General features: G+C 33.9%; 2 long non-coding RNA genes across 11 annotated transcripts; one reads left to right on the top strand and one right to left on the bottom strand.

The window, feature by feature from the left end:
• The first annotated feature begins 29,703 nt into the window (after positions 1–29,703).
• LOC114167596 lies at positions 29,704–37,152 on the top strand. Of its 5 annotated transcripts, XR_003600278.1 has the most exons (6): positions 29,704–29,955; positions 30,060–30,310; positions 30,404–30,554; positions 30,854–31,021; positions 31,313–31,339; positions 31,422–37,152. It is a non-coding gene; the product is annotated as an uncharacterized LOC114167596 (long non-coding RNA). The 5 variants fall into 5 exon arrangements; XR_003600275.1 differs by having other exon boundaries at positions 31,313–37,152; XR_003600276.1 differs by having other exon boundaries at positions 30,854–31,339.
• A 2,941-nt stretch (positions 37,153–40,093) lies between these two features.
• Positions 40,094–54,919, bottom strand: LOC114166821. Of its 6 annotated transcripts, XR_003600026.1 has the most exons (6): positions 54,264–54,919; positions 53,376–53,791; positions 47,310–47,726; positions 46,245–47,057; positions 43,311–43,378; positions 40,094–40,452 (listed from the first exon to the last, which is right to left on the bottom strand). It is a non-coding gene; the product is annotated as an uncharacterized LOC114166821 (long non-coding RNA). The 6 variants fall into 6 exon arrangements; XR_003600028.1 differs by lacking the exon at positions 43,311–43,378; XR_003600027.1 differs by lacking the exons at positions 40,094–40,452; positions 43,311–43,378 and adding an exon at positions 45,638–45,945.
• Between the last annotated feature and the right edge of the window lie 17,170 nt (positions 54,920–72,089).

The raw sequence follows: 72,089 nt of genomic DNA, 5'->3' as shown, positions 1-72,089 counted from the left end.
CGCCTGTCGGCGCGGGGGTAGAGCCAAGTGAAAATACTGTTGTTCTTTGCTTTCTTAGTGTGTTGTTTTAATTAACGAAGATGCTTTGCTTGGATTGGGAGATGTTGTGCCATGAGCGGGTAGGTTCATGGATGGTGGATAACATGTGATGATATGAGCGGGGAGGTTCATATCCAGTTACTCTCACGTGGGGATACGAGCGAGGTAGTTTCATATGTTCCGTACTCACGTTGGGAGATGCCACGTGCGGGGAGGTACGGGGGCTGGTGGATCACATGTGTTGGACTACGGGCGGGCAGGTCCATAGAGCAGGACTACGAGCGGGGAGGTTCGTAGAGCAGGACTACGAGCGGGAAGGTTCGTAGAGGCAGGACCACGAGCGGGTAGGTTCGTGTGAGCATCATATTCCCGAGTCCAAGGCTAACCAGTTGTGTGATTTGAAGGCTATAAAGCCTTGGGGTTAAGGTCTTGGCCAAGAATTATGTAGAATGAATAAGATGGATGTATGCCTTATTTTGCATATTGTATATCTCTTATTTTATTTTTCTCAGCTCACCCTTTCTTGTTTGTGTGTTTGTGTATGGCGATGATCGTGTGATTCGTTACACGGGAGCAGATGTTGGCACAGGTGATGTTAAGGATGTCCAAGCGACGGAGTGAGGGCTAGCAGTGGGATTAGAGCTAGGATGTTACTCACGTGTATTTTATGCTTTAAATACAAATTTTGGGAACTTGTAACATTTTATGGATTTAGTTATGAGTTTTGGCGCACTCTTTTAATGAATTTAAATTTTTTTCCCGCGTTGGGATTTTTATCGAGATGACTTTTAATATAATTATTTCTTTTATTATTTATTTTTAAGTAATATTCCCTAGGGATGTTACACTGGGTCGGATAAACTGCTTTGCCATCAGTTCCTCTATCTGTTTCTTAAGTTCAACCAGCTCTGTTGGAGCCATGCGGTATGGAGCCATCGACACCGGACCCGTCCCCGGCACTAGATCAATAGAGAACTCCACTTCTCTGTGAGGAGGTAGCCCCGACACTTCCTCTGGGAATACATCCTCAAACTCTTGCACTACTGGTATGGCGGACTCCATCTTTCCTCCTTCCACCTCTAGATGCGTGAAGATCACAAAGCACTGTGCACCCCTCGCAGTTCCTTCAGAACCCCTTAGGATGATAACAACTCAGGCTCCTCCGAGTCTGGGAATAACAACTCAGGCTCCTCCGAGTCTGGGAATAACAATCTCTTCTCTCGACAATCGATAACAATGCGATTGACAGAGAGCCAATCTATCCCTAGGATTACCTCCAACTCGTATAGAGGTAGGCAGATTAGGTTCACTTTGTACCTGCATCCCTCTACCTCCACTAGACACCTCGCACACAAGGATGACGTCCTGACCAAACCCGATGTCGGGGTAGACACCGTGAGCTCACACTGTGGCTCGCACACCAGCAGACCCAACCGTTCCACACATGCATTTGACACAAAAGAGTGTGTCGCTCCAGAATCATATAGCACACAACAAGCTTTCCTAGCTATCAAACAATGGCCTATAACAAGGTTACTTGAGCTTGCAGCCTCCGCTCCGGTCATGGCGTACACTCTGCCGGTCGCTTGAGGCCTGTTGCCTCTGTGCCTCTGTTGGTTCTGTGCAGGAGCTTGTATTGGAGGTCGCGTCACTGTTCTAGCAAGGGTGAGGCAGTCCCTCCCAAAGTGGCCCTCCTTGCCACAGTTGTTGCACTTCTTGAAGCTTACAAGCTGGGGGCAGACATTCCTCTTGTGTAGTCCCCCACACTGGTAGCATTGAATCCTGTTCTGTTGGGAAGAAGACTCCCTAGACCCCTGAGACTGGAAATGGGGCCTAGTGTAGGGCTTCCTCCTCTCCTCGTGCTTGTGCCTGGACCCAGATGGTCCTCCCAGTGCTCAGCCTCACCCGTGAGCATATACACCGTGAATGCCAGTCTACTCTCCTCTGGGCACATCTTGGTATCAAATATCCTCTCCAGGTCTTTCAACCACTGGTTTGCTGCGTCTGGACTGGTCTTGCCTCCAAACTTCACGGGGTGGTGTTTCAGAAAGTCCTCCAAACTCCACTCCCGGACTGTAGGTCGTGGCTCCGGGCCAAAAGCAGGGGCAGCTACCCTGTTCTCCTTCAACTAGCGGAGGGCCTCGATATGCTGCCTGTGAGCGTCCTCAACAGCCGCCCCAGCAGCCTCAATCTGCTGCATCACTAGCTGTTGCTGCTCAAGCGCTGCCGCTTGCCGTTGCATTGATGCTTCGTGTTGTTGCATCATTGCCGTACTTTGCTGTGTCATAACAGCTACCATTGCTACAATCGCTCTGGCGATATCTGGCGCATCGTCCTGAGAAGATTGCGGAGTCCTACGAGATGGTGCCATAGTTCACTGGCATCGAAAAGTCACTTGGTTAGGCTCGATAAAACAGGGATTAGCTAAGAATATTCAGAAAACACAAAGAAAACTAAGCGGACACCCAAGTCCACAGACCTAAGGAACGACCGCTCTGATACCATCAATGTAACGTCCCAAAAACTGAATAACCTCAATTAATAAAACATCACATACATGAACATTCAGAGAGTACGGGGTTTAGGGAAAGAAGGTGTACAAGACGTTCAATATACCCGGATTACAAGAAAAGGGCCCCACATGGCCCAACTAGAAATGTACAGAAAATAACACAGATACAAATACTAGGTCTTGTTCGGACAAGAAAACATAAATAATAAAATCCTCCAGTAATGGGCCCCACAGTGGGCCCAACACCTGTCCAATCTGTCAAGCTGTACCATTCCTATTACCATCACCACTGCCAGGGGTTCTCACATCTGCTCACATCAACCAAGTTAATGATCATTGCAAAGGAAGAGACCACGCATAACACACAAGCAAACAATACGGTAAGCTAGCGAAAAGTCATCATACAGGCACTCAACATACCATTCATATGCAAACTTACATAACAGACACCCGATGTGAAACACCCATCCATATAAAACCCTAAGATTTAACTATCCGGATACGTAACTGAGGCACCACCACGTGGCAGTGGAATTAGGTCCTAGCAATGAGGCGTCACCGCAAGGCCTTCACGGAATTATACCCTTACGAGAGGCACCACCACGTGGCCTTCGTGGAATTATGCCATGGCCCTGAGGCACCACCACGACCCCCGTGGAATTACGTCCTTTTTGTCAAGGCACCACCAGGGACTCCCCCTTAAGAGGGTCCATGGAATTACGTCCAACCGATGAGGCGCCACCAAGATCTCTCACTACAAGAGTCATGGAATTATGCCCTACCCATACTTTAATCATGTCCCATCCACCAATCAAGAATTCCTCATAACATGCATATCATGTAAAATCAACAATTCATACAACTCATGCTTTTCAATTCATACCCAATCAACCAACATGCCATTTTCATTTCAAATATAACATATTAATCATGCCATCATCACGCAACCCTTCTAGTAAAGCATTTGGGTCAGATAACAAACCACACTTCAGTGAACCACTCAATAGCAACAGCAAAACCTGCCCGCTGCCTCGCCCAAGCTAACATGGCACGCTCAGGCAAAGGGGACCCTCTCGCTCAGGCGGATCCCATCTCGCCTAGGCGAGAGCGCGACAAGGGAACATGTGACTCAGCGAGGTCTCACTCAAGCGAGTCCCTTCTCGCCTAGGCGAGGGCCCACCTCGCTCTAAAAGAACGCAAGTCGCCTAGGCGACAATTCGAGTGACAAAGTCATGGGCGAGCCTCTGATAGTCTCGATTAGGCGAGACTAGCTCGCTTGGGCGAGAAAACCAGCACCCGCCACTGCTTTCTCATGCAACAGCCACCCACACACATCCAAACAGTTCAAATATGCATTCTCAAACACTCATATTCTCACACAGACCATAAAATCATCAAGAGCTCGTAAAATAGGCAGACCCCACGGGAAATATAGTAAGGTCTAGCTTCCCTTACCTGAAAGAGCTAAGCGGAAAAACCCCCAATATGAACACAGCGAGCACGACTGTCCTAAGGTGGCCAAAGAGCTGAAAATAAACGGTTAGACAGAATAAGCACGAGTTACTACCAAACCCTAACGGTAAAAGTTTGCCCAGTGGTGACGTACGAGTTCGAAGTTGACTTACGTGGGTGGAAATCTGGCTTGAGCTAGCTCGAAGACTGTTGGCGACAAAACCCTAGCAGAGCGTCGTAGCTGCTCAATGAGGCAAAGAGGCACTATTTCTGAAAGTGAGGGAAATAGTAACGTTAGGGCAGATGGGATCTGTTTTTACTCCTTGGGCTAGCTCTTAGACCCATTAGGCTAAGGGCAACCCTTAAAACATTAAGGCAGAAAACTTGGCCTTACAAGAGTATATTTGAACAATTTAAAATATAGGAAGATATTTTTTGTTTTCTATGTAATGTTAAAAAATAAAGTTACTAGAATGTAAATTTTTTGAAAGAAAAATGTTTAAACCTTGAAAAATCTTTAAAATATGATAATTTGTTGGATAAACATAGATTTGATTTATTTTCATAATTAAATATCTTAAGAGAAATTATAAGTTTGTAATTGATAAACCAACTGATATTTTTAATTAAATAAAAAGATTAGATTTTTTTTTTCAAATGCATATATGACTAGTGAAATAATGTTAATAATTCCAACAATGTCTCACAAGAAAAATTATGTAAGACCCCCTTTTTATTTCTGCCCTAAAGTTAGTGGGCTACCCTTGTAAGTGGGCCTAAGGGCCGGCCCAACATATAAGATCCTACTATGTTGCCCTAATCCCCCACTCACTTTCACTCTTTCAGAATCGTAGCCGTCACCTTCCTTAGTGCGCCAAAAGTACGTTCTGCTAGGGTTAGGCACTTGCCGTTGTCGAGCTAGTTCGAAGTTGTCTCCTACTCCATGTAAGTACTATGCTAGCCATTCTCGTCTTCATTGTTCCTTTTCGTTCCTTTCCGTTAGGGCTTCCAAGTAACCCATATCGTGCTTCTGTTTCACTATCCTTTCAGTTCTTCCATTCGCTCCTTGAGCTGTTGTGCTCGTGCGTTCGGTGTCGAGGGAGTGTTGGGTCGTTTGCTAGCTTATTCCAGGTACGGGAAGCTAGAATCCTCTGTTCGTTTAGTGCGAGTATGCTGTTTTGTGTGCTTGGTGATTCTCTTTTGTGTTTACCTGTTGATTTAGATGTATGATACGGTGGGATTGTTGCTTGCGGTATGTCTTTGCGTCTGTTGCAGGTGAAAACAGTGGCGGGCACTGATACACTCGCCCAAGCGAGCTAGTCTCGCCTAGGCGAGATTAACAGAGGCTCGCCTAAGCCTTTTTCTCCACGAATGGTCGCCCAGGCGACCTGCTGTGACTTTTGAGCGAGCAGGCAACTCGCTCAGGCGAGAGGGATCTCGCTTAAGCGAGATCCCGCGTTGCTCATGCTCTTGTTCTTGCGCCCTCGCCTAGGCGAAGGGGGTGGCTCGCTTGAGCGAGACCCCTCAGCCTGAGCGAGGTGCTGGGCGAGACAGTGCTGCGATTGGATGTCTGTTTGTTCCTGAATGATCTATTTTGGTTGAGTATGATTGTATGATGAGTGATATGTATATAATGGAATATGAGGTATGTTTGGCATGATTCATGAATTGCGTATGACGGGTTGGGTATGATATTGGCATGTGAAATGAATGAGTGGTTTGGAACTAAAGGGACACGTGTTTAATATGAGATGAGGCCCTAGATTCATGGGGTGGTGATGATCAGAGGTATGGATTCGAAATATGATGCGTATGAGGAATTAATCTCAAGGGTTGGTATGGAAATGTAAATACGATTTTATGTTCGTTTATTGCTGAGCTATGAATGTTGGTCCGTGTCAGCGTATAAATTCCTTGGGGTCTCTAGGTGAGACCTCTGGGGTTGCGCTTCAGTGGTCGGGACGTAATTCCATGGCCCCTGTTAGTGGGTGTCCATGGTGGTGCCCCATCTGTATAACTAGGTAAGGATTCAAGGTAAGGACTGCATCCTGACACTCTAAGGGGCCAGTTAGTCTCACTTAGAGCGGACTGACCCCTGTGGTGAGAGTAGCAGGAGGCCTAAAATTCATCAAGGGCTAACCTTGTGGTGAGGGAGATTTGATTCATCGTAACACTTGTAACATATAGCTCGGGGTGAGCAGCTCAGGGTCGAGCAGAGGTATCCACCACAAGTGCAAGCATCCGCTGAATCCGACTAAGTTATACGTATCCGGATGAGTCGAGTCGAGTCGTAGTGTATTGATTGAGAGTCATAACATGTTTGGTTGATTATTTGGATGTGAGATGACAAAAATGCTTTTGACTTTATGATGCATATGTTGTTGGCTCTAGCTTACCCGTTTCGTTGCATGGCTGTGTTGTATGTGGCTGTTCTTTCTTGCGATGATCATCGACTTGGTTGATGGGAGCAGATGGGCGAAGTTCTCGTGGTCAACAAGGGAATGGTGATTCCACCGCTTAGCCGTCTGAGTTGGATCTTACACTTCTCTTCTTGATGTCTTCTTTAGGGCTATGGCCCCTGTATTCGTTGTCCTTGGATTGTAAACTCTTAGTTAAACTGTTATCCTGTTTTTGTTGGCATCGTAGTGTGCCTGGTCTTGTAGGGGTGATGTTGGGAACCCCAGGACTGCGTGATTTTACTATCTTATGTGTGACGTTTCCTTTAATTGTGTTTATAAATTAAATGGGACGTTACATTTATGGTATCAGAGCGGTCATTCCTTAGGTCTGTGGACTTGGGTTGTCCGCTTAGCTTTCTCTGTGTGTCTCTGAGTATTCCGTTAAAATTCTTGCCTTTATCAAGTCTAACCAAGTGATTTTCTGTGTGCCAGTGGACTATGGCACCTCCTCGTCGAGCTTTTCAATCATCCCAGGGGGACGCACCCGATATCGCCAGAGCCATAGAGGTGATGGTAGCAGCGATGGCACAGCAGAGTGCTGCGATGATGCAGCAACATGAGGCATCCATGCAGCGACAGGCGGCGTCGCTTGAGCAGCAGCAGGCAGTGACGCAGTAGATGGAGGCTGCGAGGGTAGCTGCTGAGAATGCTCATCGGCAGCATATGGAAGCCCTCCGCCAGCTGGAGGAGAACAGGGTGGCTGCCCCTGTGTTCGGTCCTGAACCACGGCCTGCAGTTAGGGAGTGGAGTCTGGAGGACTTTCTGAAGCACCACCCGGCGAAGTTTGACGGGAAGACTAGTCCTGACACCGCAGACCAATGGCTGAAGGACCTGGAGCGCATTTATGACGCCAAGATGTGCCCTGCGGAGAACAGGTTGGCGTTCTCAGTTTATATGCTCACGGGGGAGGCGGAGCATTGGTGGAGCAGCACCAGATCCATCCTGGAGGAGAGGGATGAGTTAGTGACGTGGGAGACTTTCAAGGAGAGATTCCTATCCGAGTACTTTCCTGACAGCATCCGGTACGCCAAGGAGGTGGAGTTCCTCCAGTTGGCCCAGGGAGGGAAGACTGTTACAGAGTATGCTGAGAGGTTCAAACACCTCAGCCGTTTCTACACCCTACCACTCGATGAGGAGTGGCGATGCAGGAAGTTCGAGAATGGGCTTCGCGGTGATATCTGCTTGATGGTAGCTCCTTTGTCCATCAAGGACTTTGCCGCTCTGGTAGAGAAGGCCAGGGTGATGGAGAAGATGAAGCGCGAGGTGGAAGGCCAGCGCCCCCAGCAGCCACAGCCGCCTCAGAGGATCGGCGGACCATCTGGGCCCAAGCCCAGGCATGACGAGCGAAGGAGACCGTATGAAAGACCTCCTCATCAGTCTCAGGGGTCAAGGGGTCTTCCTCACCAGCAGGGTCGAGTGCAGTGCTACATATGTGGGGGCCCTCATCTGAGGAGTGCTTGCCCACGTATGGAGGGTTACCGTCGGTGCAACAACTGTGGCAAGGAAGGCCACTTCGGGAAGGATTGTCCCACCCTTGCTAGGGCAGTAGCACGCCCTCCAGTTCAGACTCCTCACCAGAACCAGCGGAGAGATAGAGGCAACCTGCCTCAGGCGACAGGCAGGGTATATGCCATGACCGGAGCAGAGGCTGCAGGCTCAGATAATCTTGTTATAGGTCGATGCTTGATAGCGGGTGAATCTTTGTGTGTGCTGTATGATTCTGGAGCGACACACTCCTTTGTGTCAATTGCTTGTGTGGAACGTCTGGGTCTGCCGGTATGCGAGCTGCATTGTGAACTTGCAGTATCTACCCCGGCATCAGGTTTGGTCAGGACATCGTCCTTGTGTGCTAGGCTTCCAGTGGAGGTAGAGGGGCGCAGGTACAGGGTGAACTTAATCTGCCTACCTCTACAGGAGTTGGAGGTGATCTTAGGGATGGATTGGCTCTCTGCCAATCGCATTCTGATCGATTGTCGGAAGAAGAAGTTGTTGTTTCCCGACTCAGAGGAGCTTGAGTTGGTGTCTTCTCAGGGTGTTATGAGGGAACTACAGGACGGTGCGCAGTGCTACATGATCTTCACACATATGGAGGTGGAGAGAGGAGAGACGACGTCTGTGATACCAGTCGTCCAGGATTTTGGGGATGTGTTTCCGGAGGAGGTACCAGGATTGCCTCCCAGTAGAGAGGTGGAGTTCTCTATTGACCTAGTCCCAGGGACAGGCCCGGTCTCGATGGCCCCGTATCGCATGGCTCCGGCAGAGTTGGTAGAGCTCAAGAAACGGATAGAAGATCTTATGGAGAAACAGTTCATCCGACCCAGTACTTCGCCTTGGGCAGCACCAGTGTTGTTAGTGAAGAAGAAGGATGGGAGTTCGCGCCTGTGTGTGGACTACAGGCAACTAAACAAGATGACGATCAAGAATAAATATCCGCTTCTGAGGATTGACGACTTGATGGATCAGTTGCATGGGTCATCAGTGTTTTCGAAGATAGATTTGTGATCAGGTTACCATCAGATTTTAGTAAAGGCTGATGATGTGCAGAAGACAGCCTTCAGGTCGAGGTATGGCCACTATGAGTACGTGGTTATGCCGTTTGGTGTGACCAACGCCCCAGCAGTGTTCATGGACTACATGAACAGGATCTTCCGACCTTTCCTAGATAAGTTTGTCGTAGTCTTCATAGACGACATCCTTATCTATTCCAGGACTCAGGAGGAACATGCAGAACACCTGAGGTTGGTGCTTGGTGTTTTGAGAGAGAAGCAGCTGTATGCCAAGTTGTCCAAGTGCGAGTTCTGGATGGATGAGGTTCAGTTCTTAGGACATGTGATATCCGCCCAGGGGATTGCAGTGGACCCGGCAAAGGTCGAGGCAGTGGTAAAGTGGGAAAGTCCTAAATCAGCCACAGAGATCAGGAGCTTCGTGGGGTTAGCGGGCTACTATAGGAGATTCATAGAGGGATTCTCCAAGATAGTGGCGCCCCTGACTTTGCTTACCCGGAAGGACCAACCTTTCACTTGGACAGATAAGTGTGAGGAAAGTTTCCAGGAGTTGAAGAAGAGATTGACTAGTGCTCCGATACTAGTAATTCCGGACGTGGAGAAACCGTTTGAAGTCTACTGTGACGCGTCTCATCTTGGACTTGGCTGTGTCTTGATGCAAGAGAAGAAGGCGGTGGCGTATGCTTCACGACAACTTAAGGTGCATGAGCGTAATTACCCCACTCATGACCTTGAGTTGGCAGCGATAGTATTTGCCTTGAAGATCTGGAGGCACTATCTTTATGGTGCCCAGTTTCGAGTGTTCAGCGACCACAAGAGTTTAAAGTATTTGTTTGATCAGAAGGAGCTGAACATGAGGCAGAGGAGGTGGATGGAATTCCTGAAGGATTATGACTTCGAGCTTCTATATCATCTAGGGAAGGCAAATGTGGTGGCAGATGCTCTGAGTAGAAAGACGGTACATACGGCACATCTCATGATAAAAGAGGTGGAGCTACTAGAGAAGTTCAGAGACATGAGGATACAGGTGGAGTTGGGGTCCGAGTCCATTAGGTGTAGTACCCTTACTATATCTAGTGACTTCTTGGGCTCGATCAGAGAGAGGCAGTTGTTGGATGCTGGTCTGAACAGAGTTAGGGAACAACTTGGATCAGAGGAAGCCAGAGACTTTGCCGAAAGTGATGATGGCATACTGAGGTTTCGAGGCAGAGTATGTATACCTGATGATGCTGAGGTGAGAAAGTTGATCCTTGAGGAAGGACACAAGAACCGTCTTAGCTTGCATCCTGGCATGACTAAGATGTACCAAGACCTCAAGGAAACTTTCTGGTGGCAGGGAATGAAGAAAGATGTGGCTCAGTTTGTATCCGCCTGTCTGACGTGCCAGAAGGCGAAGGTGGAGCATCAGAGACCCGGTGGCATTCTACAGTCATTGGAGGTACCGGTGTGGAAATGGGACAGCATCTCCATGGACTTCGTGACCCATCTTCCATGGACTTTCAGAGGACATGACACCATCTGGGTGATAGTGGATCGGTTGACCAAGAGCGCACACTTTTTGGCGATGAACTTGAGGATGTCCATGGCCAAGTTGGCCCAGTTGTACATTAGAGAGATAGTAAGACTCCATGGGGTGCCCTCGAGCATAGTTTTCGACAGAGACCCGCGGTTCACGTCCCGGTTTTGGCAGACGTTACAGAGTGCTATGGGTAGCAAGCTCACCATGAGTTCAGCGTATCACCCTCAGACCGATGGCCAGTCTGAGAGGACGATCCAGTCGTTAGAGGATTTGTTGAGGACTTGCATATTGGATCATCTGGGGGCTTGGGATGAGGTGTTGCCCTTGATCGAGTTTACCTACAACAACAGTTTTCATGCGAGCATTGGCATGGCGCCATACGAGGCTCTTTATGGCAGGAGGTGTAGGACTCCTCTCTGTTGGTATCAGGATGGGGAGGCAGTATTAGTTGGACCAGAGTTGTTAGAGCAGACCACCGAGAAGGTTAGGATGGTGAGAGAGAGGATGTTGGCTTCTCAGAGTAGGCAGAAGGCCTATGCTGATCGTAGGAGGAGACCTTTGGAGTTTACAGCAGGAGATCATGTATTCTTGAGGGTGACCCGAACCACGGGCGTGGGAAGGGCTCTCCGCTCAAGGAAGCTTTCACCCAAGTTCCTTGGCCCGTATCAGATCACGAGGAGGATTGGGCCAGTAGCTTATGAGATAGCTTTACCCCCGCAGTTGGCGAACCTTCATCCAGTGTTTCATGTGTCACAGCTGAGGAAGTATGTATTCGATCCGGCTCACGTGTTGGAAGCTGAGGATATACAGATTAGGGAAGACCTCACAGTGGAGGTACCACCCATATCTCTTGAAGATAGCAAGGTTGAGGAGCGTCGTGGGAAAACCGTTAGTCTTGTTAAAGTCATCTGGGATCGGAGGACGGGTGACTCGACGTGGGAGTTAGAGGAGGACATGAGAAAATCACATCCACATCTGTTTGTCTGGTGAGTCCTTATTTTCGAGGTCGAAAATTTTCTTGTTGGGGAGAATGTAAGGCCCCCTTTTTATTTCTGCCCTAAAGTTAGTGGGCTGCCCTTGTAAGTGGGCCTAAGGGCTGGCCCAGCATATAAGATCCTACTATGTTGCCCTAATCCCCCACTCACTTTCACTCTTTCAGAATCGTAGCCGTCACCTTCCTTAGTGCGCCAAAAGTACGTTCTGCTAGGGTTAGGCACTTGCCGTTGTCGAGCTAGTTCGAAGTTGTCTCCTACTCCATGTAAGTACTATGCTAGCCATTCTCGTCTTCATTGTTCCTTTTCGTTCCTTTCCGTTAGGGCTTCCAAGTAACCCATATCGTGCTTCTGTTTCACTATCCTTTCAGTTCTTCCATTCGCTCCTTGAGCTGTTGTGCTCGTGCGTTCGGTGTCGAGGGAGTGTTGGGTCATTTGCTAGCTTATTCCAGGTACAGGAAGCTAGAATCCTCTGTTCGTTTAGTGCGAGTATGTTGTTTTGTGTGCTTGGTGATTCTCTTTTGTGTTTACCTGTTGATTTAGATGTATGATACGGTGGGATTGTTGCTTGCGGTATGTCTTTGCGTCTGTTGCAGGTGAAAACAGTGGCGGGCACTGATACACTCGCCCAAGCGAGCTAGTCTCGCCTAGGCGAGATTAACAGAGGCTCGCCTAAGCCTTTTTCTCCACGAATGGTCGCCCAGGCGACCTGCTGTGACTTTTGAGCGAGCAGGCAACTCGCTCAGGCGAGAGGGATCTCGCTTAAGCGAGATCCCGCGTTGCTCATGCTCTTGTTCTTGCGCCCTCGCCTAGGCGGAGGGGTGGCTCGCTTGAGCGAGACCCTCAGCCTGAGCGAGGTGCTGGGCGAGACAGTGCTGCGATTGGATGTCTGTTTGTTCCTGAATGATCTATTTTGGTTGAGTATGATTGTATGATGAGTGATATGTATATAATGGAATATGAGGTATGTTTGGCATGATTCATGAATTGCGTATGACGGGTTGGGTATGATATTGGCATGTGAAATGAATGAGTGGTTTGGAACTAAAGGGACACGTGTTTAATATGAGATGAGGCCCTAGATTCATGGGGTGGTGATGATCAGAGGTATGGATTCGAAATATGATGCGTATGAGGAATTAATCTCAAGGGTTGGTATGGAAATGTAAATACGATTTTATGTTCGTTTATTGCTGAGCTATGAATGTTGGTCCGTGTCAGCGTATAAATTCCTTGGGGTCTCTAGGTGAGACCTCTGGGGTTGCGCTTCAGTGGTCGGGACGTAATTCCATGGCCCCTGTTAGTGGGTGTCCATGGTGGTGCCCCATCTGTATAACTAGGTAAGGATTCAAGGTAAGGACTGCATCCTGACACTCTAAGGGGCCAGTTAGTCTCACTTAGAGCGGACTGACCCCTGTGGTGAGAGTAGCAGGAGGCCTAAAATTCATCAAGGGCTAACCTTGTGGTGAGGGAGATTTGATTCATCGTAACACTTGTAACATATAGCTCGGGGTGAGCAGCTCAGGGTCGAGCAGAGGTATCCACCACAAGTGCAAGCATCCGCTGAATCCGACTAAGTTATACGTATCCGGATGAGTCGAGTCGAGTCGTAGTGTATTGATTGAGAGTCATAACATGTTTGGTTGATTATTTGGATGTGAGATGACAAAAATGCTTTTGACTTTATGATGCATATGTTGTTGGCTCTAGCTTACCCGTTTCGTTGCATGGCTGTGTTGTATGTGGCTGTTCTTTCTTGCGATGATCATCGACTTGGTTGATGGGAGCAGATGGGCGAAGTTCTCGTGGTCAACAAGGGAATGGTGATTCCACCGCTTAGCCGTCTGAGCTGGATCTTACACTTCTCTTCTTGATGTCTTCTTTAGGGCTATGGCCCCTGTATTCGTTGTCCTTGGATTGTAAACTCTTAGTTAAACTGTTATCCTGTTTTTGTTGGCATCGTAGTGTGCCTGGTCTTGTAGGGGTGATGTTGGGAACCCCAGGACTGCATGATTTTACTATCTTATGTGTGACGTTTCCTTTAATTGTGTTTATAAATTAAATGGGACGTTACAAATTAAATAGATTAACCTTATTATCTATAGAAGAAGAAATGTTAAATGAAATTAATTATGACAATTTAATAAATAATTTTGAATAAAAAAATTTAAAAATAAATTTTAAATAAAAGGCTACATTTGCCGTCGTGAGTGTACTCTTTCCATTTTCATGGTTCAACATCCATACCTGATTTAGTTTATAGGTTCCTGAGAAAGTGCCAGATATTTTGAGAGACAAAATTTTATTTACAATTATATATCAAATTATAAAAACAAATATACTATAATTAAAAATAATATATATATATATATATATATATATATATATATATATATATATATATATATATATATATATATAAAGATTTGGGAGGGCTTTTGGATTAAGTTTCGCCAATAATTATAAGCTATATAAAATACTCAACACTATTATTACCTTATTATAGTGGGATGAGAGTGTTCCTTGCCGAGAAATCATCCACCGCCAATATAAGTCTGCGATCCTGGATTCTGTATTAACTTAATTTCAAGAAAAATCAACTTCTACAATATTCTATTATTAATAATATTTGATTATATAAACTTATAAAAAACTTAACAGTATTATTACTTCTAATTTATTTTAAATTAGACAAATATTTTTGAAATTGTATAAATTTCTAGATTTAAACATATAATATTATACCTATATTAATATAAAGAATTAAATCTTCAATTAAAAATATAAAAATAATAAACAAATTTATCATTTTTAAGTTAACGATATCAATTTTTGCAAAAGAAAGTGAGTGGAAATAAGAGTAAGAGATTAAAAGAAATCAGGAAATATGAAGTAAAAAGAAAGGAATGATAGAAGATTGAATAAAAATATACGGTAACATTCACTTATTGATTGTCATTCGGTCTAGATATTGAGAATTGAATGTTTTACACATTAAACATAGATATTTTATCATATCTTATTTACACCGCAATGCTTACATAATTGTTTGAACTTTAGATGATTAATAATATCTCACATATTGTATTAGGATTGGTAAACCGTTTTTAATGTGTGTCACTATTTTCTTTCTTTAATAATAGAGAATAATGTTCTTATCAGTGCTTCAAAACTCACTTCTTTTACTAATTACTTCATTGATATATTCATTCAAATTTTTAAAACTTTAAGATAATCTTATTGAACTTTTATGTTTCTAAGTTTCACTATCTTTTTTTTCCATGATCTCATTAAAGTTTTTTCAACTTTTTATATTTTAAATCTCATACTTTACTACAATCTCGAGTTGGTTTATTTTACCCTAAAAAATTATAAAATTTTTAAAGACAAATATTTTATAATTATCTTATGAGTTTATTAAATTTGTAAATTAAAAATTTAGTAACAATAAAGACCTAGAAAATAGTATTTTAGAATTGACAATGTCTTTAAAATAGTGATGCTCGATTATTTTAATATTAAAACACTTAAGTATAAATAAAAAGTTTTATAAATGAGTTTTATTACCTTAAAACACACAATCTCTCTAGAAATCATTTTTTTAGAGTTTTATGTCTTCTCTTTATACTTTCTCACCCCACGTTCATCTGTTTGAAGATTCGAGACGGTAGGGGATCTTTCCAACCAACTGATTGGTTCTTCCATATGTTTTTCCATTTACATGTGGGTCTCCTCTTCCTACATGTGTCATTAGAGTCATCTATATGAGTTTCTACTGATAAGTGATCATAATGATGTGGTTTGATCATCCTTATCATATTTGTATGTGTAGATAAAGCATCTTGTGGAGTAGAGGTGTTTTGGTTTATTAGTTGCAATTAGAACTTTTTAAGTTGTCAAACAAGGTGAGAGAAACTAATTTTAGCTTTTATATATTGCTTTTTTGTTCTAATTGTTGGCTGTAAATTTGATGTAGTAAACCTTGAGTTTTGAAGTATTGTTTGATTTGGTATGTACAATTGTTAAATTTGTTAAGTGTTAGTGAATTATGCAATTGAGTTGTGAGAAGCATGAAATCTGTGATCTAGTTTTGGCTAGGAATGCTTCTATGAGATTATTTAATTTAGTAACATGGTTCCAATTGAGTAAAAGATTTAAAATTTCTAAGTAGTAAGATGTTTACTAAGTGGGAATTAACTCAAGAGGTGCCAAATTAATCAATCAAAGCTCAAAGAGGAAATTTAGAGTATTAATACATCGTCAAGGACAACTAATATTGTTGGGTTTCACATAGGGAGTGTGTTCTCTAGTTTGATTGTCGTTGGACAAGCATTCTCCTCGCTAGGCTATAAGAGAGCTCACAGACTTAGTGTCGTCAGCTACTACCTAGGACCACTGGGTGCCAAAATTCAAATGAAATCTTGATAGCTCCGATGGCGTTCTCGTTAGATGTGCACTAGGATCGCTAGGTGCCGAAGCTAGCACTAGGCGTCGTTTGGCTGGCGTTGGTCGAATTCTTCCACGGGGTTCTTTATTAGAATTTCGTTGGATGGGGGGTTTTTGGCGCTAAGCAGTACCACACAACTTTCAATTGCTTATTTTAAAATCTTATGAGATGTTATTTTATATGTTTTTGTATGTATGACAAACTATGATAAGTATAACTCATTGTATGTGTGATATAGAATTAAAAGGGTGAAGCAAAGTTATCTTGGTGTTGATGTAGGGTTTTCCATGGAGGAAATCCAAATTTGTTGTGAGTTTCTCTAGTATATGCATTGTATAGGGATCCTAAGGTGGAGGTTATCCTGAGACTCTAATAACGATTTAGATTTATATATACAAGAATGAGTAATTTAGGGAGTAGTAGGTCCTAATCTAAGGATGCTTCTAAGGCCTTTATGGCGAGGGAAGGACTAACCTTATGTGTGGTAGGGTGAAACCCAATGACAATGGTTCTATAGAGCAATAAAGACCATCATAAGTCAAAAACTTCTAAGGATCTAATATCAATGCATGTATCTGAATAATTAAGTCTAAAAGTATCTTTTGATGCATGATATTTTAATGTAATGTCTATTTAGAATGGTATACTTGCTATGTTATGATAAAATTAATATATATGATACTACTTTTGTAAATTAACTTACTCTCTCGTGTTTATTGGTTTCCTTGTGTTTGTTTTTTTCATTTGCAGTGATCACCTTAAATGGTGTGAGTAGATGAGGAAGTAAGAGTTGGTCTACCTTAGGAGGGAGATGAAACAATTGTCTAATCACTAACACAAAAAAAGGCTTTTTAGTTTGTTATTTTAGGCTTTTTACGTTTGTTGTAAGTCAGACGTAACTATGGAAGATGTAAATATACATTTATTGCATTTATAACATACATAAATTTATGTCTATTCCAAAAGAACCAAACATAATTTTTTTCCAGATATGCACCAAATTTCATAAACCTAAAATTACATAAACATAAAACATCCAATATAAACCAAAATTTACGAGAGAAAATGTAACATCCTGACCGAATATTACGGATTTAATTAATAAAAGTAGATAATAAATATCATCCATTAATAAATATCATTTCCCAAAAACGCGGGAAATTTAAAACTTGATTACGTCTTTATGAAATACCTCAATTCATAATTATATATATAAACTCAAATACATAACCAAAGTCTGATAATGTGAAAGTTTACAAATCACTTAAAACCAAAAGCTTAAAAACATCGGATAAATCTTTGCATCCTAGACTAGCCCCGCTCTGGCTCTATGTCTCACCAAATCCACTTGTAACATCATCTGCCCATGTGTACCGCATACACGATCATCGCCAAACACAAACAGATAGGGTGAGCTAACAGTTAAACAATATATAAATAAACCATATATTTTTATCAGATAAATCATACAAGTACACCAAAAGAATTTCTATCCTTTGATTCCACACCATATGGCCATCACCATGTTATTCGTGTTCTACATCTTCTAGTGAATATCTTAAGATGTTTTGCTGCCACACCTACCGGCCACAACCAGTAGAGCACGTGCGGGAAACCATGTTATAGATCACACACCGTAACGCCAAGTGGAGTTTCCAATACGAATAATATTTGTAACGTCCTAAGACTACCAAACTCGCCAGCTTAATACTGAGGAGGGCAATCTACTAGACCCAATCCGTACACGTCGCTACGTACACACTCCCACCAGCAACACTCGCCAACCCGAGCCACAACTCAAGAGTTCCTCGTGTTCATCCGTCATCCCGTGCCACAACTCAAGAGATGTTATTCCGAGCCACAACTCAAGAATGCCATGTGTTTAACCTCTATCTCGAGCCACAACTTAAGGGATACGTTCCGAGCCACAACTCAAGGAACACAAGCAAGCTGACCTTTAAGGCATCACTAAAGCATTGTAGATCACGCACATCAAGAGTAAGAAACACAAATACTGTTGCAGCAAAATCACTTGGCGCAGATCATGTAGCGCCAAGCGCTGCCTGCTTCCAGATCGCCTGGCGGGGGACGCGTACCGCAGGCGCCAAGCGCCCAAAAACCCACTGTCGTTGCAAACTCCACCTGGCACAACCATCCTTAACGCCAGGCACCACGCTGACCCAAAGCCCACAATTTTATGTTTGTCACCTGGTGGGTCAATCGCCTCCGCCAGGCACCACACCAGTATATACACATTACTGGGTTTGAGTTCAGATTTATGTACAATTTTCACAGGCCACTCTTACTTGCCATTACATCTGAATACCCCCAACTAATTCATTGCCACCTACAATGATTCTAGCCCCCAAAACTCTTCACATGTACTTTCATTCTCTAATTATAATCACATATACAACCTCAAGCAGTCAGCCTCATCATTTCTTGATTCATTGATATTACATGTACTTAACATTCCAGTACCTAAGAGCATATTATCTTCCACTCCATTAAAATTCTAAGTTACTTACGTCCTCATGATCACTATTGCAATTATTAAGAGTCTCTCATCTCCCAATTAACCTTTAGTGAATCAATACCCTTATATCATAAAAAACCATTCTTATTCTCATTCTAATGACCCATAACTTGTTCCATAATTAATTCTACTCCCCCAGCTTCTCTGCCCTGCCAATATAGCCAAAAGAACCACACAAAACCCCTCCTTTTGCGCTGGCGCTTGGCGGCACCTAGCCTGCCGCCAGGCGATGCATCAGTTTTGAGAAACTCATAATACTGCCCTGCATCTGCACATAGTCTGCCGCCAAATTCCCAACTTCCCTTCTTTGTAGTTTTCTTCCAATTATTGCTCTAATTCGCTTACAATCATAAGGATACACAATCCAAATGCATTCATCAACATTTTCCAATACAATTGACTGCCAATTATCCTTAGGACATCAAAACCCCAAATTTCCAACCTTAAAAAAATGTTCATGGCAATTTCATCAAATCTAATTCCCAACCACCCATAATTCGAGCACATACTCATATAATCATTCACAATTCCTCAGTCCTACCTTTTTTCCCAATCAGAATCAACCCAGAACCCCATAATATTAGGAATCGAGTCAAATTGACTCGCGTCGCCTAGCAGGTGCTCTTCACCGCCAAGCAGTTCAAACCAAACCCAGAAACTGGGTGAATCTGCTATGCATCGCCTAGCGGTCGGGAGCTTACCGCCAAGCGGTTCCTCTTCAGGAACTCAAAAATAGGCCAAAATGCATGTGCCGCCAGACGGCTATGAATAGCCCACCAGGCGGTTTCTGAAAATTTTCTAGAAACACGAAAATGCAAGCAGAAACTGGAAGTATTCATGCAATTCAGAATATATCATGCAATTCAACTTAAACATAAAATTTAACGCGTAAAGCTCTCCTAACCTGGTTTTCTTGCTTAAAATATAATGCTAGAGTCCCTTTCTTGATCACCAATGGTTTCTCTTAGTTCTCCCACATCCATCTCCTCAATTCCACTCACTAGTCATTATTTTCCTTTAATTTCGTGCACCTTACAATACCCTCAAATGTCCAGAGTAAAAAACCCTTCTTCTCTCTCTCAATTAGTCTTTTAATGGTCTTAATGGTAGGTTAATGTCCCAAAACGAAAATTGGTTTAATATGGCTGATAATTGTCATTCAAGGGTTCATTATGGACTGTTTCCAGCCCTCGTTGGCTGTTAGGGTTTTTCTTGCCCTTTCACATTCATGCCAAATAAAATTTTGGGAAAAAGAAAATTTAATTTGATTCTACCAAGGTTTGAACCCATAACCATGTCCATGTCAATTTAATGCACAACCATTTAACCAATTCATGTTTCATGATGATTAATATAATTCTATGATTATATTATCACTCAACATGATCAAGCATATTGTAAAAAATAATAATAAATCAAATAGCGCATAAATGGTATACATAAGACTCGAATCCAAGTCCTCTCAACACAATCAAGTACTCTCAACCATTTGAACTAGTACTTTTCCACATCATACAAGTCAAAATTAAATGCCATAAAGGCACCCACTACCCGCATTTATTTATTAATTAATTAATTAATTAATTAATTTTCACGGGTCTTACAGAAAACACACAATGGAAGTGCAAAAACTAAGTTTTGGGTAGTGAAATGGAGAAACACCAATTCGCTTCCTCTCGACCCTACAATTGGGTGGAAATACCACCATGGTTCACATAGCTTTCATTGTTGTTGGGTGGAAATATAATCGTGGTTTGCATTGCTGATGTAGTTGGGTGGAAACACCTTGGTCGTTGTTTCTCTTGGTTGCCATTGTTCTTCATCGTTGATGCAGGGTATGGGTTTTGGTTGAAAACCTCTTGCATGCAATACTGTGACGAGTGGAGCGTTATTTCTAAGGTTTTATAATACTCAATATTTATGTTTGTTGCCTTAGTAAATTTATGTTTGACTAGGGAGCAAAAAGCATAAATTTACATGTGTTACTAAGGCAACAAACGTAAATATTGAGTAATTAATTATAAGTATGCCACTGATCATTTTTTATGTTTGTTCCCTATGGGTCAAACGTAAATTGGAAGACGTAATAAGCCAGTTTTGTACTAGTGAATTCTTAGACTAGAGTTTCTTAGTTTGTTGTACCTTTTGAAAAACATTGTATTTTCTTTTATAAGGTTTTTTCTAACACCCTATAATTTCTAGTAATGTGAATACTTAGAGGATTACTTAATAATAAACATAATTCATAAATTATCTACAACAAGATTTAAAAAAAATTGCAGTCCTTTAAAACATAAAGGATACATTTCTCAAAAACTATAATATACATCATGACCTAAGGTTCCTACCACTCTAGGCCTTCAGTGACCTTCCCTCATTCTCATGCTACTACCATCATTTGTTCCTACCCCTGCTCACGTATTAATATGATCATTGCAGAAAAGAAATCAAACACACAAAAAAAGAAAGGCAGGGGTAAGCTAATGAATCTAAAAGAGGTATAAAGATTACCAAAACATATGTCTAAAATAAAATCAATTCTTATTCCAATTCAACCATCCCATTATAGCCTTTAAGGCTTAAACAAACTCTTAACTTATTTCATTCAATGAACATTCTCAATAAAAATCATCCCATAAGCACAAAATAGTTCACATGCATCTAAAAAAGAAACAACTATCTAATATCAACTCACAAGACTTTGTCCAAAATCTTAAGTACATTAAGCCCAAATGACTCAAACAAAGAAATACATCTAAACACTGCTTTCGGAAGACTAGTGTATTAAATGGACTCGTGAAACTTTGTACATGTCACGCTTGCTCTCAAATCCTCTAATGGTGTTCCAACATTCAAGACCAATGTCCCAAACCAAGCCATGAACCCACTACCTACTTAATTATGATCCTCTTTCATATCATACCATTTACCATGTGGATCCTCCTTCAACTCACACCACCTAGATATCATACTCTATGTGTGTAAATGCTAGTAGAGTCAAGATAGTGTCACCCCCCCAAAGTCCCCTTCAATATTGTTTGACACCCTAAGCAGTAGTATTTTTCGATGAAAATAACTACTAGAACTCAACTACACATCACTACTTCAAACCAAGTTCTAAAATTAATTATTTACAAAAGTTTAAGTCATAAATGCCACCCAGAGCAACATATCCCCACTTAGTGCCCCAAAATAGAGAGCTTCTGTAACAAAATTATGAGCTTTCTCAAGAAGTTTCCACTATAGCACCCAGTGGTACACACACAGAGAGAAAGGGAGAGAGAGAGAGAGAGAGATTTACTTAAACCATCAGATTTAGTAATTTCTCAATATTGATAGAGACAAAAGTCCAATCATAATTCAACTCCCCTTGATACCATTCTATTATACATTGCCATAATGCTCAAAACAAACCAAAAACAAAAATTTTCTTCTTCCTTCAACAATTTCGCAATTTTAACATTTATATTTTCTATATCAAGTCAACATCCAAAATGATTCTGCATAACTCCATTACGTCAATCATAATTACAATTCAAACTAAATTTTTCACTCAAATTATGTGGATCATAAAATTCCATTCATTTAATTATGAATATAGATAAAAATAAATTAAATGATTAGCTTCCCTTATCTAAGGGCAAACTCTTAATATAACTCTCCCCTACACAACTTCAAAACTTAGGGTTGCTCTATCTACACAAGAAAAAGCCCAACCAATGATTGGAGCATGACTCTATGATCACAAACAAATAAAGTCCCACCTAGAGATTATAAAGGTTGCATGCAACTAAAAATAAGCCACATGTAAGAAGAAAACAGATTGATTCAAAGAAAAAGGGGTAGAAATTAAACTTACAAAAAAGCTAAAATTGATATGTAAAAATGTTCATTAACTCTTCAATTTCAACGTGGTGTAGTTAGATTTTGAAAATTATGAGAAATGAAGAAGAAATTGGAAGAAGAAAAGAGGAGATTAAACATGGTTATGAAAGGGAGACACAGAGAAAAAAGATATATACGCACCATTGTTTCTTTTGCATTTCTTATTCTCTCCCTCTTTAATTGCTTATTTTATTCTTTTATTATAAATTTTCTCTTCTTTTTTGGCACATTATATTTTTAGTTATCTTGACCCTAGATATGTATCTACCTTTCTCTTAATATATCTTTTGGATAACTTTGATGGCATACTCTAAATTATGAATTATTTATTTTGACTATTAAATATATAATATTTTATTTTGATAGTATTATTATGTTCAAATGAAATGTTACCGTATTTATCCTTATTAAAACATTATTAAAAGAAGAAAATAAATTCATATTGTGATATTTAATTATAATATTATGTATTTATTTATAAATATGAGAGAAAGTTGAAATTAGAAATATAACAAGTCATAGAAAATTAATTCACAACATATCTCTTTGAAAAGTGTTTAACAATCTACTATGTAACCAAGAAAACTTAAGCCTAATGAAATTACTTACTTACCCTAACTTATTTTCTTGATAAGTGTCCATTTTTGTAATTTTTAGGTCATTCTACATAATTTTGCACATCACTTCTCCAACTGACACGTGTCAACTCCTTTTTATACTCCATATATTCACTTAATCCTTCTTTCCACCTCTTTCTTCCATATTCATCTTCTTCCTTCAATCTTCAAAGCTTTCCACCTCCTATGTTTATATTCATCTTCTTCCTTCTTACTTGAAAGTTAGTTCATTCATTTTTTTCATAGTTTGGTTGAAAGGTTACTTTTGTAGATGCTTTGATATTCTTTGGTTGATTTTTTTTTCTTCAACCTGCTTTAAAGCTTCAACCTTTCTTGGTTTTGTTTGGTTGAAAACTTCAACCTTACGTTTGTTGTTGCTTTGATCTTTTTTGCATGTTGTTTTTTTAATGTTGTACGGTTTCTTAAATTTTGTTGGTTTATAGTTCCTTCCTTTTATCATAGAATTTTCCTTCCCTTTCTTGATTTTTTTGGTACAATGTTAGTTCCTTTCCTTTTATCATAGGTTTTCATTCCTTTTTTGTATATTAATGTTGAAGTAATATTCTTCTTTTCCTGATTTTAGCAGACTTTTGCTGAGGTTTATAGTTTCAATAGAAATATTTTTGTTTCAGACGCAAAAGGCATGTCTAGAAGACGAAGAAACATTACAACAAATATAAGTTTTTGTGACAAAAATATAGTGACAAATATAAATTTTATCAAAAACATATATATATATATATATATATATATATTATTTGTGATTAACTTTTTATTTGTTACAATTACTATTTATAATAGTGACAAAATTAAAAAAAAAGTATTGATTATAAAATAATGTTTATATATTACTAATAATAAATTATTGATTATTATAAAACTAAAATATTTGTGTTTAATAATTTTTTTAGTATTATATATTTATTTGTGATGAAATATATTAAATATATTATTATAGATTTGAGTTTAAATATATTAAATAATTCAATATTTATCTTTTTTAAAATGTAATTAGTTGTGATAAATATAAATTTTATCACTATTTATATATTATTTACAACTATTTTTTAATTTATTTAAAAAATCATTAAAAATGACAAAATATATATAATGTCACAAATGATTGTTCATTAATATAAAATATTATGTGATAGAATTACTTTTCTTTTTTATAAGAGTATAATTAACAAAATAATTGTTTATAAATTAATAATAACATAATATTAATTTTTAATTGTGATATTATAATTGTTAAAAGGAATTAAATTATTTACTTTTGATATAACGTAATTAATAGTAATATATACACATTTTTTTCACTGTTTATATATATTTTTTTAATTTGTCACAAAAAATTCCTTGCAAAATGATAAAATATACTTGTAACAAATAGTTGCTTGTTAACATAACGTGATGTAATAAAAAAAATTCTTTTGAAAAGAATATAATTAATAAAAAAATTGTTGCACTTTTATAAAATATTTATGATCATATAATATCAATTTAGTATTATTATTATTATTATTATTATATTATTATTATTAATTGTTAATAAAAGGTGATAAATTTATTTTACCAACTTAGGTCTTTTTTTTTTTTCATGTTACACCTATTCTGTCACTTTACGATTAGAGTTTTCGTTTGATAAGGTATTAAGTTCTCTACTTTTGTATGTATTTATAGTTTTTATTATGATATTAATAAATAACATATTTACTTTAAATTTAAATTCAACATTTAAAATTTAAAGTGTTAAATATTTTTTTTAATACATTACATCGATTTTATTGGATTTTATTTAATTGATAAAGAGGATTTAATCTATTTTTAAATCAATTTAAATTTAATTAAAAAATGTAAATCTAATTAACTTAGTTAAATGGATTTGGATTATAAATCCGATACATTTTATTGGATATAGATCGAATAATATTTATTTATTTTTTTCACTAGATTAATTTAATTCAATAATATTTGTAAAAGACACCAAAATAATATATTTTGTACTATATAAGATCATAGTACCCCTATGGATACACGGTCTGATCATATACATGTCGACTCTCTAGTACGGTATGTACACGACCCACACCAGTAGACCGAGATGAGCTCGTTGTCATTCAAAACAACTAAACTCAAGGTTAATTATACTAATCCAATTATGAGGTAATTAGTGACTTAGACCAAAGTCCAACCAAACAAGACCCATGAACATAAACAATGGTATACAAAGCAAAGTTTAGGAAGTATATTGATTATATATTCATTAGCATTTACTCTCAGACACATCTGACTGACTTTGGCAACAAAGTATCTTTTAGACACATTCCCCTCCTTTGTCACATTCGAGTATGAGTACTTTCAGAGTTTGAGAACGTGGACCCTTCGAAATTTTAACACCGCAAGAACATATTTTATGTTACCTTCTAAAAGTTTTCTCCTTTATTCTATTAAAATATCCACAGGTATCCCATGGCATGTATAAAAAAATATTCACAAGGAATTTTTTCACAAATACTCGATAAGTAACAAGACAAATAACAAAATTGATTTTTCAAACACAACGATAACAAGTAGGTTTTACCCATGCCCTATTCGTTGTCATCTCTAACCTAAAAAAGTTGAAGAAAAATATAGTTGAATATTATAGTGAGTGAGAAAATTGAGTGAATATATGAAGTGTATTTGTAGACCTAAGTGAAAATACCCAAAGTATCTATGCAAGTTATTTGAATAATAGATAAGGATTTTTGTGATATATTTTCAGTTATTGATATATCTAAAAACATCTTAAATAGTACCTTATCTAAATATTTAATATACTAAATCAAATCTTAAATATAGTAAATTATGAATTTAAATTATACATACGGAGTAATATTTTTAATAAATAAAAAAATAAATCTTAAATAGGTAATAATAAAATCTTACTACAATTTTAATAAAAAACTTCTTTAGATATTTTTATCAAACTTTATCTTTAATTTAATATTTTAAAAAGTAAGATTGATAATTATTTCTAATACATGTTATACGGTGAATTTATTTTAAAAAATTCAGAAAATTTGTTTATTAACATTATTATTATTATTATTATTATTATTATTATTATTATTATTATTATTATTATTATTATTATTACAATATACAATTACACAATTATACTTATTATGTTGTTATTAATGAAAAAAAAAAAATATATATATATATATATATATATATATATATATATAGGTTGTTTGTTTAAATACTAAATTTGTTATTATATATAAAATCCAACCGTCTAGAAAATTCTAATAATAAAATTGTTTGCTTAGTTTTTATTTTAATATATGAAAATTGTAAGGTTTCTTTTTCTTTCTGCCTTATAAGTTTAGGGCTTGGCCTTTTAGTGGGCCTAAGGTTAGCTCACTTAGGGACTTCAAAACCCTAACTGTCCTTTCACTTCCCATCCTGCTCCTACTTTGCAAACAACTCACTTCTCAAACACTCTCTTCTCTATTTACAGTATTTACAGAAGTTTTGTTAGGGTTTGGCTCTCGTTCCTCGTTGAGCTAGAGAAACTCCATTCTACTCCATGTAAGTTGGTTCTCGACTCCAGCTAGGGTTCATCGTAGTAACCTAGACTTTGTTCTGGTGTTGGTATTTTAGCTCACAAAGTTGTTCCCAAAGCTATGGTGCTCATTGTTGGGTGTTTATCGTTGTCCACTAGCCTATGTTCAGATAAGGGAAGCTAGGGTTCACATGTTTTTACTATAATCTGTCTATTTCAGCTTTATTTCGTGTTCATATGACTTGAGTGCTATTGTGGTTGTCTGGAAAACCTTAAATGTTATTTGATGTTGAAAGCTTAGTTGTTGTCTGTTTGAATAGTGGCGAGGGCTTTTCGTCCAAGCGAGCTTTCGTTCTGAGCGATGAAGCATCTTACTCAGGCGAGAGGGTCTCGCCTAAGCTAGAACTCGTAGGTGCCTGTTGTGTTTCGCGTGGTTGTAGCTCAGACGAGAGACCTCGAGCGAAGAGCAATCTCGCTCACGCGAGGAGGTCTCGCCCAAGCGACAGGTCGCGAAATCCTGCATGGCTCTTTGTTGGCAGTCTCGCCTAAGCGAGACCTGTAGCTTGAGCAAAAGACCTCTTTCGTCTGAGCGAGGGTCCATGGCTTGAGCGAGACTGGTGCATGAACTTGCTCTATGGTTGTTTTCTCCCATGTTTTCGGTTGTTGGTTGTATGTTTAATTGGATTATCCTATTTAAAGTATGCAGTGTGTGAATATGCCTGTATTATATGATTTATGGACTAGAATTGATGAGTTGGGTATGAACATGCGTATGAAACATGATTGGATGGTTGGTTATATGTTGGCATGAGATTGGTATGTATGATAAATCTATTATTTGGTTGGTGAGACATGATTATGGTATGGATAGGACGTAATTCCATGAACCTCTTGGTGAGAGTTCATGGTGGTGTCTCATATAATGGACGTAATTTCATGAACCTCTTGGTGAGAGTTCATGGTGGTGCCTCATGTAATAGACGTAATTCCATGACTCTCTTGGTGAGAGCTCATGGTGGTACCTCAGGTAATGAACGTAATTCCACGAACCTCTTAGTAAGGTTTCGTGGTGGTACCTCAGTATATAATTAAGTAAGGATTCAAGTAAGGATTGCATCCTAAAGCTCTAAAAAGTCAGTTAGTCTCACGTAGAGCATACTAACTCAAGTGGTGAGAGTAGCAAGATGTCCTAGTCTTTGGCAGGATAATGGCCTTAGATGTTTGAAGGCTAACCTTATGCGTGGTAGGGTGAAACCCATTGGTAATGGCTCTGCAGAGCAGTAGAGGCCACCACAAGTGCAAACATCCAATGAATCCGACTGATTATATGTATCCGAATAATTGAGTCTTAGAGTCTTTCCTGGTTGCTATCACAGGCTTGGTTGATACATGTATTATTGACTTTTAAATTGCATGCTCAATTATATGATAAAACCTTTTTACTCTAGCTTACCCTTTCTATTTGCTTGTGTGTTTTGTGTGTGATTTTCTTCTTTTGCGATGATCATCAATTTATTGATGTGAGTAGATGTGGGAAGCCCTTGTGGTCATCAGGTGATAGAAACTCCGTTGCGTAGCTTATCTTGGGTTGAATCCCCTTACTCCGAGTTTTCTTTTAAGGCATTATGACCTATGTACTATCTTGCTTCATGAGCATGTATTTTGGATACTGTTAAACTTTTATTTCGTTTTGTTAATGGCATCGTGGTGTGCCTTAGTTTTTCTCTCCAATTATTTTTGATAACTGTAAGGAGTGACATCTCTACTCCATGACAATGTCCTTTATATTATTCTATGTGATGTTTCATTTAATTAAGTTGATTTATTAAATGGGACGTTACAAAAATGAAAATTTTAATATTAGCATTTACCCTTAGTTGTCACATTTAAAATTCAGTTATTTTTATAAAAAGAAAATTGGGATAATTTTTTTTTAAGTGTAGTCTAATATTTGTTTTAACTTCCTGATTTTATTTTAGTTTTATAAAATATAGATTATGAGTAATACGAATGATTTCCAATTCTAGGGTTCCACTTCCACAACATTCCATCTCCACTAGCATCCCATTTCTATTTGCGTTCCTCTCCACCTCTAGTGACATTCCATTCTCATTGTTTCACCCCAACACGTTGGTCATGTATATATTTCAAAATTTGGAACTCCATTAATTTCTTATTGTTATATATATATATATATATATATATATATATATATATATATATATATTGTTTCTTATTATCATACATATTGTTTATCATCATTATGCTTGTTAATGACTATATGTTAATCAAATATTGTTCACAAGTGGAAGGAACTAATATTTCTAAGGTATTAATTTCTCTCTTTCTTAATTTATTGTCTTTTAACAAGACATTGTTCATATCCTCTTTTGTTATGCTTGACTTATGAGAATATTGTTCTTTTAATGCCATTGATTTATGAAAATATGCTTGTTTTTTTACGATATGAAACTCCAATAGTAATAATTATGTGAGTATTAATTATGAATTAAACCTAAAAATTTCCACCTACCTTTACACTAGGGAAAAATGTTGTAAAAATGTAACTGTTTCATGTTTGAAATAATAATACATTGATTTTGGTAGTGAGAATTTATTTCGCATAAACTTTATTTCAATTTCAAAATTTAATTTAATATTGATAAGAAAACATAATACTCCCTCGTGGAATTTGATGAGTACTTGAATAACTCCTTATAGTTTTCTTTACCCATCAAACTTCTTAAAACACATACCATTAGTTAAGCATTTTGGATTTGTACTATACGAACAAGACTAAAACACTTGGAAGGTATAAGAATAATTTGTTTAATATCAATAATTATATTTTTACATTTATAATGTATTATTGATTAATTTTTATTAAATACTAATCATTTACCTTTTTTTTAGATGCAAAATACTTGAAGATGTTGTCATATGCTATTTTTTAAATACTCATTTAATAAAATTACATATAATTTTATATGTAAATTTTTGGAATTTTAAATGTAATGAGATATTTATTTTCAATTTTTTGAATGTTTTATCTATTCATTACAATATGTTACACTTGTTATTTAGTAGAGATTATTCTGTAAAACCCTCCGCAAATTAACATAATTTAATATAACTAAATGAATTGATAAAACTTATAATAATAGCGGGGGTTTTAAACTTTTCTAAAGGGGGGTTTATACGGTGAGTGGCAGGTTAAACGTTTCACTTACACTACTTTCATCTCATCTTTCAGCCTTCCCTCTTGCCTTTCCCTCTTCTCGCGCCCCTCTTCTGGTGTCTTTTGTCATTTATCGTCTCTCGCTCATTGATTTTCGTTGGCGAATACGAATCGATGTCGGAGCTTATGTGATGTTAGCAAGGGAAGTCGCGAAGTCGATGAGAAATTCGCCCAACCTAGTGAAAACCCTAATCCTTTGCTTGTACTCACTCATGCGTGAACCTTATTTGTGAATGTTCTAATTCATGTTTTTTTTTTTTCTCTCTTTATTTGTGGTTGATTGTGCATATCTTTTCTTTGTTTTAGTTTGGATGGATGCCCATAACTGGTTTGAGCGCCAGCAATGGAGAAGGAGATGTGGCAGATTGAAAACGCAAAGAGAACTAAAGGAGGGGGTTGCAGTTACGGTGAGATCAACGGTTGCAGTTATCGCAAATCCCCGCGTGAGATTCAGGAGCAGGGCCTTGAAGGACATTAAATTCTCCAACTGGTTCGAGGAGCCAAACCTCAGGTTCATGGATCACCTTCGTCCTCTCTTCCCTCATATGGATGATCAGGTTTTTCTTTTTTCTTTCTTTCTCTCTTTGATTTTTTTTATTTCGTAATTAAATTCAAATTCATGCTAATTTTGCTTTCTGTTATTCTCATAGATCCTCGAGAAAGCCCTCCAAGAAATTGGTAATGACCTAGATGCTACCGGCGTTGATGATGCCAGAGCTTGAGCTGGTAAATTACTAGAGGTTTTAGAGAAATCTCTTAGTGCACATGCCACTTCTTGGGGCAACAATTGCCCTTCAAAGGGTATATCTCGTGCTTCAATTGCTTGCGTTGACTGTACTTGTTTTAAGAATTTGGTCATGGGAATTTGGAAGGCTGTTGTTGTAAATTAGAATCTGTTGTACATGCTACCAAGTTAGCCTTTGCTCCTGCATTTAAGGCTTGTATGCATTAAATTTCGTTTGTATGATGCGTTGACATCTTGCATGTAGGTAAGTAATGTTTTCAGTGCATAGCTACATGTTGAAGTATCAGTTTGGTTATATTAATAACTGATGTGTTAGTTTTGGTTGTTATATCTCATAAGTGGTTTTCACTTTCAGGAAAATTTGATGCTGAAGGAGAAAATTGAAGCCCTTACTAAGGAGAACAATTGTTTTAAAAATGCTTTTAAAATCCAGCTTGAACGTCTTTCCGATTACGATAGTAAAAACCAAGAGTTGCAGCAGTTGAAGCAGTTGGTGTCTCAATATCAGAAGCAAATCTCTAATGTCCAAGTTTATTACTCTGCATCATTATTTTTTTTACCATAGCATATCATGCATCTAGATTGAATTATATTTAGATAATGCTGCATATTTCCTATTACATTGTCCCCACTAGCATTGCATCTGAACATGAGCTTAGTGCACTTTGGTTTTGTTGAATAAGTCTCTGCTGCATGTTAGAATAACTTCAAATGACATTCTACAGTTTTGCTGTCACATTTGTACAACCATAGTCTAAGTCTTTGCTGTTATATAAATTTTGGATTCAAATGACATGTTTTGAATGATTTGCAGGTCTGAATTCATGTGACTAGTATGTAGGTGAGTGACAAATTACTCCACACCACGATCTTATAATTAGCATGCTTTCTATTTGTTGTTAACTTAATTATTTTTTGGCAAGGCCTTGTAGAGTTGAACTATAGAAATGTAGGTGAGTGACGGAAGGAGCCAGAAGAGGAATTAGAGCTTAAAGTGTTGCGTTTGAGTAACTTGTTTATATTCTATAAGCTAGGATTAGTTGTTTATTAAAGGCATGCAGTAGTGTTTAATGAATTTTTGTTAGTATTGTTTATTTTTTTCATGTGTTAGTGTATTTTATAAAGTATATGATTAAACTTTTCTTTGATGCAGTAGTATAGTGTATTTCATGTGTTAGTATAGAAATATATGCTAGAATTATGTGTATTGTTATGCTATTTAATTTTTCTCTGATGCATGATTCAATGAGTAAAATGTGCCCTTTCTTTAATGTTTATTGTTGGAGATGTTTCATGTCCCTTCATTCAGTGCGGTATTCAATCACTGAATGACTTTTTTTCAACTTCTGTACTCTTCTTCTCATTAAGGCTGTAGTTGTGGTTGTAGGTGGAATGGATAAATAAAGATGCTGCAAAAAGATAAAATAAAATGTTTTTTATTTTTACCAATTGTTGCTTAGTGAAATCACTTTCATACTGTAAGAGTAGCTAACATTTTATGGCAGTGTAAATCAATTTTGCTCCTCCTTTCTTTCTTTCTTCTTTCTCCCTTGTATTTTTGTTTCATCACTAAGTTTAAAATGAGGTCAATTTAAAATTTCCACTTCCCCATTTTCCATCTAGTGAAAAGACGTAACAAAAGTTATAATTTTTAGGCTATCACCTTTTACATGAAATGCTTTTTGAGAAGGGAAGACTATTCTTTTGTATGTGTTTTGCATTCAAGTTTCCATTCTCTCTTTATTGGGTCCACAGAGTCGGTAGGAGGTTTGGTGGGCTGTATTTTATCTAATAACTGATAGATTGTCAGGTCCATAAATGAGCTATAATCATAGAAAATTTCTTCAGGCAAGGAATAAATGTACAACAGACACTACTAATAATCAAAAGAGTGTAAATCATGGAATCAATATATAAATACACAAAAACGCATAATTTAAATAACATCCAAGTGGCACACATAGGACTCGAACCCAAGTCCTCACACATAATAAAGTACTCTCAATCACTTGAGCTAGTACTTTTTCACGTCATAGTTTCTCACCTTAATTGCTTTAAATATTCTTATTACTCGTCATAATTAAATAACTATTTAATTTTCTCGGGTCTTACACCTAACACTTCGCCTTGGGGAACACCAATGTTATTGGTGAAGAAGAAGGATGGAAGTTCACGTCTGTGTGTGGACTACCGACAGTTAAACAAAATGACGATCAAGAATAAGTACCCCCTTCCGAGGATAGACGACTTGATGGATCAGTTGCATGGGTCATCAATGTTCTTGACGATAGATCTGCGATCGGGTTATCATCAGATCTTGGTAAAGGCTGATGATGTTTAGAAGACGGCCTTCAGGTCCAGGTATGGCCACTACAGTATGTGGTTATGCCTTTTGGGGTGACCAACGCTCCGGCGGTGTTCATGGACTACATGAACAGGATCTTCCGACCTTTCCTAGATAAGTTTGTCGTAGTCTTCATAGACGACATCTTTATCTATTCCAGGACTCAGGAGGAACATGCAGAACACCTGAGGTTGGTGCTTGGTGTTATGAGAGAGAAGCAATTGTACGCCAAGTTGTCCAAGTGTGAATTCTGGATGGGTGAAGTTCAGTGGACCCAGCGAAGGTCGAAGCAGTGGTAATGTGGGAAAGCCCTAAGTCTGCCACAGAGATCAGGATTTTTGTGGGGTTGGCGGGCTACTATAGGAGATTCATAGAGGGATTCTCCAAGATAGTGGCACCCCTAACACTTCTTACTCGGAAGGACCAACCTTTCACTTGGACAGACAAGTGTGAGGAGAGTTTCCAGGAGCTTAAGAGAAGGTTGACCAGCGCGCTAATACTAGTAATTCCAGACGTGGGGAAATCTTTTGAGGTCTATTGTGATGCCTCTCACCTTGGGCTCGGCTGTGTGTTAATGCAAGAGAAGAAGGCAGTAGCATATGCTTTGAGACAACTTAAGGTGCATGAGTGTAACTATCCCACTCATGACCTGGAGTTGGCCGCTATAGTTTTTGCCTTTAAAGATTTGGAGGCATTATCTTTATGGTGCACAGTTCCGGGTGTTCAACGATGATAAGAGCCTCAAGTATCTATTCGATCAAAAGAGCTGAATATGAGGCAAAGGAGGTGGATGGAGTTCCTTAAAGACTATGACTTCGAATTGTTGTATCATCCAGGGAAGCCAAACGTGGTAGCAGATGCCCTGAGTAGGAAAAATGTACATACGGCACATCTCATGATTAAGGAGGTGGAATTACTGGAGAAATTCAGAGACATGAGGCTACAGGTAGAGTTGGGGTCTGAGGCCATTAGGTGTAGCACCCTTACTATATCTAGTGACTTCTTGGACTCAGTCAGGGAGAGACAGTTATTGGATGCCAATTTGAACAGGGTTAGAGAACAACTTTGATCAGATGAAGCCAGAGACTTTGCTTTAGGTGATGATGGCATATTGAGGTTCCAGGGCAGAGTATGTATACCTGATGATACAGGGGTAAAACGGTTAATTCTTGAGGAAGGACATAAGAGTCGTCTTAACTTATATCCGGGCATGACGAAGATGTACCAGGACCTCAAAGAAAATTTCTGGTGGCAGGATATGAAGAAAGAAGTAGCACAGTTCGTGTCGGCCTGTCTGACCTGTCAGAAGGCAAAGGTAGAGCATCAGAGACCCGGTGGAATTACACAACCTTTAGAGGTACTAGTGTGGAAATGAGATAGCATCTCGATGGACTTCGTGACCCATCTACCACTAACTTTTAGGGGGCATCACACCATCTGGGTCATAGTGGACCAACTGACCAAGAGTGCGCATTTCTTAGCAATGAACCTGAGGATGTCTATGGTTAAATTGGCTCAGTTGTACATCAAGGAGATCGTGAGGTTGCATGGGGTGCCTTCGAGCATTGTATCAGATAGAGATCCACGGTTCACATCACGGTTTTGGCAAACCTTGTAGGGTGCTTTGGGAAGCAAACTCGCGATGAGTTCAGCCTATAATCCTCAGACAGATGGTCAGTCTGAGAGGATGACCCAGTCACTCGAGAACTTACTGCGGACATGTATACTGGATCACTTGGGTGCTTGGGATGAAGTGTTACCGTTGATTGAGTTCACCTACAACAATAGTTTCCATGCAAGCATTGGGATGGCACTGTATGAGGCTCTTTATGGTCGGAGGTGCAGGACTCCCTTGTGTTGGTATCAGGATGGGGAGGCAGTGTTAGTTGGGCCAGAATTGTTGGAACAGACCACTGAGAAGGTGAGGTTGGTGAGGAATAGGATGTAGGCTTCACAGAACAGACAAAAGGCTTTTGCAGACTACAGGAGAAGACCCTTGGAATTCGAGGCAGGAGATCACATGTTCTTGAGGGTGACCCGAACCACTAGTTTGGGAAGGGCTCTCTATTCAAGAAAGCTTTCTCCTAAGTTCCTTGGTTCCTATCAAATCTCGAGGAGGATTGGGCCGGTGGCTTATGAGATAGCCTTGTCCCCTCAGTTGGCCAATCTTCACCCTGTGTTCCACGTGTCGCAATTGAGAAAGTATGTCTTTGATTCCTCTCATGTGCTAGAATCAGAGGATGTACAGATCCGGGAGGATCTTACTGTGGAGGTACCACTAGTGGCTTTAGAGGGTAGCAAAGTTGAGGAACGCCGAGGAAAAACAGTCAGCCTGGTCAAAGTCATATGGGATCGGAGAACAGGTGACTCGACTTGGGAATTGGAAGAGAATATGAGGAAGTCACATTCGCATTTGTTTCCCTGGTAAGTTTGTATTTTCGAGGACGAAAATTTTGTTTTTGGGGAGAATGTAAGGCCCAGTTTTCTGCCTTAATGTTTTAAGGGCTGCCCTTAGCCTAATGGGCCTAAGAGCTGGCCCAAGGAGTAAAAACAGATCCCATCTGCCCTAACGTTACCATTTCCCTCACTTTCAGAAACAATGCCTCTTTGCTTGCTTGAGCAGCTACGACGCTCTGCTAGGGTTTTGCCGCCAACATTCTTCGAGCTAGCTCAAGCCAGATTTCCACCCACGTAAGTCAACTTCGAACTCGTACGTCACCACTGGGCAAACTTTTACCGTTAGGGTTTGGTAGTAACTCATGCTTATTCTTTCTTACCGTTTGTTTCCAGCTCTTTGGCCACCTTAGGACAGTCGTGCTCGCTGTGTTCATATTTAGGGTTTTTCCGCTGAGCTCTTTTAGGTAAGGGAAGCTAGACCTTACTGTATTTCTCGTGGGGTCTGCCTATTTTACGAGCTCTTGATGATTTTATTGTCTGTGTGAGAATATGAGTGTTTGAGAATGCATATTTGAACTATTTGGATGTGTGTGGGTGGCTGTTGCACGAGAAAGTAGTGGCAAGTGCTGGTTTTCTCGCCCAAGCGAGCTAGTCTCGCCTGAGCGAGACTATCAGAGGCTCGCCCAAGACTTTGTCACTCCAATTGTCGCCTAGGCGACTTGTGTTCTTTTAGAGCAAGGTGTGCCCTCGCCTAGGTGAGAAGGGACTCGCCTGAGCGAGACCTCGCTGAGTCACATGTTCCCTTGTCGCGCTCTCGCCTAGGCGAGATTGGATCCGCCTGAGCGAGAGGGTCCCCTTCGCCTGAGCAAGCCATGTTAGCTTGGGCGAGGCAGCGGGCAGGTTTTGCTGTTGCTGTTGAGTGGTTCACTGAAGTATGGTTTGTTATCTGACCCAAGACTTTACTAGAAGGGTTGCGTGATGATGGCATGATTAATATGTTATATTTGAAATGAAAATGGCATGTTGGTTGATTGGGTATGAATTGAAAAGTATGAGTTGTATGAATTGTTGATTTTACATGATATGCATGTTATGAGGAATTCTTGATTGGTGGATGGGACATGATTAAAGTATGGGTAGGGCATAATTCCATGACTCTTGTAGTAAGAGATCTTGGTGGCGCCTCATTGGTTAGACGTAATTTCATGGACCCTCTTAAGGGGGAGTCCCTGGTGGTGCCTTGACAAAAAGGACGTAATTCCACGGGGGTCGTGGTGGTGCCTCAGGGCCAGGGCGTAATTTCACGAAGGCCACGTTGTGGTGCCTCCCGTAAGGGTATAATTCGTGAAGGCCTCGCGGTGGCGCCTCATTGCTAGGACCTAATTCCACTGCCACGTGGTGGTGCCTCAATTACATATCCGGATAGTTAAATCTTAGGGTTTTATATGGATGGGTATTTCACATGGGTGTCTGTTATGTAAGTTTGAATATGAATGGTATGTTGAGTGCCTGTATGATGACTTTTTGCTAGCTTACCCTTTTTTTTGCTTGTGTGTTATGCGTGGTCTCTTTCTTTGCAATGATCATCAACTTGGTTGATGTGAGCAGATGTGAGAACCCCTGGCAGTGGTGATGGTAATAGGAATGCTGCAGCTTGACGGATTGGACAGGTGTTGGGCCCACTGTGGGGCCTATTACTGGAGGATTTTATTATTTATGTTTTCTTGTCCGAACAAGACCTAATATCTGTATCTGTGTTATTTTCTGTACATTTCTGGTTGGGCCATGTGGGGCCCTTTACTTGTAATCCGGGTATATTTGATGTATTGTATACCTTCTTTCCCTAAATTCCGTACTCTCTGAATGTTTATGTATGTGATGTTTTATTAATTGAGGTTATTCAGTTTTTGGGACGTTACAACTCTGAAGTGTGATAATTTTTTTATCTACAATATCAAAAAGTAATCAATTCTAAACGATTCTGGAAGAGATTTTACAATTTCATTATCAATGTTTTCATCAAATTGTTTATTTTTGTGTCTAATACATTTTTCACAAAATTTAAGTTATTCTCAACTCGATAGTAAGTCTGTTTTTCTTAAACTTGAATTATCTTTCTACAAAAAATTTAACTTTGAATTACCTTTCGATTAATTTATTATCCACCAAAAGACTAATCTCTAATGTAATTAATAGTTTTGTAGAAAAAATTCATTTCCTCGTCAAAATATATGCAAAAAAACTTTTGAATCTCGTAAATTGAAAAGTGTCAAAAAACAAAACTAGGTCAAAGAAATGCATTTCTAATTTTAGTACAAATCTAAAACAAAATAAAAGCTACAGCAAAACAAAAATAAAAACACATACTAACCATAAATGAGAATGAAAAATTGGTACACACGGACAATATGTGATTGAAGGAATGTAATATGTCAAGATCCTAAAAAAATGAATTTTAGAAGAGACAAAAGAAGTGACAAAGAGATAAAAAAATAAAAGAAGAAAATATAATTATTAGAGAATAAAAATAACTAATCATTATCTTTCTCGTTAACAAAATTATAGTTTATTAAATAAAGGTTTTAACTCATTAATTATCATTTTCAATACTAATAAAAATTAACATACACTAATAATAAGTTAATTAAATTTTATTCTGAAACATAAACTTATAATTAATATAATAGAACTATATTAGTAATAAAATATCTTTTGAAATTTTTTTTATCTTAAACATAATTTCATAATTAATTTAATAGAAATATATTAGTATACAAATATTTTTTTAGTTTTTTTTTTCTTAAAAATAATTTTATAATTAATTAATTAATAAAAAATATTAGTAGTACATTTTTTAAGCCTAGTATATTGAAGGCCTAAAACGATCCTTGAACCGGTCATGGGTACACTACAAAAATAATTTTTTTAAAGACCTACTAATGATGAAAAAATTAAATACAACAAGGTTTTCTCCAAGACAAAGATTTGACTTATGATCTTAATCCAACATTAATTTTATATGTGAATAATTATATAATAAAGATATTAAGAACATTTATTTATCGTTTTTGTATCGCTAAATTATAATATTTTAGCATCTATGTATTTAAAATGTTATAAAACCTTTAATGTATTGTGATCAAAAGGTAGTTTTTCGAAATGGGAAAATATAAATATAAAAGGACAATCTCATCTATTAAATAGGTTATGTCTTCATATCAAACTTCATTTTTCTCAATTTTAACATCACATTATTAGTAAGAGACAGATATTATTAGAGGGTTATCTGAAAAGACTTTGGTTTCATTAAAGATATAAATTTAATTTTGGTTTCATTAATAATATCAGAGTCATTATCATGATCATCGGTATTTCTTTTTCAGGATTATCTCTTCACTATCATATTTTATATATTTATAATGAGTTTTCAAATAAAACTAAATCATATAATATTTTATATATTTATTTTATTTTTATATATAAAAAATATATTTAAATATAAAATTGTTCGTGTATTAAATTGAAATATGAAGGAAATTTTTTATATTCTTGAAATTAATTACTTAATCATGGTCATATGTTCATATCTTATTTTATTTTATTTATATATTTTGAGATAAATTAGTTGAAACAACTGGTTACAAGTGACATTTCTTGTGTATATTTATTTATTTTAAAATATAAAAGGATGATGAGCTTGAAATGTGTGTGGATATTAGTTAACATTAATATTGATTGTGCGCTTGTGGTGATAAGCATAACATCCTTATTTTAGTAATCTATATTATTTATTTTATTTTTACTTTAACAACAAGATTTAAAAAATCTTACATTTTAATAATGTTTCGTATTTTATCTATATATAATTTGAGCATTGAATAATAAATCAAATAGTTTTTAAATAATATTGTAACTAAGTAAAATAAAAATAATAGCGAAAATAAGTGATAAAAAATAATAATAGAATTAATTCAATATATATATATATATATATTTATATGTTAATTGTTGAAAAATAATAATAATTAAATGAACCTTCTAATCTTAAATATAAGAAATAATAAAGAATAAGAAAGAAAAAAGATAAGGAGATAGATGAGGTAAGATGACATAAGACTACATTTAACGCACATGTAATGATTATTTGAAACTTTAACTTGTAAATATGTATATGTGATAGGAAGGTGCAAAAGAAAGAAGAGAAATTAAGTTACATAGAAAAAAAGAAAAGATGAAGAAGAGATAAGGCTCATAATAACTTTAACTTGGACTAGGTAGATAATAACACATGCATGACTTATAAATGGATGAATGAGAAGAATGATCAATCCTACTTAATTATTTCTTTAAATTAATCTCCAGTTAAGTATCGATTCTATTTATTTTCATTTCATTTATCTCTAATTACGCATTGTGTAAAATCTAGGAAAAATAATTAGAATACAAAAAATTCATGAAAAAAATTAATGGCTTAGGATTGTTGATTTATTTAAATTATTTAATTTAATGAATTATGAAATATGAGACAATTATTTTGGTTATTTAAGTAATTGTTTGATTTATTTTAATTATTGAATTTAATTATGACACATGGAAAAATTAATTTATTGATTAGAGTTGTTGTTTTATTTATTTAATTAATTATAGCATGAGAAATATATGTGTTTATCATGCATACATAAACATATCAAATAACATCTCATAAGATTTCAAAGTAAGCAATTTAAAGTTGTATGGTACCAGGGCCAGAAATCCCCGCCCAACGAAATTCTAACAAAGAAACCCCTGGAAGAATTCGCCTAAAGCTAGCCAAACGGCATCCAGTGCCAGCTTCGACGCATAGTGTGACACCCCAACTAGAATTCGGTGCTACTAGATGTTCTTTACTTGTCTAATGTATCATTTACTTAAGGAAAAATTTATTTGTATTCAATTAATAAATACCAAACAAAAAAATAATAATAATACATCACTCGAATGTATCATCTGTTAGACATACATGATATTTATGCGAATAAAATGTTAACATACATATAAGTGTTTGTAACAGATGTTTGTTTATATTTTTACAACCAACTAAAGGTACTTTTAGTTTGAAATACATCACAAACAAGTTACACCATATCAGTTGTAGCTTTAACATAATCCAAGGTTACAAGAAAAGTTAGGCTAAACAATCTCATTGTTACATGTTAGGTCTCCAATTTCTTCCTCTGAAAAATAAAGAAAGTAAGGGTGAGTCTTTCCCTTAACTCCAAAACTTCATCATAACATTTCAAAGTATGGTCATTTGAATAAACTTTCAATTGAATGAAACATTTTCACAAAAGTTTAAATCTCCATAATGTCATAACTAACCATGCCAAAAATATCAAAATCAAATTAATCAATAAAATAATCATTTCCGTATGTTTTAAATTTAGGATATCAAAATCCTCATTATCAATCTTTTAATAATCATATTTGTATAATTCCGAGTTTCAACTCATCAGTATATTCATCTCATATTCTTTCTTTATATACTTTGGGTCCCAAACACTGCCATTAGATTTTTTTTCCGAATCATAATGGTCTTACGCCAATATGGATAGTGCCAGCAGGCTAAACGTTCTCACGGATACAACGTGTACGTTATTCCACCTTCCTGGTCTTAAAGTATAGTCAAGAAGACGGTCAAGAATAGAGTGTGAGGCCTGTGAATTTTCGAATACCCGGCTAATTGTATACGTCAATCCAGGGTATCTATATCACCACCCTCGATTCTATCAGACCTTTCTCTGGACTCTATACCCAGTGTATCTCTGTACTATCCATACAGTCCTTTTTATTCTTTATTTCTTACTTTAATTTATAATCATCCTTTCGCATTATCTTTATAATTGTTGAGACTTTCACAAAATTTTGGTAGCATAACAACTGCGTTTTTAATTTGTCACAATTTTCAAAATAGTAAAAACAACCAAGTTAAAAAGAATTTAAAATTAACAACCAAGCATAAATCATTCTTTCACAATAACTTTACAGAAAATTAATCAAAACAGTAATCATAATTAAAACATAACTTTCGTATAAAATTTTATAAGTAAAATAGCAAACTTGTTTTATTTATAACTTTTTGTGTAAAACTCCAAATAAGATGATTCTTGAACCTAACCCTAAGTTTTCATACTCAAGGAATCCATTTTTCAACTCAAAATTTCAAGATAATGTATAAAAATTTCAGAATCAAGAGGATAGATTGTATACTTAAAGAAAACTTGCTAAGATAAAGACTCAGAGATTTGAGATAGACCCCCCATACCTTGAAGATGCTAAATATACTCTAAGATGAAAATGAAGACCTCAAGATTCTGGATTTCCCTCTCCAACTTCAATTTTTTTCACAAGAGTTTATACCTTTCCTTCTCTATTGTTTTGGATGTTGTGAAGAAGATGTGTAAAGTGAAGTCCTATTTATAGGAAAAATCTTGGACAAAGGGATAAGGATGTATTGATGGTAAATTTATGAGATTCCTTAGTGAGGATAAATTTATTTTGACCATAGAGAGAAGCTTGGTCGAAATTCCCATTGTAGGAGACTTCATGGTAGTTGCAAGAAGACTTGTTGACTTTCTAGAAGACTTGTTTTCACTCCAAAGTGTAAAATTCATATCTCTTAAGACACAACTCTATTTGTAAATCCCAACGGTGAAACTAAATACCTATGTCTCTAGAACCGGTCGAACAAATTGGAGCTCAATCCAACGGTTGATAAAACTGGAATCAAATTTTTACTAAAATAACCCAAAACAGGACGTAACTGACACTAGTCCAAACTGTAAAACTTATCTTTCTCACCACAGAGATCTAAATACAAATCCAAACGGTCAAACTTTAGTTCTATGTCTTAATAACTCTGTATAAAAATTTCATCTTGATCCAACGGCTAACGAAGCGGGAATAAAATATTTACCAAGGTAACTCAGAACTAGACAGCAGCTGGAGACCTTACGTTTACACTAAAGTGCGGAAGTAACTGCTCCTTGCATACACCTCCAATTTAAAATCTCACCATTCATATTGAAGAACTATATTTTAAGAATGCTCTATAAAAATGTCAACCTAATCCAATGGTTAATGAAGTCTTAATCAATATTTTACTTACACAACTCAAAATAAGAAGTAGTTAGCACCCAAAAGATAACATCTTTTACATTGTATAAAGCCCTTTGTCAATTTACTTATGAAATCATAAAATTACTTCATACTATATATTTAAACAAGAAAATTAAATATAATTAATATAAAATAGAGGGTGTTACACAAAGCGATCCTAGTGTGCATCTAACGAGAACACCACTGGCACCCATCGATCCTAGGTGGAAGCCGACAACACTGAGTTAGTGAACTCTCTGATAACCTAGCAAGGAGAATGCTTGTCCAACGATAACCAAACCAAAGAACACATTCCTTATGTGACACCTAACAATATTAGTTGTCCCTGACAGTGTATCAGAACTCTAAATTTGCTCTTTGAGCTTTGATTGATTAATTTGGCACCTCTTGAATTAATCTTCACTTAGTAAACATCGTACTACTTAGAAATTTTGAATCTTTAACTCAACTGGAACCATATTACTAAATTAAATAATCTCATAGAGGCATTCCTAACCATAACTAGATCACACATTTCATGCTTCTCATAACTCAATTGCATAACTCATTAACACTTAACAAATTCAACAATTGTACATATCAAAGCAAACAATACTTCAACTCAAGGTTTACTACATCAAAATTTACAACCACCAATTAGAACAAAAAAGCAATATATAAAAGCTAAAATTAGTTTCTCTCACCTTGTTTGACAACTTAAAAAATTTTAACTACACCTACTACACTAAAACACTATAGTCCACAAGATACTCTATCTACACATACAAACATGATAAGGATGATCAAACCACATCATTATGATCACTTATCAGTAGAGACTCATATAGATGATTCTAATGACACATGTAGGAAGAGAAGACCCACAAACGAATGAAAAAACATATGGGACCAATAAAAGAGTAGAAAAACTACGTACTCAAACGGAAGAACAAATCAGTTGGTTGGAAAGATCTAGCCGAGTGAATCACTCATATCGTCTTGAATCTTCAAACAAATGAACATGGGGTGAGAAAGTATAAAGAGAAGACATAAAAATCTAGAAAAATGATTTCTAGATTGTGTGTTTTAAGGTAATGAAACTCATTTATAAAACTTTCTATTATACTTAAGTGTTTTAATACTAAAATAACCCAGATTCACTATTTTAAAGACTATCAATTCTAAAATATCATTTTCAAGGTCTTTACAATTACTAATTTTTCAATTTAAAAATTTAATAAACTCATAAGATAATTATGAAATATTTGTCTTTAAAAGTTTTATAATATTTTAGGGTAAAATAAATCAACTCGATTGTAGTAAAGTACGAGATTTAAAATATAAAAAAGTTGAAAAAAAAACTGTAATGAGATCATGAAAAAACAATACAGTGAAACATAGAAACATAAAAGTTCAATAAAATTATCTTAAAGTTTTAAAAATTTGAATGAATATATCAATGAAGTAATTAGTAAAAGAAGTGAGTTTTGAAGCACTTTTAAGAACATTATTGTGACACAAAATGTGAAATATTATTAATCATCTAAAGTTCAAATAATTATGTAAGCATTGCAATGTAAATAAGATATGATAAAGTATCCTAGTTTAATGTGTAAAACATTCACTTCTCAATATCCAGACAGAATGAGAATCAATAAATATATTTGTTTAAATTATTTCTTTTAATTAATCTTGTATCGTTTTTATTTATTTATTTTATTTTATTTATAGTTATGTGCAACTCTTAATTATTTTTATTTCATTTATTTTCAATTATGTACAGATCCAGAAAAAATAATTAAAATACAAAAAATTTATGAAAAAAATTAATAACTTAAGATTGTTAACTTATTTAATTTATTTGTTTTAATGAATTATGAAATATAAGATAATTATTTTAATAATTTAAGTAATTTTTAATTTATTTTAATTATTTAATTTAATTATGGTAGATGGAAAAATTAATTTATTGATTAGAATTGTTATGTGTTAATTATAGCATGAGGAATATATTATAAATTTGTAGTGTGTATATTATTAGGAGAAAGTATATGTTTGACGATGAGAGTGCATGTTTTGGAAAGCTGCTTGTCTAAGGAGGAGTTGAATTAAGGGTAGAGACGGCGGTGAGGGAAAAGCCTATAGGTTGCTGTGTAAGATATTCTTGAGGGTTTCCTTGTGAATTGGACCATAGTGTTTTTCTTACTTGCATCTTAAAAGTCTAGTTTGCATAATTTAATTCTTGTTAAAATTATAATAAAAGAAAACAAATTGTTAAAATTATAATAAAAGAAAACAAAGAGAGAAATAAAACTAAAATAAAGTAAGAAAAATGTAGAGTTTATTCAATTGAAACTAACTTAAATGCAACTATGCCACGAATGCAATACTAAGTGCAGAATATGATATGGAATCTAATGGGAATGAGTTTAATCTAAAATAGAATGAGGAAATGCATAACTGAATGGTTTATATGCATGAACAAAATAATGAACCTATTGATGTGGGGATGAGATACATAAGACTAAAAGTTATGAGAATGCAGAGTTAAATGAATTAGTACAGATTTTATTCAATGCATGATATGGAATCCAGTAAGCTCATTTCCACAGTTTTGCATTTAAAACTGGCAGCAGAGAAAAGACAATGCCTAAAAGCCTGATGCTAATTATGTAAATCAGATTTTTTGTACTACAATCAAAGGGACATGTGCAATTCTAACTTGTCTAGGATGCTATGTGAGAATGAGCAATGCATTCTAAACACGTAAGCATGCCTCTAACAGCATGATCAAGGCCTATATGCATATGCAGAATGCAGTTCAACATGGTTCAGCCTGCAGCACTATTGGTTATTCAGCCAACTTGATTCAGTGCAGTGCTTACAACCAATTACGTGCATTGAAGCTAAACTCTAGTCTATGACAGCAAAATCAGTGCAGGACAGTGGCATAACAACATTTAATAGCATTAGAGCAATTTATGACAACAACAACAATTATTGGTCCAATTCCCATCAGATTGAATGGAATCACAAATTATAGTAGAAGAATATGGGTGCAAATGAAGTGCTAACTTAGATTGACTAGTTATGCATATGAAGGAGTCATATGTGAAAGTATGATCCTAAACCTGTTGTGGACTAGAATGAAACAGATGCAATTCAAAACTATGAACATGAAAGCATGCGTGAAATGATGATACTCTACTCTGTAGCACCCATGAGTTATGCAAGGTAGAAAAAAACTGAATTGACAAAATGCAAGAAAAAAAACAAAATGTGACTGAAATATATAAAGTGCATGAAAATAATTATTCTTAAAACAGAAAATTCAGACCAGAATGATAAACAGTCACTGCAAAATTGGAAACAAATTTGGGTCATAAGAAGAAATCACAAATACAAACTGGCTAAACTTGGAACAGTTGCAGTGACCGAACATAAATTCATCTACACTCGAGAAGATCTCTCGATAATTTGTGCCCATTTTGGGGTCACATGGTTTCCCAGATGAAACAATGAGTTGGGCAGATTTATAATTCATGATCAAGCGCTGATTCAAGACCAAAACACTGAAACATAAATTAAAAACAATAACACATAACCATGACTGAATAAAAACCCTAAAAGCAGTAATGAAACTTTAAATGAATCAAAACTTCAAGGCTGAAAAGCATAAAATGAAATTAAGCTTAAACAAGCACAACTCAGAAACTAAAGATTAAACTCAAAGCTAGACTGCAAAGTGCATTTCATTAAAGACTTGAAAGACAAACAATCGAGAGTTCTAAGAATTAGATTGGTCTAAAGAATCTCACTCAGAACAACCCCGACCACTTTGTGCTCGTGGTTGATCCAAGTAGAGCTATACCTTGCACATTGGAGGAGACCTACTCCCGCTGGCCACTTTGTGCTGTCAGAATATGAGAAACCTCCTGTATATGAGAAACCTCCTATACAGTGACTCTCTCGCGCACCAGAAAATGCAAAACCTAGTTCTCTCAAAAACATTGTGAATCCTCGTACAAAACCCTCGTTCTTTCCATTTTATACCAAAGAAAAATCCCCAAAGCAAAACCTGACCCAACTCTCTCCTTTTTCCTCACAAACAAATCGAACCCGAAGGCCACACAACGCGCCTTTGACCCAGTGTTATTAATATCAGAGAACGGAAAATAGCGGTGGCCTCCAAAAACCTTTATAAAGTTATAAAAAAACCATAACAGGTTATGACAGAAATATTGCGGTACACAAAATGTAATACCACCACATATAATTTTAATGAAAAGTAATGATATGATGTCTCTTTTCAATTTTTAGAATCTTTAGTTGATCCTAAAATCTTTTGAATGGCATTGGTCACTTGTAATTTCATAGCAAAACTGGAATCTAGATATATCACTGATAGATTTGTCAAATTGGATGACAATGTTTCCAACACTGATCACTTCTATGAGATATTCTGGAAGTATCATGATCATTGGCTATTATTATTGTTGAAAATAGGTATATTTTCTTCAAAATAATTATAGTCAAAGTAGAGAAATAGAAAAAAAGATAATAAAAAAAAGACTTGGCGACGGCAAATGGTGGCTGACGGCGGCGGTGAAGGCCGGAGGTGGCAACCAGCGGTGAGGACTGGCAGCGACAGTAGCTGACGGCAGTAGAGAGTAGTAGTAATACCCTGATGAAGAAAGGATTGCTCTTTTATTTTTAAAGAAAAGGAAAGAAAACTTTATGGGGTAAAAAAAGCTTTACTGCTATGGCTGCAGTAACTTAAATAACTTAAGTAAATTAAGTAAAAGAAGAAGACTGAGTAGAAGAATGAGAGAGGTCCGTAGGTTCGTTTAAATAAAAATTTAGTGGGCCAAGCCCAATTTGCTAAAGACTAAAATACTACAGAGATTAAATTAGGGTTTCAAGTCATCTCTCTCACCGTCGCCGTTGCAGACCACTATCATTTTGCACATTTCTTCTCTTCTCTTCTGTTCAAGATCTTGATTTTTGTTTTTCCATTTGATTTTTTCGTCACAACCGCTATGCCACCGTCATCCGTTATGCCAAAAGCGGCTGCCATGGAAAACCTGATTCGTCGCCGCCTTGTTATGGCGGTAGGCTGGGAAACCGATACCGATTTTCGCCATGGTGTCGCCATGGCCGAAATTTAATAACACTGCTTTGACCTAGGCTGGATCCTTCCTGCATGTGCACCATCAAGTCAATCTTCACTCTCCTCTTTATGGTCTCGCAACCTCGTGCCTCCATCACACGTAGCTTGCCCTCTTCTTGCAAACCATTGTGTGGCCTTCGTCACACACCAACTTTTCCTCTTCTCGAAGCATGTTCAACAACTCTGTAATTCCATTCAAGAAAGGTTAGCTATGTCACAATGAGCTATGTTTCCAATTGGGCCCGTAACACATAAGTGAAACCATGTGTTTTGACCACCAACAATCAAGTTGACCAGGGGCAACTTTGCGATAAAAGAGAATTTAGATCAAGGGGTTAAATCCAATTCAGGACAATTATAGGATTTCTTGGCAAAGCTTCTTTATTAAAAGAGAAGACTTAATTTGCAACAAAAGGCTATTAATTAAAAGAAACCTTTTTACCATAATTTATTGAAAACTAAATTTTCATAAGAAATTAACAAAAACTAGTTAACTAAAGACAAACTAATATTTATTTAAACTAAAAAGAAAGTTTTAGAAAGGAAAAATAATGAAAAATGGAATGTTGACGCACCTAGAACATTCCCCTCCTAGGTGGGGGAAACAAAAATGAACAAAAGAAAAAACAATTAAAGGAAAAAAAGGCATGAAAGATGTTGAATTGTCATCACTATAAATAAACATCCAAAGAGTCATCATAATAAGAAATTATAATAAGCAAAAAACACACAATTACCTTATAAACACGAGCAATACTATTTTTTTCCATAAAACTAGGCATTTGCTTACAATTCTGAGAAATAGAAGTTTGATCCTCATTAGTTTGAATGAACAACTGCCCATAAATGCATTTACCACGTTGCTAAAAAGAATAAAAGATTAATAAAATAATTTGAACAAATTCAGACAAAAAGTGAATAACACAAAAATTATTAGAGGAGAAAGAGACATGAAAGATGTTGAATTGTTATCCCTATAAATAAACATCGAGTCTTTTCTAACGAGTCAAAATGAATCCGTCATCATAATAAAAGAAACGAGCACTACTATTCTTTTTCATCAAACTAGATCTTTGATCACAATTTTGAGGGATAAAAGTTTGATCCTCATTAGCTTAAACAGTTTTTGGTAAAGACAATAACTCTCCAGAATTACATTTACCAAATTGTACAAAAGAATCAATAACTTATACACTAAATTGAAGACAAATTCAGAAAAAGAATGAAAAACACAAAATTATTAAAGGAAAAAGATGCATGAAAGATGTTGGATTGTCATCCGTATAAATAAACATTCAGTGTTTTCCAAAGAATCAAAAGGAATCCGTCATTATAATAAGAAAAAAAACACAAATACCTCAAACATTAGTACTATTCTTTTCCATCAAACTAGGCCTTTGGTCACAATTCTGAAAAACAGAAGTTTGATCCTCATTAGCTTGAATGGTTATTGGTAAAGATAACAACTCCACGGAAATGCAATTCGCGGACTACAAAAAATAATCAATTGAAACACTAATCTGAAGACAAATTCAAAAAAAGAATGAACAACACAATATTATTCTTTTGCAAAGGAGAAATGAAAGATGTTGGATTGTCATCCATATAAATAAACATCTAATCTTTTGCAAAGAGACAAAAGAAATCAGTCATCATAATAAGAAAAAAATACACAATTACCTCATCAACACCAGTAGTATTATTCTTTACTATCAAACTAGGCATTTGGTCACAATTATGAGAGATAAAATTGACAACTAGCTAAATTTTATCCATCAAAATTGTAACTAAAGGTCTAGTTCGATGAAAACAAATAGTATTACTCGTCTTTGAGGTAATTGTATTTTTTTTTCTTACTATGATGATCGATTCCTTTTGACTCTCTGAAAAAAACTAGATGTTTATTTATAGCGATAACAATTCAACATCTTTCGTGTCTCTTACTATTTTAATAATTTGTGTTGTTCATTCTTTTTCTGTATTTGTGTTCAAATTAGTGTATAAGTTATTGATTATTTTTTGAAGTGCATTTCCGTGGAGTTGCTATCTTTACCAATAATCATTTAAGCTAATTAGAATCAAACTTCTGTTTTTCAGAATTGTGACCAAAGGCCTAGTTTGATGGAAAAGAATAGTATTACTCATGTTTGAGGTATTTGTGTTTTTTTTTCTTATTATGATAACTGATTCCTTTTGATTCTTTGGAAAACACTAAATGTTTATTTATACGAATGACAATCCAACATCTTTCATGCATCTTTCTCCTTTAATAATTTGTGTTTCTCATTCTTTATTCTTTTTTCTGACTTTGTCTTCAATGTAGTATATAAGTTATGGATTCTTTTTTGCAATCTGGTAAATGCAATTTATGATAGTTATTGTTTTTACCAAAAATTGTTTATGCTAATGAGGATCAAACTTTTATACCTCAGAATTGTGATCAAAGACCTAATTTTATGGAAAATAATAGTAGTGCTCGTTTTTTTAAGGTAAGTGTGTGTTTTTTTTATTATAATTTCTTATTATAATGACTGATTCATTTTCCCTCTTTGGAAAAAAACTAGATGTTTATTTATAAGCATGACAAAACAACATCTTTCATGCCTCTTTCTCCTTTAATAATTTTTGTTTTTGTGTTATTTTTTCTTTTTCTAAATTTGTCTTCAAATTAGTATATCTTATTAATTCCTTTTTGCAATCTAGTAAGTGCAATTCTTGGCACTTGTTGTCTTTACCAAAATCGTTCAAGTTAAATAAGATCACACTTCTATCTTTTAGAATTGGGACCAAAGACATAGTTTGGTGGAAAAGAATAGTACTACTAGTGTTTATGAGGTACTTGTGGATTTTTTGTTATTATAATGACTGATTCTTTTTTACTCTCTGCAAAAGACAGAATGTTTATTTATAGGGATGACAATCCAACATCTTTTATGTCTATTCCTCCTTTAATAATTATTGTGTTGTTCTTTTTTTTTTCTGAATTTATCTTCAAATTAGTGTATCAGTTATTGATTTTTTTTGCAGTTTGCGAGGTGCATTTGTGTGGAGTTGTTGTCTTTACCAACAACCATTCAAGCTAATAAGGATCAAACTTCTACCCCTCAAAATTGTGTTTATGAGTACTACTCGTGTTTACGAGGTAATTGTGTATTTTGTTTCTTATTAAGATGATTGTTTCTCTTGACTATTTGGAAAAGATTGGATGTTTATCTATACAAATGACAATTCAACATCTTTCATGCTTTTCTCCTTTAATAATTTTTGTGTTGTACATGCATTTTCTAAATTTGTCTTCAAAGATTGGATGTTTATCTATACAAATGACAATTCAACATCTTTCATGCTTTTCTCCTTTAATAATTTTTGTGTTGTACATGCATTTTCTAAATTTGTCTTCAAATTAGTGTATCTGTTATTGATTCTTTTCCGTAGTCTGCAAAGTGTATTTTTGAAAAATATGGATTATATCTACACATATAATTCGTAGGTAATAGGTAATTTAATGTTATCTACGAATTACCTACGAAAATAATTTTGTAGGTAATCTGCTGATAGGTAAATTTATCTACGAAATATGTGTTCGTAGATAATTTATCTACGAAATTTATCTATGAACACAATTCGTGAAAAAAGTATAAGAATTACCTAGGAAGGATTTCATAGGTAAATTAAATATAAAAAATATAAAAAAATAAAACATTCTAGAATCTCTACAAATATATATATATATATATATATATATATGAACACAATTCGTGAAAAAAGTATTTGAATTACCTACGAAAGATTTCATAGGTAACTTAAATATAAAATAAAAATAAAACATTCTAGAATCTCTACAACTATATATATATATATATATATATATATATATATATATATATATATATATAATGTTCACTTAAATTCACTTAAATGCTGCATAATTTGAACCTCCCTCTTCATATCCTCTTATCGTCTCTTCTCACAAGCTTCCTCTTTAAAATGGATTTGTAGGCATATTGTAAACCAGTTGAATTTTCGGTGCAGAGATAAGTCACCCCAAGTTGGCCTCTCCCCAATTTTTTCCAATGTGTGCAATGCTGCTTAACATATCCTTAAATGGCTTCCTAGTGATTGTGTAAGCCCTTTGAACTTGAAAAGTGATTGGAGCAAAGCGTGAAAAAGGAATGAACCTAGATGATAATTTATGGAAAAATATTCAATGAAGTATGAAGAGAGAGAAAAAGCCAAAGCTTGATGCAGAAAAATCAAAATCTATTTTTTTATAGATGGAGAGGAATGTAGAATGAGTCTGAACTCTGAACAAAAAAAATAAAGTTATTACCAAGTCAACTGCAAAATTTGGACTTTTAATGTGTTAAAGTAAGAATGGTTGTAACTATTTTACGACCAAAACATGGTTAGAGACCAAGAGCGAGTCCATAGAAGAGAAACTTCCTAACATGGACCTATGATTTAAAGACCGAATCAGAGAATCAGAGATGTATCCAATACCACATTATTGCTATTGAATGAGTACACTCGTACATAATATGGGATTGAGAACTGGACACTAAGTATCTTCTGTATAAGCCACATAAGTCCAATTGAAACACCATATCATGAGAAAGTGAAACCAAAAACTTAATCTTAAATTTTGACTAAAATTGTTTAAGGATTGAATGAATTTGCAGCTATCAATTATCACTCACACCAATGGCTTTTTTGAAGTTTTTGGGTCTGCAGGAGGATCTTCAAAAGAATAAACCTCAACTAACATCACATATAAGGTGACTCCACAAGACCATACATGTGTAATCTATAACTTCCAATGAAAACTTATAAGTAGAAAATAAAGCAGCAAGAACCAAATGGACTTGTAGTCTTCCTGACACTTTTCCCTTGGGTGGAATGAAATCTTTCGATCCAACGAAATCATAAGGCCATCTTCTCAAATCTTTGGATAACTAATTGAAATCATAAGGCCATCTTTCTAGTCATGGACGAGAATAAAAGGGTTCTCCAAATCCTAACAAAATCAAAATTCCTAGCATCAAACACCACAAAACTAAAATCTGCACTTTTGCTAAAAAAACCAAAAATATATAAAAACAAGTCCTAATTATCAAACTAAATATAAATTTAACTTCTACATACCTTATAATTTACACCCAGTAAAATATATATAAATCATCACAACACAATTTTACTTATAACGTCGAAGCTGCATTTTCATTGCCAACACCAAAAACTACTAAAATTAATTCTACACTACCAAACCCAACAACTCCACACTTTCACCATTACCCAAAACCAAATATATTACAATAATTTAAAAGCCATAATACGCCATCAGAACCAAAACCTATACAGAAAACCCATCAGAACCAAAAGCCACAATATTTTAACTTTGATATACATAATATATATAATAACGCCAAAACCACCATGACGTATATATATGAAAAAAATTAGAATTGTGCAAATTATTATACATGTATATATATTTATGAACAACAGCTACGCTCCTAGGTTTCAATATAATATATGTAATCATTCAGCCCTTAATAAAAAGAAAAGAGCATACACCATTTAATCTTCAAACCCTCGTACCAGCTAACTACACTAAGACACTCTAAGCAGAATAATTTTTCACCATTTTATTTAGTATATTACCTTGGACGACATTAACTATTTGTTTCTAATATTATCGTATATATATATTCAAATGTTTCGTTAACGTAAATGGGAATAGTATATAACATTATGATCTGATAATAACAATATTACAGTAAAAAATATAAAGATTTATTTATGACATCATATAATATTAAAGAAAAGATTTACCTCTTACTCCTCTTTATCCTCCCTCGTGCTTTCACATCTTGCCAGCTAGGGCAAAGCAGTATATTGCTGCGGCACATCAGCCCAAGCATTCACATCGCTACTCCAATTGCTTGCATTATCATTCCCTAGGCCACCACTATTGGTAGTAGTAGCTGTAAGAGGAGTCACCGAGGCATAAGAATTCCCAAAGAACCACTCAGTGGACGGGTGTGTGTGTCCCCACATGGACCGTGTTCTTTTCTAGAGTTCTCAACTGGGAAAATCCCTGCCTTTGAAACCTTAACATTTTGAAACAAATTGTGCAGTCCCATCAAGCATGACTTCTACAATTTGAATGAGAGCACCACGACCTGTGAGTGCGGCAATAGATAATATTGCAGCTTCATCACAAAACTGGCTTCTATATTGATTTTCTCCTATTAATAAAAAAACATCTATGACTCTTCTAATCAACACAAAACTTCATACACTCCATTAAAAATTAGACCTAAAGGGAGTATTTGGAAATTGGATATCAGTGGGGAAGTCAGGCGAGAGCACCACACTGCCACTGCTCGCAGATAAGCTAATCACACAACAAACACTTCACAACAATAACAACAACCTCACTGATAAAATAATGAACTTCCACCACTACAACAACTAGATTAGGAATTCAGCCAAATTAAATACTCATAAAAAGTAAACAATGTCAATTCTATCAAAAAAAGAATTCAATTCCCCTATGAACAAGGAAAAGTCGGAAAGGCAAGAGCAAACCAAGTATGGTATTCCTAAACTATAACAATCAATTTGCATTGCATTTGAGTTCAATAATTACCTACCAACACAAATGAACAAACAGAAAAGGAATTGGGGAGGTGTTGGATAAGAACAAGAATATGGTACCGTGAAAGAGAGAAAACAAGCTGTGAGGCACCACACTATCGTGCTTAGTCTTCACCACCACCATTGTCCCTTCCTCCAGCACCACCTTGTACAAAGTCCCTTCCCCCAACATCTTGGTCGAAGCCCTCAACCAATCCTCCAAATCGAAACTTATATCCCCCTTCAAAGAACACAAGTTTGTTTCTTTCCGCCTCCGTTGAAACCCCGGTGATGTCCTTCTTCGACGACGACGTCCCCGCCTCCACCATCAATGCACGTGCCTCCGCAACAAGCTTTGGCGGTTTTGCTGACGACATAGCAGCAAGGCCACGATGAGACCTGATCCGACAACGATTGCGACAATGGCGCCCGTGAAGAGCTTCTTGGACTTCTTATGCGTCGTGACGGAGGTTGAATTGGAGGAGGGAGACGGAGCCGGAGCCAGGATGAAAGGGATTTGATAGGTGAAGTTGGAGGAGAGATCCAAGCAAATGAATCGGGTGAGTAGAGTGAGACTCGGAGGGAACTCATCGGAAAATTGGTTCTTCAGTAGGTAGAGGTTGCAGAGGAAGGTGATGTTTAAGAAATCGGCACGGATCTCGACTGTGAGAGCGTTCGAGCGGAGAACGAGGATTTGTAGGGTTTGGCCTTGGAGAGATCGAAAGAGGAGGAATAAAACCTAAACCTAAATAGCATTACTTTTAATTAAAACAATTATATAATTTTTGCATATGAATTTTGTTTAGGTAGTAATATATTTTTATACTAATTTTTATAATAATTATTTTCTATTATTACTTTTATAGATAATCATTTGTATAAAAAAATTCTTCAAAGTCTGTTATAATTATCTATGAAATTTTCAAATGCAATAGTTTTTGGGTTACCCATGAATATTAACACTATTTATGAAACTCTTTTGTAGATAAAAAATCATTTATGAAAAAATTTGTAAATAATTTTGCATAGATAATACACAATTTCTTTTAGTGGGTTGTTGTCTTTACCTACAATCATTAAGTAAATGAGGATACAATTTTTCTTCTTCATAATTGTGATCAAATGCCTAGTTTAATGGGAAAAGAATAATATTGTTTGTGTTTATGAGGTTATTTTCTTATTATAACTAGTAGACTGTGTCGTGCATTTGCACGAGTTGTATTTTTTTATTTGTATATTAAAATAATAAAGTAGTGAAAATATTATGTAATGAAATATCAGAAAAATTAGGTAATATTGTTATAAATTTTGTTATTAAAGCAATGAAGTACTAATGCAATAATAATTTAAGTTTTGAATATAATAAATAGAATTGATACCACAATACACAATACAGTGTACAGTTATCCATGACCCATGCGTGTACCAACATTTTTTTTTGTTTTTTTATACAAATAATTTTAAAATAATAATATAATTGTTATTATATTTATTTAACCATTAAAAATAATAATATTAATATTAATATAAATTACCAATTATAAAAAATTTAAAAGATTAAAAATCTATTTACCAAAAGGATTTAGTATAACAATGTTTTTTATAATTAAAAAAAAAGCACTTATAATAATAACACAATAGTAATAATACTAATAAAAATAATAATGATATCAATAATAACAAACTAATGATAATAATCAATAATAATAATAATGTTAACTATAATAATCTATAATTATATATAAAGATATACATCAACAACAAAATAAATAAAAATGATAAATAATTGAAATATGATCTCATAGTAAATAAAATTAAGATGTGTGTTTAACTATAATAACAATAATAATAATAATAATATCATTATAATAATATACCGTAGTGATAATAATAATATAATAACTACATCTATAAAGAGATACACAATTTTTGTTTCCTCTTTTGATTTTACAATTTTATCCTCTTACTTATTATTTGTTAAATTTAAATAATTATTCATAATAAAAAAATATTTGTTAGTTTTCTCATTTTACTAATTTTAGGAACTATGTTTTTAATTCAAATAATTACACGGATATAAAGATAAAATGAACAACAAAACAAATAAAAAATACAAGTTATTGAAATATGATCATGTAATAAATAAATGTAAACTGTGTGTTTAACTATAATAATAATAACAAAAACAACAAAAATAATAATTAATAATAATGTATTTGGTGTCCCTTTTTGTTTTCTTAATTTTATCCTCTTAATTATTATATTTTAAAATTAAATAATTATTTATAATAATAAAAAATTAGTTTTATTATATTAATAATTTACTGTAATTATTATTTTATTTGAAATAAATGTTCAAATGTAAAGATAAGTGAAAAAAACAAATAAAAAAGATAAATGATTGGAACATGACTCCAACATAATAAGTAAAAGTAAAATGTGTATCTAATCATAATAATAAAAATAAAAATAGTAATAACTATTATAATAATTATAGTTCTTAATAATAATAATAATAATATAACAATAAAAATAATTATAGTTCTTATTAATAATAATAATAATAGTATAATAATAAAAACAATTATAATTATTAATAATGATAATAATACTTATAATTGGTAGTAATAATGATCATAACAATAATAGGTTATAATAATAATTACAATTATAGTTACAATTGATAATAATGATAATAATAATAATAATAATAATATTAAAATAAAATAATAAATATCATGAAAATTATGTTATATTATTGTAAATGTTAATATTAAAGTAATGACGTTGTAATTGCAGTTAATTAATTTTACAAAATAATTACAGTAGTCTACGACCCGTGCATGTAAGCACGATTTGTTTTATTTTTTATTTTTATTTCAATTTTTTTAGAATAATAATATAATTGTTATTATATTTATTTACCATTAAAAATACTAATAATAATATAAATATAAATTATAAATTGTAAAATTTTTAAAAGATTAAAAATCTATTTAGCAAAAGTATTTAGTATAATAACGTTTTTTATAATTAGAAAAAGTATTTATACTAATAACACCACTATGAATAATAATAATAATAATAATAATAATAATAAATAATAATAATAATAATAATAATAATAATAATAATAATAATAATAAAAATAATGATACAAATAATAACAAACGAATGATGATGATGATAATAATAATAATAATAATAATAATAATAATAATAATAATAATAATAATAATAATAATAATAATCTATAATTATATATAAAGGGGATTTCATAATTCCAACTTTACCCTTTACAATTTAATTATTTATTAAATTTTTAAAAATTAACGATTACTTTTACACGTCTTTATAAAACTACTTACTTATCTCCTTCTTCTTTTTTCTCATACTATTCATCAACAGTTATTTTTCTCATATTTCCTCCATACATTTCACTTTAATTTTTATAAATATACTTTTATTTTGTTTATTAACTTAATAACATTACAATATCATTAATTATTAATATAATTCAAAAAATACGTACACAGGCGCAGTGGCGGAACTTGACCAAAAATTTTAAGAGGGGCAAATTATATTTGTTATATATAAATTATTATTTTTAATTAAAAAAATTAATTTCTTTTAATTAACAAAATAATTTCTTTACATAATTTTTTTATTCAAAATAAATACTCATGACAATAAAATCTAAACAATATAATAATAATATATATGAAATAATAACATAAAGTTTATCATCAATAATAATATATATAAAAAAAAAAACAAAAGTTACCTTTAGTCAGAGTGTTCCTTTATGCTCTTTCAATGACTTAAAATCTTCAATAATTGAATCAGAACTGCAGCTAGTTGCAATATCCCTTTCAATATAGATTATCATAGTGTTTGCTAAAAATTCAGCCTCCAATTATTAACTTTCCTCCAATTTTTAAAACCTATAAAATAACATTCAAAAAGTTATAACATGTTGATGACAATAAACTTATTGCCAATTAGAATTCAATGAAAATAAACTCAATTACCTGTAACAATGAAAACATCTGAGCCAGGTCGTCCGCTTGGTTTTTTACTAAAAAGATAGCACGGTAAGCAATATGCAACATCTTTTAATGGCGAATACTCTAACCATGAAGGAAATAAGTTAAACCATGTGTACTGAAATCTTCTTGGATGATCATCTTTACCAAACAATGGATAATTTTCTAGACGCATTTGATATGGACCCCATTTTAGATAAGTCTTTCGTACCTCATCAATTTGATTTGGTGGATATTGTCAAATTTGAAGACGCTTTCCCGGATCACTTTCTAAAGTATTTTCAAATTCATTATATGTAACTTTAGGAACCTTAGAGGGTAGTTTTTCATTTTTTTCAATATTTGGATTCTCATGAAGTTTCTCAATTTTGGATGACGTAGATGCATTTTGTTCATCTTCATCACAAGCCTTCCTCTTGAAAAAAAAAATCAATTCTTTTACTCTTCATCATAATTTTTCTAATATAATTTTTTCACCTCTCACCTATTTACAAAAAGATAAAATTATGAATACCCCAAATTAAATCTTAAAAACAAGACTCAATATTTTAAGAAAACTAATAACTTCTAAATGATTAGCTTCCCTTACCTTAGAGGAGATTCCTAATCTTGTTCTTCCCTTACACAACTTCAAAGCCCAAAATAGCTTTATCTACACAAAGAAAAGTTTGATCAACAATTAAAGCATGATTTTATGATCTCTAACAGATAGAGATATAGAAAAGCCACATACAAGAGGGAAACATATTGCTTCAAAAATAAAAAGGAAAAGATGAACTTACTCAAAAGAAGAAATTGTTCGGTCCAAAGTGTTTCTTAACTCTTCAATTTTGCCGTAGTGTAATTTGATTTTGAAAATAATAAGAAATTGATGGTAAAAATTGAGATGAAAATAAAACGGAAGAAAGAGATGGAGGCATGGAAGAGAGAAACCAAATAAAAAAGTATAAAAAATTATAATAGAGAAAAAAACGTGATTTTTAAATTTTAAAAAATATTTTTCGAACTAAATTAATATAAATAAGGTAATAATATATAAATAAAATAATAATATATAAATAAAGTAATAATATATAAATAAAGTAGTAATATATAAATATATATTTTTTAAATATATAAAAAATAAAATAAAATAAAAATTAATTAATATAAATGAAATAATAATTTATAAATATTATTTTTTAAATATATTAAAAAAAGTAAAAAAAAAAATGGTTGGGGGAGCCACGGCTCCCCCTAGTCCCTTCATTCTTCCGCCACTGCACAGGCGCGATAACGCCTGTGTTTACGCTAGTAATAATAATAATAATAATAATGATGATGATGATGTCTCTATTATAAATATTAATCTCAATGCTAATACTAAGACTAATGTTAACGATAATCATAATCTATAATTTTATATAAAGATATATATCAACAACAAAACAAATAAGAAGAACAAGTAATTGAAATATGATCCTGTAATAAATAGAATTAAGATATGTATCTAACTATAATAATAATAATAATAATAATAATAATAATAATAATAATAATAGTAATAATAGTAATAATAATAATAATAATAAAGTAATAATAATAATAATACAACTAAATATATAAAGAGATACATATTTTTTTGTGTCCTTTTTGTTTTTACAATTTTATCCTCTTAATTATTATTTGTTAAACTTAAATAATTATTCATAATAAAAAATTATTTGTCATTTTTATTATTGTACTAGTTTTAGTAACTATTTTTTTAATTCAAATAATTATCCAGATATAAAGATAAAATGAACAAGAAAAGAAATAAAATGTGCAAGTTAATGAGATATGAGCGGGTAGTAATTAAAAGTAAATAATAAACTTAATTACTCGGAACATATCCAGTTTGGTTCCAAAATTTTAAAATGGTACCCACTTTTAAGTTTGTCTCAATTTAGTACCCAAATTTGAAATTGTGCATCAATGTAATACACTCCATTAATTTTTCGCAAACGCGGTTAACGCCGTGCCACATGTCAGCCTCTGATTTTTTTATTTTTTTTTAATTTAAAAAAAATTGTCACGTTTCAAATCCTTGGTGTGACACGTGTCATTGTCTTGATTTCAACTTAGTCTCTATATCTATTTGTTTCAATTTAGTACCCATATATGTTTATTTGTTTAATTTAGTCCCCGCTCTATTTGTTCATTATAAAGATAAATGAACAACCAAACAAATACAAATAGCAAGTAATTGAAACATAATTCCTACATAGTAAATAAAAATAAAATGTGGATCTAACAATAATAATAAAAACAACAGTAATAATAATTGCCAAAATAATTACAGTTCTTATTAATAATAATAATAATAATTATAGTTAATAATAATTATTATTATAATTATAGTTAGAGTTGATAATAATAATAATAAGTATAGTTATAATTGATAATAATAGTAATAATATAAAAATAAAATAATGATAGTATATAATAATAATAATAATAACAATTAATTTATAATAATAATAATAATAATTATTATTATTATTATGATAATAAAAATAATATTAATAATAATTATTATTATGGTGATTAACACTATAATATTTTTGGAATACCAATTTTTTAAATTAGATATAGTAGTAACTATAATAATAATAATATAATAATTATATTTCTTAATTATAATTCTTATTAATGATAATAATAATAATAATAATAATAATAATAATAATTTTTTAGTGCTTATTTTCTATATTAATAATATATAATAATAAAATTAATATATTACATATTAATATTACTAATAACAATAATAACTTTACTACTAATAATGTTAATAATACTAATTGTAATAATATATAATAGTAACAATGTTAATAATACTAATTGTAATAATATATAATAGTAACATATAATAATAATAATAATTATTATTATTATTATGATAATATTAATATTGGTTATAATTTTACTACTATCACTACAAATAATATTATTAATAATTATAAATACAAATATTTTTAAAAATATTATAAATAATAATATTACTTATAATTAATAATACTTTTAAAAATATTACAAATAATAATATTACTTATAATTAATATTAAAAAGTTGAAATCATAAATAAATGAAACAATAAAAATAAATTGACTTTTGTGAAATTTGAACCCAGGTCCTTTTGTATCTGAGTTTGAAAATGATGAAAAAACTAATTTTTATGACTTGTGCCAATAAAAGAAAGTAGGTAATGTAGTAATTTTAATGATATCTTCTTTTCTTAATATGTAATAGATGACACGTGTCAATAAAAGAATATGGGTAATGTAGTAATTTTGGTGATATCTTCTTTTCTTAATATGTAATAGATTTCTTATTATGATGACAATTTTCTTTTGAGTCTTTGGAAAATACTGGATTTTTATTTATAGGGATGACAATCCAACATTTTTCATGCTTCTATCTCATTTAATAATTTTTGTGTTGTACATTCTTTTTTTGAATTTCTCTTCAAATTAGTGTATCAGTTAATGATTCTTTTTTTCAGTCTGCGAAGTGCATTTTTGTGGAGTTGTTGTCTTTACCAACAACCATTCCAACTAATGAGGTCAAACTTTTATCCCTCATAATTGTGACCAAAGGCCTAGTTTGATGAAATACAATAGTACTACTCATGTGTATGAGATAATTGTGTGTTTTTCTTCTTCTTATGATGATTGATTCCTTTTGAGTCTTTGGAAAAAACTGGTTGTTTATTTATAGGGATGACAATCCAACATCTTTCATGTCTCCCTCTCCTTTAATAATTTTTGTGCTATTCATTCTTTTTCAGAATTTATTGTCAAATTAGTGTACCAATTATTGATTCTTTTTTGCAGTTTGTGAAGTGCATTTATGGGGAGTTGTTGTGTTTAGCAACATCCATTCAAGCTAATAACGATCAAACTTCTATCCCTCATAATTATGACAAAAGGCCTACTTTGATGGAAAAGAATAGTAGTACTCGTGTTTATGAGGTATTTGTGTATTTTCTCTTATTATGATGACTTATTCCTTTTTACTCTTTGGAAAACACTAGATGTTTATTTATAGGGATGACAATCCAACATCTTCCATGCCTCTTTCTCCTTTCATACGTTTTGTGTTGTTCATTCTCTTTTTGAATTTGATTCTTTTTTTTATTAGTGTATCAATTATTGATTCTTTTTTATAGTATGGTAAGTGCAATTCTGGCCAATTGTTAATGTTACCAAAAATCGTTCAAGCTAAGTAGGACCACACTTCTATCCCTTAGAATTGGGACTAAAAGCCTAGTTTGATGGAAAATAATAGTACTACTAGTGTTTATAAGGCAATTGTGTGTTTTTTTCTTAATATATTATGTTGACTGATTTCTTTTGACTCTATAGAAAAAACTAGATGTTTATTTATAGGGATGACAATCCAAAATCTTTCATGTCTCTTTCTCCTTTAATAATTTTTGTGTTGTTCATTCTTTTTATGAATATGTCTTCAAATTAATGTATCATTTACTGATTATTTTTTGCAGTTTGTGAAGTGCATTTCTATGAAGTTGTTCTCTTTATGAAAAACCATTCAAGCTAATGAGGGTAAAACTTCTATCCCACATAATTGTGACCAAAGGCTTAGTTTGATGGAAAAGAATAGTACTATTAATGTTTATGAGGTAATTGTGTTTTTTTTTTGTTATTATGATTTCTTATTATGATGACTGATTCCTTTTGACTCTTTGTAAAAAACCGGATGTTTAATTATCGGGATGACAATCTAACATCTTTCATGTCTCTTTCTCCTTTAATATTTTTGTGTTTTGCTTTTTTTTTCTGAATTTGTCTTCAAATTAGTGTTTCAGTTATTGATTCTTTTTTGCAATTTGGAAATGCATTTTCTGGGAGTTGTGCCTTTACCAACAATTGTTCAAGCTAATGAGGATGAAACTTCTACCCCTAAGAATTGTGACAAAAGGCCTAATTTGATGGAAAATAATAGTATTAGTGGTGTTTATGAGGTAATTTGGTGTTTTTTTTATTATGATGATTGCTTCCTTTTGGCTCTCTGGAAAAGACTGGATGTTTATTTATGTGGATGACAATCTAACATCTTTCATGCCTCTTACTCATTTAATAATTTTGTGTTGTTCATTCTTTTCCTAAATTTGTCTTCAACTTAGTGTATCAACTTCGTATCCTCATTATCTTTGGTAAAAACAACAACTCCATAGAAAACGCAAAATGAACTTCGTAGACTGAAAAAAAGAATCAATAACTGATACACTAAGTTGAAGACAAATTTAGGGAAAGAATGAACAACACAAAATTATTAAATGAGTAAGAGGTATGAAAGATGTTGGATTGTCATGCATATAAATAAACATCAAGTCTTTTCCAAATAGTCAAAAGGAACCAGTTGTCATAATAAGAAATGATAATAAGAAAAAAAACATATCATTACTTCATAAACACGAGCAATACTATTTTTTTCCATCAAACTAGGCCTTTGGTCACAATTTTGAGGGATAAAAATTTGATCCTCATTACCTTTAATGGTTGTTGGTAAAGATAACAACTCCCCGAAATGCAGTTGCAGACTCAAAAAAAGAATCAATAACGTATACACTAATTTGAGACAAATTCAGAAAAAAATGAACAACACAATAATTAATAAAGGAGAAAAAGGCATGAATGGTGTTGGATTATCATCCCTATAAATAAATATCCAGTCTTTTCAAAAGAGTCAAAAGGAGTCAGTTTGCATAATAAGAAAAAAACACACAATTACCTCATAATCACGAGAAGTATTGTTCTTTTCCATCAAACTAAGCATTTGGTCGCAATTATGAGGAATAAAAGTTTAATCCTCAACAGCTTGAATGGTTGTTGGTAAAGAAAACAACTGCTTAGAAATGCACTCACCAGACTACCAAAAAAAAAATCAATAATTGATACACTAATTTGAAGACAAATTAAGAAAAAGAATAAACAAGACAAAAATTATTAAAGGAGAAAGAAGCACGAAAGGTGTTGGATTGTCATCCCTATAAATAAACATCTATCCTTTTCGAAAAAGTCAAAAGGAATCAGTCATCATACTAAGGAATTATAATAATAAAAAACATACGATTCTTCATAAACACGAGCAATATTATTCTTTTCAATAAAACTAGGCCTTTGGTCATAAATCTGAGCGATAGAAGTTTGATCATCAATAGCTTGAATGGTTGTTGGTAAAGCCAACAACTGCGCAAAAATGTACTTACCAGATTGCAAAAAAGAATCAATACTAATACACGAATTTGAAGATAAACTTAGAAAAATAATGAACAACACAAAAATTACTAAAGGCAAGAGAGGCATGAAATATGTTGGATTGTGATCCCTATAAATTAACATCCTGTCTTTTCCAAAGAATTAGAAGGAATCAATCATCATAAGAAGAAATTATATGAAGAAAAAAAACAATTTCCTTACAAACATGAGTAATACTATTCTTTTCCATCAAATTAGGCCTTTGGTCATAATTATAAGGGATAGAAGTTTGATCGTAATTAGCTTGAATGGCTGTTGGTAAAGACAACTACTCCTCAAAAATGCACTTCGCAAACTACAAAAAATCAAGAACTGACATACTAATTTGAAGACAAATTCAGAAAAAGAATGACCAGCAAAAAAATTATTAAAGGAGAAAGAGGCACAAAAGATATTGTATTGTCATTCCTATAAATAAATATCTCGTCTTTTCCAAAGATGCAAAAGTAATCAGTCATCATAATAAGGAATTATAATAAGAAAAAAACACACAATTCTTCATAAACACGAGCAATACTATTCTTTTCCATCAAACTAGACCTTTGGTCAAAATTCTAAGAGATAGAAGTTCGATCCTCATTAGCTTGAATGATTGTTGGTAAAGACAACAATTCCCAAAAAATGCACTTCACAGACTGAAAAATGAATCAATAACTGATACACTAATTTGAAGACAAATTCAGAAAAAAAAATGAACAAAACAAAAATTATTAAAGGAGAAAGACGCAAGCAAGATGTCAGATTGTGATCCCTATAAATAAACATCTAGTACTTTCCAAAGAGTCAAAAGGAATCAATCATCATAACAAGAAATTATAATAAGAAAAAAAACACCATTACCTTATAAACACATGCAATACTATCTTTTCCATCAACTAAGGCTTTTGGTCACAATTCTAAGGGATAGAAATTTGATCCTCATTAGCTCTAATGGTTGTTGGTAAACACAACAACTCCTCAAAAATGCACTTCACAGACTAAAAAAAAGAATCAATAATTGATACACTAATTTGAAGACAAATTTAGAAAAAAGAATGAATAGCACAAAAATTATTAAGGGGAAAGAGGCATGAAAGATGTTGGATTGTCATCCCTATAAATAAACATCCTGTCTTTTCCAAAGAGTCAAAAGCAATCAGTCATTGTAATAAGAAATTATAACAAGAAAAAACACACCATTACCTTATAAACAGATGCAATACTATTCTTTTCCATTAACTAAGATCTTTGGTCAAAATTCTAAGGGATAGAAGTTTGATCTTCATTAGCTTGAATGATTATTGGTAAACACAACAACTCCTAAAAAATGCACTTCGTAGACTACAAAAAAGAATCAATAACTGTTACACTAATTTGAAGACAAATTCAAAAAAGAATGAATAACACAAAAATTGTTAAAGGGGAAAGAGGCATGAAAGATGTTGGATTGTAATCCCTATAAATAAACATTCAGTCTTTTCCAAAGATTCAAAAGGAATCAATCATCGTAATAAGAAATTATAATAAGAAAAAAAAATACAATTAACTCACAAACACGAGCAATACTATTCTTTTCAATCAAATTAGGCCTTTGGTGACAATTTTGAGGGATACAAGTTTGATCCTTTGGTAAAGACAACAACTGCCCAGAAATGGATTTTCCAGACTCCAAAAAAAATCAATAACTGATACACTAATTTGAAGACAAATTAAAAAAAAAAGAATGAACAACATAAAAATTATTAAAGGAGAAAGAGGCATAAAAGATGTTGGATTGTGATCCCAATAAATAAATATCCAATCTTTTCCAAAGAGTCAAAGGAACCAGTCATCATAATAGGAAATTATAAAAGGGAAAAAACACACCATTACCTTTCAAAGACATGCAATATTATTTTTTTTCATCAAACTAGGCCTTTGGTCACTATTAGGTGAAAAACGACAAGTGCACCGATCGCACGTAGCAAGTAATAAATATCATTCTCTTCACAGGGACTTGTGTAAGACATGACAACTCTCACAATTCCCAATTCAAATAGACAACAAAGCTCACAAAAACACAAAGAAACTCTTTTTGAAATTTTATCAAACAGTTGATGTGCATCATAAATTTAACATAGATTATATACAATTGTCAAGACTAGATTTCATTCACTTTATTCTCATGCATTCACAAACATCTCAATTCCAATTTCATGTCAAAATCAACTCACAAAAATACTCAAATCTTATTCCTAGCAACTTTGAGCCTATGATAACTTATCAAGTTTCAATTCCTTGAATCCTCAACAAGTGAAATCATACATTAAGTTCAAGAGTCTTAAGATTACTAATGAATCATATTCTATCCCTAGATACAAGCTCCATTAGGCATTCAATTTTAGTTCTAGGTTCAAACGACATTTTCCAACACCTTAAGAACCACAAATCATGCATGGGTGGCCAAACCAAAGCAAGCATTAAGCATGGAAATTAAATGCTAACATAGAAATGGAAAAGCATATGGATTAACATCACAAAATACACAAGAATTTAGTTCATTACATCTAATCTCCACAAATAGGTTTAGCTCTCCATGGTAGAGAACCTAGGTTTTACAAATTAGAGAGATAGGGAAGAGATGGAAACCAAATAGAAGATGCAAGTCCTCTCCTAAGGTTCTTAGCAGCTACTCCATGCTCCAATTGCGCCTCCCCTTCGCATCAACACCTCCAATTCGTAACCCATCTTCCTCTCCAACCCCAAAAGGGGTGAAAAACCACCATGAATGGAGGATAATTGGGAGAGCTTCCCAACACCCTTAGCAACCTCTAAGAGGCTCTCCAAGCACCCAAAAGTGTTTCTCTATTGTGCAAAATGAGGAATGGACAAAACCCTCGCGAGAAATAAGATTAAAAATCCATTTTTTGACATGTCAGCGAGCCACTGCTCAGCCTTGTCTGAACAGCACTAAGCGCCAAATTTTGCAAACTGAATGGCGCTCAACCTCACTTTCCACCGCTCAGCCTTGGGCAGTTTGACATCATTATGTATTTGAAGCACTGAGCGTGATTTCAGTGGTGCCCGACACGGTTATTTGCTTCAAAATCAATCTTTTCTTGTCCAATCATGCTCCCTTGAGTTCTTGCTTGTTTTTCTCCACCACAAATGCTTCCTATTAACTTATTTAACACACTTAAAAGAGATATTAGAGGCAAAACAAGCATAAAACAACTAAAACACAAAAAAATACAAAACATACTAAACTTGAGGATATAACAAGATAAAAGTTAGGAAAGAGTTGATTTATTAATGATAATAAACACACAAAAATAGGTAAAAATGGATATTATCTGTCACAATGCCGAGGGATAGAACTTTGATCCTCATTAGCTTAAAAAATCCATTCCAAAAACATTTTGGGGCACAATTTCTGAAAAATACGAATACAACTAAGGAGTTCCTTGCTGAATTTGGAAAGAGCTTTGTTAAGGATGAAAAGTCTAAGATATAGTTATGCTCTTGACAAATATAATTTCAAAGAATTATATGGCTAAAGACAACATCATGGAGTACATCATGAAGATGTATCACATTTTTTTTGAAACTAAACACATTGAGATTTAAACTTTGTAAACTTGTTATGACATTTATTCTGATTTCTCTTTCAACACAATTTTAATTCTTTTTACTCTTTAAAATTTTTCATTTTTATTCAATTTTATATAAGTATATTTTATTTTGAAATTTATAGATAATTTTATTATTAAATTTATATATATATATATATATATATATATATATATATATAGTTTTAATATTAAAACTATGTATATAAATATTTTTTAGGAGAATATAACAATATTTACAGACATTGGATGACTCTGATATCATCTTAAGGAATAGAATTTAAGCCTAATTCAACCTTACAAAATCGACTTGTATGAATATATTTACACTCACTTTTATACTATAAATTTGTCTTATCTTTAATCAATATCAGATCTATAATACATTGTTCCAAAAAAAAAATACTCAATTATAAATTAAATAATGAAATTTTATAGCTTTTAGTTTTGGTTCTTGAAAGAGAAAATTATATATTTGTTTTCTAAATTTTAAAGTATCAGTTAAAAAACTAGTGCCTTGCAAGAGTCGACTTGCATGTAAACCTACATAAATTTTTTTTTTTGGACAATTATACTTTGACATTTAAATTTTTTTTACTTTCATTTAACACTACCTTCTATTATTCGTCTTTATCTTCTTCTTTACAAATATTAAAGTCCAAGGAGTTTTTAATCTGTCTAACTCGTCAAACTAGCAGGCCAATAGCAAACCAAAGGAGGGCTAGTCCGTCAATCCATTTTCTTTTTATTAATTTTTTTATATTTAAAAGTTAAAAATAAATAAAATAAATAAATTTTTTATATTATATAAACAAATTTAAAAACAAAAAATTTAAAAAAGTTAAAAAAATTTAAAAAATTTAAAAAAAAATCAAATTTTAAAAAAGTGTGGCGAGCCAAAAGCAGAACTAGCCAAAATGAGTTGGATTGACCTATTTTAACACCCCTAATTTAAAGTATATGTAATAAACTAGTGCCTTGCAAGATTCAACTGGCATGTAAACTTATATAAAAACATTTTTTTTTGATAATTATACTTTGACACCTAAAATATTTTCACTTTCATTTGACATTATCTTTTACTATTCGTTTTTTTTTTACAAATCTAAAAATTCACTTTTGTTACGATTATTTTACTTCTTTAATGGATTGTGAAAAGTTAGTTCTTGGTTTCAAAGAATTTTTTTCTTTTTTTTTTCTGGTGTAAAAGAAAGTCATAAATTAAAAGAATTTAGACTCAGTAGAGAAACTAGAACTGTAAGAAATGTGAATTAAATGAAAGAATGGTTTCAGGTTTTCATTTCTTAATGGTTCATTTGCTTTTTTTTAAAGTGAATCACACTTTATAATTATGTCGCAAGTAGGATAAGGCTATTACAAATAACTAAAAGAATCTTCTAGTATTTAATAGAATTACATGATTTCCATTAGTGTTGATCAAAGTAACATACAATCTAATTTCGTTTTTTCTTTTTTTTTAGGAGAAAAATTTCCATTTATAACGTGGATTCAACTTTTAATTGTATCTAAAGCTTCATTAGAAGGTGATACAAATTCTTGAATTCTTTCTAAAAAGAAGTTAAAGATATAATCTCTATATATATAATTTCTAAAACTAAGAATGTTCTAGTTGTTATGAATTAATGATTGTCCATTGATTTGATACATTTACTCATATGATTCATTACTCTTTATGGTAAATATTTGTATTAACTAGGTTGATTTGTTTCCTTTATGGATTACATATTGTATCTATAATAGGACTCTTCCTATCAATAATAATACACAGATCAGTTGCTCCCTATTCTCTCATCCTCTATTCTCTCTCGTTTCTTCTCTTCTCTATTATCTGTCGTCATCCTCTATGTTATTTGCTTTATTTCATAACACGTTATCAGCACGATGCTTCAACCAATTGAGGACTAGTGGAAGCTTTTTCTCTATAACTGCGTGTCTCAATCCAGGCTTTTTCTAATCCTTTCTCAAATTATAATTTTAACTTATATTCTTCCTCTTGCGATAAGAATTGTTTAACTTTATCAATTTTCATCTCCGTCTTATTATTTGTATTTTTATTATGAAGGTGATTATTATGATTATTTTGATTATTATTATTATTATTATTAATATTATTATTTTATGTGATAGTTCTAAACACGCGAAACGTTACAAAATTTGGATTTGTGACCCTTGATATTACAAAGAAGAATTCCTTATATCAGATTTTAAATGTTGAACTACATTTAGATGCAATGCAATGGGTACTGGGATGCCATTAAATAAAGAAATAAAGCATCTAAGCAACTAATTTGCTCATAACAAAAATATTGTGAAAAGAGATTTCACAAATATTGTGAATATATTTCATGCCTATGTATGGCTGGCTGGACAAAGCAATAAAGCTTTTGATGAAAAATCATGAGATCCGCCTAATCTGCTCCATTCCCAGAAGTGAATGCAGCAATCAATATTATGAATTTATTTCATGCCTTTGTATGGCTGAACAAAGCAATGAGCTTTTGATAAAAAATCATGAAACCTGTCCAAATTGGTTCTGCTCCATTCCCAGAAGTGAATGCAGCAACATTTTATTTATATTTTCATGATCGATCATGATCTTGATTTTGGGCATGGTTATAAAGATAATTTCAAAGACACATTTTGTCACCAGAAGTGGCACGATAATGTGAAAAAAAAGGAAAAGAAAAATGTGAAAATATTGACAAAAAGACGAAGGTATATATTATCATTACGATGGTAAAGGCCATTTGAGTTGTACTTATTGTACACCAGAGCATCTTACAAATAATGAGAAGAACATAGAAACACACTTTGCTTATGAAGATGGTGATTCTGATTATGGCCATATGGATGCTACTCATCTTGATATTGTTATTTTCTTTGCTAAAGCAAATGAAAGCATTGATCACCTAATTGATTATGAGAGTGTTGAAAAAAAAATCTCATATTGATATTTACGTTTATATGAAAAACGAATGTTTTGCACTAGTACCAAAAGATATGCGTCTTATTGATAGTACAACAACTTATACAATTCTCAAGAGTAATAAATTTTTCTCTTGTTTGATAATGTGAGACATCGATGTTAGTATTATTTATAGTACTACAAATATATTTGAAGACTCTAAAAGAGCTACTATACTTCTACCAAGAAGTTGAATAGAAACTTATTAAGTTTCAATGATATTTGTCTGAATGGATATTATATTGAGACAAACAATGAAAAAGATATGAAATATCTTTATATCTCTATGATTGAGTTGAAAAAGAAAGTGTATTGGAGAAATTATCAACATTCTCTTATAGTTTGTACTACAAGTTTATTAGTACAATTTAAATGCATGTCATGGTAAACCAGAAGTTTACAAATCAAAATGATTGCCTTGTTTGACATGATCATTTATTATGATGCGAAAAAAAAAGGGTTAAAAACTCATGTGAACACGTTTGAAGCGTGGTAGACCTATTGGTTCCAAAGATAAAAACTCTTGAATGAGAAAGGGGGCTAATATGCAAAATAACCTAATCGAAAAGGTTGAAATCCCAAAAGATTCATTTGACATAATTAATGGTTCGGTTCAAGAAGAACCTCAGGTACCTGAAATGGTTGAAAATGATGAGATCTCAATAAATTATGTCATGAATCATATAATATGGAACCAAAATAAAGTTAACATTGACGAAACTTTTACTTATAACATAGCGATGAATGCTATGAATGACAATGAGGATCAATAAGCAATGATCATTGAAGATTGTCGGCAAAGAAAAGATTGGCCAAAATGAAAATATGCAAAGAAGCATAATTATATTTGTTTGCTAAACGAAAGGTTTTTTGAACATATAGTTCGCACACCTGAAGTTATGAAACCCGTTGGGTACATATGAATTTTTGCGCAAAAATCAAATTAAGAATGATGAAATTGTTAGATACAAAGCACAATTGGTTGC

Source organism: Vigna unguiculata, chromosome 10 (genome assembly GCF_004118075.2).
Source record: "Vigna unguiculata cultivar IT97K-499-35 chromosome 10, ASM411807v1, whole genome shotgun sequence".
In the NCBI taxonomy this organism is placed as follows: domain Eukaryota; kingdom Viridiplantae; phylum Streptophyta; class Magnoliopsida; order Fabales; family Fabaceae; genus Vigna; species Vigna unguiculata.
The sequence above is the reverse complement of the archived record's forward strand: the minus strand, read 5'-3'. Positions and strand labels throughout refer to the sequence as shown.